The sequence below is a fragment of the Triticum aestivum genome, chromosome 7A (assembly GCF_018294505.1).
Source record: "Triticum aestivum cultivar Chinese Spring chromosome 7A, IWGSC CS RefSeq v2.1, whole genome shotgun sequence".
NCBI lineage: Eukaryota > Viridiplantae > Streptophyta > Magnoliopsida > Poales > Poaceae > Triticum > Triticum aestivum.
Window position 1 is genome coordinate 71373462 of NC_057812.1, and position 72089 is coordinate 71445550.

At 46.3% G+C, this 72089-nt stretch overlaps 2 protein-coding genes across 3 annotated transcripts; one reads left to right on the forward strand and one right to left on the reverse strand.

The window, feature by feature from the left end:
- Positions 1 to 19095: 19095 nt before the first annotated feature.
- On the forward strand, positions 19096 to 29336 carry LOC123148659 (disease resistance protein RGA5). 2 transcript variants are annotated; one of them, XM_044568144.1, is made up of 6 exons: positions 19096 to 19308; positions 19421 to 19531; positions 20069 to 20153; positions 20285 to 21188; positions 26929 to 28891; positions 28989 to 29336. In XM_044568144.1, exons 4-5 carry the CDS (start codon positions 20356 to 20358, stop codon positions 28868 to 28870), a joined length of 2775 nt encoding a protein of 924 aa, XP_044424079.1. In that variant the 5' UTR covers positions 19096 to 19308; positions 19421 to 19531; positions 20069 to 20153; positions 20285 to 20355; the 3' UTR covers positions 28871 to 28891; positions 28989 to 29336. The 2 variants fall into 2 exon arrangements, with proteins under 2 accessions (XP_044424079.1, XP_044424080.1); XM_044568145.1 differs by having other exon boundaries at positions 26929 to 28886.
- Positions 29337 to 30362: 1026 nt separating this feature from the next.
- LOC123148660 (mitogen-activated protein kinase 1) lies at positions 30363 to 37539 on the reverse strand. The gene is made up of 6 exons (XM_044568146.1): positions 37156 to 37539; positions 36939 to 37068; positions 33287 to 33424; positions 31827 to 32159; positions 31448 to 31628; positions 30363 to 30903 (listed from the first exon to the last, which is right to left on the reverse strand). Exons 1-6 carry the CDS (start codon positions 37392 to 37394, stop codon positions 30734 to 30736), a joined length of 1191 nt encoding a protein of 396 aa, XP_044424081.1. The 5' UTR covers positions 37395 to 37539; the 3' UTR covers positions 30363 to 30733.
- Between the last annotated feature and the right edge of the window lie 34550 nt (positions 37540 to 72089).

Below are 72089 nucleotides of genomic sequence, written 5' to 3' on the forward strand. Positions count from 1 at the left end.
GACCTGGATGCCCATATTGGCTCCTACATATTCTACGAAGATCTTTATCGGTCAGACCGCATAACAACATACGTCGTTCCCTTTGTCATCGGTATGTTACTTGCCCGAGATTCGATCGTCGGTATTCCAATACCTAGTTCAATCTCGTTGCCGGAAAGTCTCTTTACTCGTTCTGCAATACATCATCCCGCAACTAACTCATTAGTTGCAATGCTTGCAAGGCTTAAGTGATGTGCATTACCGAGAGGGCCCAGAGATACCTCTCCGACAATCAGGGTGACAAAACCTAATCTCAAAATACGCCAACCCAACATGTACCTTTGGAGACACCTGTAGTACTCCTTTATAATCACCCAGTTACGTTGTGACGTTTGGTAGTACCCAAAGTGTTCCTCCGGTAAACGGGAGTTGCATAATCTCATAGTTATAGGAACATGTATAAGTCATGAAAAAAGCAATAGCAACATACTAAACGATCGGGTGCTAAGCTAATGGAATGGGTCATGTCAATCAGATCATTCTCTTAATGATGTGATCCCGTAAATCAAATAACAACTCATTGTTCATGGTTAGGAAGCATAACCATCTTTGTTTAGCGAGCTAGTCAAGTAGAGGCATACTAGTGACACTTTGTTTGTCTATGTATTCACACATGTATTATGTTTTCGGTTAATACAATTATAGCATGAATAATAAACATTTATCATGATTATAAGGAAATAAATAATAACTTTATTATTGCCTCTAGGGCATATTTCCTTCAGTCTCCCACTTGCACTAGAGTCAATAATCTAGATTACACAGTAATGATTCTAACACCCATGGAGCCTTGGTGTTGATCATGTTTTGCTCGTGGAAGAGGCTTAGTCAATGGGTCTGCAATATTCAGATCCGTATGTATCTTGCAAATCTCTATGTCTCCCACCTGGACTAGATCCCGGATGGAATTGAAGCGTCTCTTGATGTGCTTGGTTCTCTTGTGAAATCTGGATTCCTTTGCCAAGGCAATTGCACCAGTATTGTCACAAAAGATTTTCATTGGACCCGATGCGCTAGGTATGACACCTAGATCGGATATGAACTCCTTCATCCAGACTCCTTCATTTGCTGCTTCCGAAGCAGCTATGTACTCCGCTTCACATGTAGATCCCGCTACAACGCTTTGTTTAGAACTGCACCAACTTACAGCCCCACCGTTTAATGTAAACACGTATCCGGTTTGCGATTTAGAATCGTCTGGATCAGTGTCAAAGCTTGCATCAACGTAACCTTTTACGATGAGCTCTTTGTCACCTCCATATACGAGAAGCATATCCTTAGTCCTTTTCAGGTATTTCAGGATGTTCTTGACTGCTGTCCAGTGATCCACTCCTGGATTACTTTGGTACCTCCCTGCTAGACTTATAGCAAGGCACACATCAGGTCTGGTACACAGCATTGCATACATGATAGATCCTATGGCTGATGCATAGGGAACATCTTTCATATTCTCTCTATCTTCTGCAGTGGTCGGGCATTGAGTCTTACTCAACTTCACACCTTGTAACACAGGCAAGAATCCTTTCTTTGCTTGATCCATTTTGAACTTTTTCAAAACTTTGTCAAGGTATGTGGTTTGTGAAAGTTCAATTAAGCATCTTGATCTATCTCTATAGATCTTAGTGCCTAATATGTAAGCAGCTTCACCGAGGTCTTTCATTGAAAAACTTTTATTCAAGTATCCCTTTATGCTATCCAGAAATTCTACATCATTTCCAATTAGTAATATGTCATCCACATATAATATCAGAAATGCTACAGAGCTCCCACTCACTTTCTTGTAAATACAGGCTTCTCCAAAAGTCTGTATAAAACCAAATGCTTTGATCACACTATCAAAACGTTTATTCCAACTCCGAGAGGTTTGCACCAGTCCATAAATGGATCGCTGGAGCTTGCACACTTTGTTAGCTCCCTTCGGATCGACAAAACCTTCTGGTTGCATCATATACAACTCTTCTTCCAGAAATCCATTCAGGAATGCAGTTTTGACATCCATCTGCCAAATTTCATAATCATAAAATGCGGCAATTGCTAACATGATTCGGACATACTTAAGCATCGCTACGAGTGAGAAGGTCTCATCGTAGTCAATCCCTTGAACTTGCCGAAAACCTTTTGCGACAAGTCGAGCTTTGTACACAGTAATATTACCGGCAGCGTCAGTCTTCTTCTTGAAGATCCATTTATTCTCAATTGCTTGCCGATCATCGGGCAAGTCAACCAAAGTCCATACTTTGTTCTCATACATGGATCCCATCTCAGATTTCATGGCTTCAAGCCACTTTGCGGAATCTAGGCTCACCATCGCTTCTTCATAGTTCGTAGGTTCATCATGATCTAGTAGCATGACTTCCAGAACAGGATTACCGTACCACTCTGGCGCGGATCTTACTCTGGTTGATCTACGAGGTTCAGTAGTATCTTGTTCTGAAGTTTCATGATCATTATCATTAGCTTTCTCACTAACTGGTGTAGGTGTCATAGAAACAGTTTTCTGTGATGCACTACTTTCCAATAAGGGAGCAGGTACAGTTACCTCGTCAAGTTCTACTCTCCTCCCACTCACGTCTTTCGAGAGAAACTCCTTCTCCAGAAAGTTTCCGAATTTAGCAACAAAAGTCTTGCCTTCGGATCTGTGATAGAAGGTGTATCCAATAGTTTCCTTTGGATATCCTATGAAGACACATTTCTCCGATTTGGGTTCGAGCTTATCAGGTTGAAGCTTTTTCACATAAGCATCGCAGCCCCAAACTTTTAGAAACGACAACTTTGGTTTCTTGCCAAACCACAGTTCATAAGGCGTCGTCTCAACGGATTTTGATGGTGCCCTATTTAACGTGAATGCGGCCGTCTCTAGAGCGTACCCCCAAAACGATAGCGGTAAATCAGTAAGAGACATCATAGATCGCACCATATCTAGTAAAGTACGATTACGACGTTCGGACACACCATTACGCTGTAGTGTTCCGGGTGGCGTGAGTTGCGAAACTATTCCACAATTTTTCAAATGTACACCAAACTCGTAACTCAAATATTCTCCTCCACGATCAGATCGTAGAAACTTTATTTTCTTGTTACGATGATTTTCAACTTCACTCTGAAATTCTTTGAACTTTTCAAATGTTTCAGACTTATGTTTCATTAAGTAGATATACCCATATCTGCTTAAATCATCTGTGAAGGTGAGAAAATAACGATATCCGCCATGAGCCTCAATATTCATAGGACCACATACATCTGTATGTATGATTTCCAACAAATCTGTTGCTCTCTCCATAGTACCGGAGAACGGCGTTTTGGTCATCTTGCCCATGATGCACGGTTCGCAAGTACCAAGTGATTCATAATCAAGTGGTTCTAAAAGTCCATCAGTATGGAGTTTCTTCATGCGCTTTACACCGATATGACCTAAACGGCAGTGCCACAAATAAGTTGCACTATCATTATCAACTCTGCATCTTTTGGCTTCAACATTATGAATATGTGTGTTACTACTATCGAGATTCAACAAGAATAGACCACTCTTCAAGGGTGCATGACCATAAAAGATATTACTCATATAAATAGAACAACCATTATTCCCTGATTTAAATGAATAACCGTCTCGCATCAAACAAGATCCAGATATAATGTTCATCCTTAACGCTGGCACCAAATAACAATTATTTAGGTCTAATATTAATCCCGAAGGTAGATGTAGAGGTAGCGTGCCGACTACGATCACATCGACTTTGGAACCGTTTCCCACGCGCATCGTCACCTCGTCCTTAACCAATCTTCGCTTGATCCGTAGTCCCTGTTTCGAGTTGCAAATATTAGCAACAGAACCAGTATCAAATACCCAGGTGCTACTGCGAGCATTAGTAAGGTACACATCAATAACATGTATATCACATATACCTTTGTTCACCTTGCCATCCTTCTTATCCGCCAAATACTTGGGGCAGTTCCGCTTCCAGTGACCAGTCTGCTTGCAATAGAAGCACTCAGTTTCAGGCTTAGGTCCAGGTTTGGGTTTCTTCTCTTGAGTAGCAACTTGCTTGCCGTTCTTTTTGAAGTTCCCCTTCTTCTTTCCTTTGCCCTTTTTCTTGAAACTAGTGGTCTTGTTGACCATCAACACTTGATGCTCCTTCTTGATTTCTACCTCCGCAGCTTTCAGCATCGCGAAGAGCTCGGGAATAGTCTTATTCATCCCTTGCATATTATAGTTCATCACGAAGCTCTTGTAGCTTGGTGGCAGTGATTGGAGAATTCTGTCAATGACGCAATCATCTGGAAGATTAACTCCCAATTGAATCAAGTGATTATTATACCCAGACATTGTGAGTATATGCTCACTAACAGAACTGTTCTCCTCCATCTTGCAGCTATAGAACTTATTGGAGACTTCATATCTCTCAATCCGGGCATTTGCTTGAAATATTAACTTCAACTCCTGGAGCATCTCATATGCTCCATGATGTTCAAAACATCGTTGAAGTCCCGATTCTAAGCCGTAAAGCATGGCACACTGAACTATCGAGTAGTCATCAGCTTTGCTCTGCCAGACGTTCATAACATCCGGCGTTGCTCCTGCAGCAGGCCTGGCACCCAGCGGTGCTTCCAGGACGTAATTCTTCTGTGCAGCAATGAGGATAATCCTCAAGTTACGGACCCAGTCCGTGTAATTGCTACCATCATCTTTCAACTTTGCTTTCTCAAGGAACGCATTAAAATTCAACGGAACAACAGCACGAGCCATCTATCTACAAACAAGCATAAACGAGCAAGATACTTATCAGGTACTAAGTTTCATGATAAATTTAAGTTCAGTTAATTTACTTAAAGAACTCCCACTTAGATAGACATCCCTCTAGTCCTCTAAGTGATTACATGATCCAAATCAACTAAACCATGTCCAATCATCATGTGAGATGGAGTAGTTTCATTGGTGAACATCATTATGTTGATCATATCTACTATATTACTCACGCTCAACCTTTCGGTCTCCGTGTTCCGAGGCCATATCTGTTTATGCTAGCCTCGTCAAGTATAACCTGAGTATTCCGCGTGTGCAACTGTTTTGCACCCGTTGTATTTGAACGTAGAACCTATCACACCCGATCATCACGTGGTGTCTCAGCACGAAGAACTTTCGCAACGGTGCATACTCAGGGAGAACACTTCTTGATAATTAGTGAGAGATCATCTTATAATGCTACCGTCAATCAAAGCAAGATAAGATGCATAAAAGATAAACATCACATGCAATCAATATAAGTGATATGATATGGCCATCATCATCTTGTGCTTGTGATCTCCATCTCCGAAGCACCGTCGTGATCACCATCGTCACCGACGTGACACCTTGATCTCCATCATAGCATCGTTGTCGTCTTGCCAAGCTTGTGCTTCCACGACTATCGCTACCGTTTAGTGATAAAGTAAAGCATTACATCGCGATCTCATTGCATACAATAAAGCGACAACCATATGGCTCCTACCAGTTGCCGATAACTCGGTTACAAAACATGATCATCTCATACATTAAAAATCAGCATCATGTCTTGACCATATCACATCACAATATGCCCTGCAAAAACAAGTTAGACGTCCTCTACTTTGTTGTTGCAAGTTCTACGTGGCTTCTACGGGCTTAAGCAAGAACCAATCTTACCTACGCATCAAAACCACGACGATAATTTGTCAAGTTGGTGCTGTTTTAACCTTCGCAAGGACCGGGCGTAGCCACACTCAGTTCAACTAAAGTTGGAGAAACTGTCACCCACAAGCCATCTCTGTGCAAAGCACGTCGGGAGAACCGGTCTCGCGTAAGCGTACGCGTAATGTCGGTCTGGGCCGCTTCATCCAACAATACCGCCGAACCAAAGTATGACATGCTGGTAAGCAGTATGACTTGTATCGCCCACAGCTCACTTGTGTTCTACTCGTGCATATAACATCAACATATAAAACCTAGGCTCGGATGCCACTGTTGGGGAACGTAGTAATTTCAAAAAATTTCCTACGCACACGCAAGATCATGTGATGCATAGCAACGAGGGGGGGAGTGTGATCTACATACCTAGTAGATCGACAACGAAAGCGTTTGGTTGATGTAGTCGTACGTCTTCACGGCCCGATCGATCAAGTACCGAAACTACGACACCTCCGAGTTTTTGCACACGTTCAGCTCGATGACGATCCCCGGACTCCGATCCAGCAAAGTGTCGGGGAAGAGTTCCGTCAGCACGACGGCGTGGTGACGATCTTGATGTACTACTACAGCAGGGCTTCGCCTAAACTCCGCTACAATATTATCGAGGACTATGGTGGCTGGGGCGCTGCACACGGCTAAGGAAAAGATCACGTGGATCAACTTGTCTGTCTCCGGGGTGCCCCTGCCTCCATAAATAAAGGACTAAAGGGGGGGGGGGCTGGCCGGCCACATAGGGCGCGCCAGGAGAGTCCTACTCCCTCTGGGAGTAGGATTCCCCCCCCCCCCCCAATCCTAGTTGGACTAGGACTCGTGGAGGGGGAATAGAGAGAGAGGGGCCGGCCCCCTCTCCTTGTCCAATTCGGACCAAGGGAGGGGAGGGGCGCGCGGACCACTATGGGCTGCCTCTTCTCTGTTCCACTAAGGCCCAATAAGGCCCATCTAGCTCCCCGGGGGGTTCCGGTAACCTCCCGGTACTCCGGTAAAATCCCGATTTCACCTGGAACACTTCCGATATCCAAACATAGGCTTCCAATATATCAATCTTTATGTCTCGACCATTTCGAGACTCCTCGTCATGTCCGTGATCACATCCGGGACTCCGAACAACCTTCGGTACATCAAAATGCATAAACTCATAATATAACTATCATCGTAACCTTAAGCGTGCGGACCCTACGGGTTCGAGAACAATGTAGACATGACCGAGACACGTCTTCGGTCAATAACCAATAGCAGGACCTGGATGCCCATATTGGCTCCTACATATTCTACGAAGATCTTTATCGGTCAGACCGCATAACAACATACGTCGTTCCCTTTGTCATCGGTATGTTACTTGCCCGAGATTCGATCGTCGGTATTCCAATACCTAGTTCAATCTCGTCGCCGGCAAGTCTCTTTACTCCTTCTGCAATACATCATCCCGCAACTAACTCATTAGTTGTAATGCTTGCAAGGCTTAAGTGATGTGCATTACCGAGAGGGCCCAGAGATACCTCTCCGACAATCGGAGTGACAAAACCTAATCTCGAAATACGCCAACCCAACATGTACCTTTGGAGACACCTGTAGTACTCCTTTATAATCACCCAGTTACGTTGTGACGTTTGGTAGTACCCAAAGTGTTCCTCCGGTAAACGGGAGTTGCATAATCTCATAGTTATAGGAACATGTATAAGTCATGAAAAAAGCAATAGCAACATACTAAACGATCGGGTGCTAAGCTAATGGAATGGGTCATGTCAATCAGATCATTCTCTTAATGATGTGATCCTGTAAATCAAATAATAACTCATTGTTCATGGTTAGGAAACATAACCATCTTTGATTAACGAGCTAGTCAAGTAGAGGCATACTAGTGACACTTTGTTTGTCTATGTATTCACACATGTATTATGTTTCCGGTTAATACAATTATAGCATGAATAATAAACATTTATCATGATTATAAGGAAATAAATAATAACTTTATTATTGCCTCTAGGGCATATTTCCTTCATCTACAGGTGTCTCCAAAGGTACATGTTGGGTTGGCGTATTTCGAGATTAGGATTTGTCACTCCGATTGTCGGAGAGGTATCTCTGGGCCCTCTCGGTAATGCACATCACTTAAGCCTTGCAAGCAATGCAACTAATGAGTTAGTTGCGAGATGATGTATTACGGAACGAGTAAAGAGACTTGCCGGTAATGAGAGTGAACTAGGTATTGAGATACCGACGGTCGAATCTCGGGCAAGTAACATACCGATGACAAAGGGAACAACGTATGTTGTTATGCGGTCTGACCGATAAAGATCTTCGTAGAATATGTAGGAGCCAATATGAGCATCCAGGTTTCGCTATTGGTTATTGACCGGAGACGTGTCTCAGTCACGTCTACATTGTTCTCGACGTAGGGTTCGCACGCTTAAGGTTTCGATGACAGTTATATTATGAGTTTATGAGTTTTGATGTACCTAAGGAGTTCGGAGTCCCGGATGAGATCGGGGACATAATGAGGAGTCTCGAAATGGTCAAGACATAAAGATCGATATATTGGACGGCTATATTCGGACACCGGAAGTGTTCCGTATGATTTCGGAGAAAACCGGAGTGCCGGAAGGGTTACCGGAACCCCCCAGGGAAGTATTGGGCCTTAGTGGGCCTGAGGGGAGAGAGAGGGCAGCAGACCAGGAGGTGGCGCACCCCCTCCCATGGGGAGTCCGAATTGGACTAGGGGAGGGGGGCGCGGCCCCTCTTTCCCCCTCCCTCTCCCTTTCTTTCCTTCCCCCTTATGTCTTCCTAGTTGGACTAGGAAAGGGGAGTCCTACTCCTACTAGGAGGATGACTCCCCCTCCTTGGCGCGCCCTAAGGGCCGTCCGGCCTCCCCCCTTGCTCCTTTATATACGGGGGCAGGGGGCACCTCTAGACACACAAGTTGATCTTCATGATCGTTCTCTTAGCCGTGTGCGGTGCCCCCCTCCACCATAATCCTCGATAATATTGTAGCGGTGCTTAGGCGAAGCCCTGCGACGGTAGAACATCAAGATCGTCACCACGCCGTCGTGCTGACGGAACTCTTCCCCGACACTTTGCTGGATCGGAGTCCGGGGATCGTCATCGAGTTGAACGTGTGCTAGAACTCGGAGGTGCCGTAGTTTCGGTGCTTGATCGGTCGGGTCGCGAAGACGTACGACTACATCAACCGCGTTGTCATAACGCTTCCGCTTTCGGTCTACGAGGGTACGTGGACAACACTCTCCCCTCTCGTTGCTATGCATCACCATGATCTTGCGTGTGCGTAGGCAAATTTTGAAATTACTACGTTCCCCAACAGTGGCATCCGAGCCTAGGTTTTATGTGTTGATGTTATATGCACGAGTAGAACACAAGTGAGTTATGGGCGATATAAGTCATATTGCTTACCAGCATGTCATACTTTGGTTCGGCGGTATTGTTGGATGAAGCGGCCCGGACCGACATTACGCATACACTTACGCGAGACTGGTTTTACCGCCGTGCTATGCACACAGGTGACTAGCGGGTGTCAGTTTCTCCAACTTTAGTTGAACCGAGTGTGGCTACGCCCGGTCCTTGTGAAGGTTAAAACAGCACCAACTTGACAAACTATCATTGTGGTTTTGATGCGTAGGTAAGAACGGTTCTTGCTAAGCCCGTAGCAGCCACGTAAAATTTGCAACAACAAAGTAGAGGACGTCTAACTTGTTTTTGCAGGACATGTTGTGATGTGATATGGTCAAGACATGATGCTAAATTTTATTGTATGAGATGATCATGTTTTGTAACCGAGTTATCAGCAACTGGCAGGAGCCATATGGTTGTCGCTTTATTGTATGCAATGCAATCACCCTGTAATGCTTTACTTTATCACTAAGCGGTAGCGATAGTCGTAGAAGCATAAGATTGGCGAGACGACAATGATGCTACGATGGAGATCAAGGTGTCGCGCCGGTGACGATGGTGATCATGATGATGCTTCGGAGATGGAGATCACAAGCACAAGATGATGATGGCCATATCATATCACTTATATTGATTGCATGTGATGTTTATCTTTTACGCATCTTATCTTGCTTTGATTGACGGTAGCGTTATAAGATGATCTCTCAGTAAATTTCATGATAAAAGTGTTCTCCCTGAGTATGCACCGTTGCCAAAGTTTGTCGTGCCCAGACACCACGTGATGATCGGGTGTGATAAGCTCTACGTCCATCTACAACGGGTGCAAGCCAGTTTTGCACACGCAGAATACTCAGGTTAAAACTTGACGAGCCTAGCATATACAGATATGGCCTCGGAACACTGAGACCGAAAGGTCGAGCGTGAATCATATAGTAGATATGATCAACATAGTGATGTTCACCATTGAAAACTACTCCATTTCACGCGATGATCGGTTATGGTTTAGTTGATTTGGATCACGTGATCACTTAGAGGATTAGAGGGATGTCTATCTAAGTGGGAGTTCTTTAGTAATATGATTAATTGAACTTTAGTTTATCATGAACTTAGTCCTGGTAGTATTAGCATATCTATGTTGTAGATCAATAGCTTGCGTTGTTGCTTTCATATGTTTATTTTGATACATTCCTAGAGAAAAATTGTGTTGAAAGATGTTAGTAGCAATGATGCGGATTGGATCCGTGATTTGAGGTTTATCCTCATTGCTGCACAGAAGAATTATGTCCTTGATGTACCGCTAGGTGACAGACCTATTGCAGGAGCAGATGCAGACGTTATGAACGTTTGGCTAGCTCAATATGATGACTACTTGATAGTTTAGTGCACCATGCTTAACGGCTTAGAATCGGAACCTCAAAGACGTTTTGAACGTCATAGACCATATGAGATGTTCCAGGAGTTGAAGTTAATATTTCAAGAAAATACCCGAGTTGAGAGATATGAAGTCTCCAACAAGTTCTATAGCTAAAATATGGAGGAGAATCGCTCAACTAGTGAGCATGTGCTCAGATTGTCTGGGTACTACAATCGCTTGAATCAAGTGGGAGTTAATCTTCCAGATAAAATAGTGATTGACAGAATTGTCTAGTCACCATCACCAAGTTAGTAGAACTTCGTGACGAACTATAATATACAAGGGATAACGGAAACGATTCCCAAGCTCTTCGTGATGCTAGAATCGACGAAGGTAGAAATCAAGAAAAACATCAAGTGTTGATGGTAGACAAGACCACTAGTTTTAAGAAAAGGAAAAAGGAAGAAGGGGAACTTCAAGAAGAACGGGAAGCAAGTTGCTGCTCAAGTGAAGAAACCCAAGTCTGGTCCTAAGCCTGAGACTAAGTGCTTCTACTGCAAAGGGATTGGTCACTGGAAGCGGAACTACCCCAAGTATTTGGTGGATAAGAAGGATGGCAAGGTGAACAAAGGTATATTGGATATACATGTTATTGATGTGTACTTTACTAGTGTTTATAGCAACCCCTCGGCATTTGATACTGGCTCAATTGCTAAGAGTAGTAACTCGAAACGGGAGTTGCAGAATAAACAGAAACTAGTAAAAGTCGAGGTGACGATGTGTGTTGGAAGTAGTTCCAAGATTGATATGATCATCATCGCACTCTCCCTGTACTTTCAGGATTAGTGTTGAAACTAAATAAGTGTTATTTGGTGTTTGTGTTGAGCATGAATATGATTTGATCATGTTTATTGCAATACGGTTATTCATTTAAATTAGAGAACAATTGTTGTTCTGTTTACATGAATAAAACCTTCTATGGTCATACACACCAACGAAAATGGTTTGTTGGATCTCGATCGTAGTGATACACATATTCATAATATTGAAACCAAAAGATGCAAAGTTAATAATGATAGTGCAACTTATTTGTGGCATTGCCGTTTAGGTCATATTGGTGTAAAGCGCATGAAGAAACTCCATACTGATGGACTTTTGGAACCACTTGATTATGAATCACTTGATGCTTGCGAACCATGTCTCTTGGGCAAGATGACTAAAACGCCGTTCTCTGGAACAATAGAGCAAGTAACATATTTGTTGGAAATCATACATACTGATGTATGTGGTCCGATAAATATTAAGGCTTGCAGCGGGTATCATTATTTTCTGACCTTCACAAATGATTTGAGCAGATATGGGTATATCTACTTGATAAAACATAAGTCTGGAACATTTGAAAAGTTCAAAGAATTTCAGAGTGAAGTGGAGAATCATCGTAACAAGAAAATAAAAGTTTCTACGATATGATCGCAGAGACAAAATATTTGAGTTACGAGTTTGGCCTTCATTTGAAACAATGCGGAATAGTTTCGCAACTCACGCCACCCGGAACACCACAGTGTAATGGTGTGTGCGAACATCGTAATCGTACTTTACTTGATATGGTGCGATCTATGATGTCTCTTACAGATTTACCGCTATCGTTTTTGGGGTTATGCATTAAAGACAGCTGCATTCACGTTAAAAAAGGGGCACCATCTAAGTCCGTTGAGACGACACAATCTGAACCGTGGTTTGGCAAGAAACCAAACTTGTCATTTCTTAAAGTTTGGGGTTGTGATGCTTATATGAAAAGGTTTCATCCTGGTAAGCTCAAACCCAAATCGGAGAAATATGTCTTCATAGGATACCCAAAGGAGACTGCTGGGTACACCTTCTATCACAGATCCGAAGGCAAGACATTCGTTGCTAAGAATGGATCCTTTCTAGAGAAGGAGTTTCTCTCGAAAGAAGTGAGTGGGAGGAAAGTAGAACTTGATAAGGTAAGTGTACCTTCTCCCTTATTGGGAAGTAGTTCATCACAAAAAATCTGTTCCTGTGACTACTACACCAATTAGTGAGGAAGCTAATGATGATGATCATGTAACTTCAGATCAAGTTACTACCGAATCTCGTAGGTAAACTAGAGTGAGATCCGCACCAGAGTGGTACGGTAATCCTGTTCTGGAAGTCATGTTACTAGACCATGACAAACTTGCGAACTATGAGGAAGCGATGGTGAGCCCAGATTCCGTGAAATGGCTTGAGGCCATGAAATCTGAGATGGGATCCATGTATGAGAACAAAGTGTGGACTTTGGTTGACTTGCCCGATGATCGGCAAGACATAGAAAATAAATGGATCTTCAAGAGGAAGACGGACACTAATAGTAGTGTTACTATCTACAAAGCTAGAATTGTCGCGAAAGGTTTTCGACAAGTTCAAGGTGTTGACTATGATGAGAGTTTCTCACTCGTATCTATGCTTAAGTCTGTCCAAATCATGTTAGCAATTGCCGCATTTTATGAAATCTGGCAAATGGATAAACAAAACTGCATTCCTTAATGGATTTATTAAAGAAGAGTTGTATATGACACAACCAGAAGGAGTTGTGGGAGGGAGCATGGCTGGTGAGGGGAACCTTGGTTCAGCTGTCATGGACATATCAGTTGGGAATCAATTGGTGCCGGGGGAGGATGGCAAGGGAGCTCGCAAGAGGTTAGTTAATGAGGATGGCACCATTACAGTGAGGGGTCAACCAGTGCCAAACCTGGTTGGGAAGGTCAATAATACGGTGCTTATGATTGAGGGTGGAGGAGAAACGGTAGAGACAGTGGTACCAGGGCCTTCAAATAGCACTCCGGGGAAACGCCCTGTCGTCAAGAGGAGGAAGCAAGGTGCAGGGGAGGAAGAGGATGAAGACCAAATGACAATTTTAGCGGCCTCCGGCTCGGAGGACCGCCGAGCCCAATGAATCTCTTAAGTTGGAACTGCCGGGGAGGGGGGAATACCCGGATAGTTCGTGAGCTAGCGACTCTATGTCAGTCGCATTCCCCCACTTTGGTGTTTTTGTGTGAAACAAGGCAGAAGGCGGACAAGTTGAAAAGAATTCGAGCAAGGTTGGGTTTAAAGGGTTTTTGCGGCGTGGATAGTAATGGTATGAGCGGTGGTCTGGCGCTTTATTGGCATGAATCTTATGACGTCCAGATCCTAGACAAGAAGGATAGATACATTGATGCCTTGGTGCGAATCCACCCGGATGCTGAGCAATGGAGAGTAACCTGTGTGTATGGAGAACCCAGAGTGGAAAATAGACCGGCAATGTGGTCGGCGTTACAAAACCTGAAAACTGTCATTGATCGGCCATGGTTAGTTGTCGGTGACTTTAACGAGGCTATGTGGAACTTTGAGCACATGTCTGCCACACCAAGACCCGAAGCACAAATGGTGGCCTTTCAAGACGTGTTGGAGGTGTGTGAGTTGGTTGATCTAGGCTTTATTGGTGTTCCATTCACATATGACAATAAACGGAGTGGTGCAAGTAATGTCAAAGTCCGGTTGGACAGAGCGGTGGCATCCAATGGTTGGAGGAACTTGTTCGCGTACTCGTCGGTTGTTCATATTCCTTCTCCTTGCTCGGATCATATAGCCATTTTGGTAAAGGGGTCTGCTGATCCAGGTCCGATAGGGAAGAACAACAGAAAATATGAGGTTTTCTGGGAGCGGGACCCTATGTTGTCGGACATAATAAAGGAAGCATGGGAGGCTGTAGGCGGCATCCAGAACCTGGCTCAGCTGCGAGATGCACTATCCAAGACTATGAGCTCATTGGGTTTATGGAGTAAGAAATTTGGTAACATAAGGATAGAGTTAGCAAAGTCTCGGACCCAGTTAGAAGAATTGATGAACATGAACGCAGACAGAGCGGAGATCAGGGTTGTAACGGACAAGATGAACGAACTCCTATACCAGGAGGAAATGTTATGGCTACAACGGTCAAGAATAACATGGTTGAAAGAAGGCGATAGAAATACTAAATATTTCCAAAGCAAGGCAGTGTGGAGAGCAAGGAAGAATAAAATTCGAGAGCTTACTGATAGCATTGGGGTGGTGCATACAGACAGTGTGGTGATGGGGGAGATGGCGAATGAGTATTTCCAAAATATTTTTAAGGCCGATCCAACCATAAACCCGTCTCCAATACTGGATCATGTGGAGGTCAAAGTAACTGAGGATGATAATGCCAGGCTGGTTGCTCCTTTTTCTGATAAGGAGATATCAGATGCTCTGTTCCAAATTGGCCCTTTGAAGGCCCCGGGACCGGATGGTTTTCCGGCTCGTTTTTTCCAGAGAAACTGGAGTACGCTCAAAGATGATGTTATTGCTTCGGTTAAGGATTTTTTTCAGACAGGCATTATGCCAGAGGGGGTAAACTCAACTTCTATTTTTCTTATCCCTAAAGTTGCTAATCCATCCAAGTTGTCTGATTACAGGCCTATCAGCTTATGTAATGTTATCTATAAGGTCATCTCTAAGTGTTTGGTTAACCGGTTGAGGCCTTTATTGGATGATCTTATTTCTCCGGAACAAAGTGCTTTCATTCCAGGTAGGATGATTACAGATAATGCCTTGATAGCCTTTGAGTGCATTCATTACATCAAGCAAGAAAAGGACCCCACAAAAAGTTTCTGTGCTTATAAACTAGATTTGTCAAAAGCATATGATCGTGTGGATTGGGTCTACTTGAGGCAGGTGATGCAAAATTTGGGTTTCTCTCATCGATGGATTGATTGGGTAATGACGTGTGTTACATCGGTGAGGTATTCAGTTAAGTTCAATGGAACCCTCTTGGATTCATTTGCACCGACGTGTGGCCTTCGGCAAGGCGACCCACTATCACCATTTTTATTTCTGTTTGTGGCGGATGGACTGTCAACTATCTTGAAGAATAAGGTGTCTAGGGGAGATCTCTCTCCGGTGAAAGTGTGTAGAAGAGCCCCTGGTATTTCCCACCTTTTGTTCGCTGATGATACGTTGTTGTTTTTTGAGGCCTCTAGGAGGCAAGCAGAGTGTGTGAGGGCAGCACTACAGGAGTACGGTGCAGCTACTGGGCAAAAGCTAAACTATGAGAAATGCTCAATACTTTTTGGTAATTCATGCCCAACCGCAAGCCAAGAGCAGGTCCGAACTGTACTGCAGGTGACAAGTTCAGCTTTTGATGAAAGGTATCTTGGTCTCCCGACGCCAGATGGCCGAATGTCCAAAGGCAAATTTTAGAATCTTCAAGCCAAACTAACAAAACGTCTGTTGCAATGGGGGGATGGCCTTTTGGCTCAGCCAGGTAGAGAGGTGTTGATTAAATCAGTGGCCCAAGCATTACCAACTTATATTATGGGTGTATTCAAATTGCCGTTTTCGGTGTGTGATGATTTGACGAGAATGGTGCCGAATTTTTATTGGGGTTCTGCAGAAGGGAAGCGGAAGGTTCATTGGAGAAAATGGGACTATCTACTCCAACCAAAAGACAGGGGAGGTGTGGGATTTTGAGACTTCCGTTTATTTAACCAAGCACTGCTAGCTCGACAGGCTTGGCGGCTTTTGTCCAATCTGGATAGTCTGGTTCTTAAGGCAAAGTATTATCCATATGGCAAGCTAGAGGATACGGTCTTCACAGGGAATGCATCATCGTCGTGGCAAGCTATTAGTCATGGCCTTGACCTGTTGAAGAGAGGATTGATTTGGAGGGTGGGAAACGGGAGAAATATCAGAGTGTGGAGGGACAACTGGATCCCGAGGCCGTTCTCATTCAAGCCGGTCTCGCTGCAGGGTAGATGCCGAATCCGCTTCGTGTCAGACTTGCTTAATGCAAATGGGTCTTGGAAAGTGGACCTTTTACAGCAGTTTTTTCTGCCGGCTGATGTCATTGAGATTTTGAAGATTCGAGCTTCTCCAAGGCTGGATGAGGATGTGATTGCATGGGCCCCTGGAAGGCATGGAGTTTTTTCTGTAAAGTCGGCCTATCAGTTTGTGTTTCAGGAATTGTATGGAGCAAGCATAGCCTCGTCTAGTAACTCGGCTTCAGGAGGAAGGAGTTGTTGGAAGTTAATTTCGAATAGTGCAGTTCCACCAACGATCCGTAACTTTGCATGGCGACTAACGACGGACGCCCTTCCTACGTGGAAGAACAAGAACAAAAGAGGGCTTGAACTTGTGAGCGGCTGTCCGATTTGTGGTTCAGAGATTGAGGACAACTTCCACCCTTTTCTGAGATGCCAGCGGGGAAGGGATCTGTATAAGGAGATGGCGAAGGTATGGAGGTTGCCGGTGATCGAATCCTTTGTGCCCAATGGGAGGGAATGGCTACTCCATGCGCTGGATCCCCTATGTGAGCTTGATCGGTGCAAGCTTTTGCTCATTTTCTAGAGAAGCTGGTACGTGAGGAATGAAATCATACATCATAAACCGGCCCCGGACATGGATGTTTCCGTGAATTTCCTGAGAAGATACTTGGATGAATCAGTGGGGATTAAAGTGAATCATGGTATGGATGTGGCTAAGGGTAAGGGATACCTGTCCTTTGATCACACTACAGAAGTGAGGGAGATTCAGAGTGATGGCCCAGTGTGTAAGTGGCAACCCCCCGCCGAGGGCTGGGTTAAACTAAACACGGACGGGTCCTTTGTTGATAGTGATCATGCGGGTACCGGTATGATTCTCCGAAACTCCAGTGGAGGGATTATTTTTTCGTCATGCAGATCGCTATTTTCTTGTAGAGATGTGGTTGAAGCGGAACTAGGTGCAATCATGGAGGGTTTATCGCTGGCTATACAACGCTCCGATTTGCCTATTGTTATCGAATCAGATTCTAGTTTGGCAGTGTCCATGGTATCTTCTGGCGAAGTTAATCGTTCAATTTATGCCAATTTATGCCGCTTTGGTTAATGAAATAAGACTGCTGATGCGTCTTAGACAAACTTATATTACTCATATTATGAGAGTCCAGAATAAAGCTAGTGATAGTTTGGCTAGGTTTGTTCGAATTGAGGAGCGAACTATGACTTGGCTAGGATCTGGGCCAGAGGAGGTCTTGGGTATATCCCTTGATGATTGTAAAGACATTGATATCTGAGTAATACAAGTGTTCTCGCAAAAAAAGAATTTAAACCAAAAATCAAACCGAATTCTTGTTTGGTTTTTGTTTACATGAAATTTGATGTTCGATTCTTACTTCAGTTCTTGTCGCCAAAAAAACCGTTTAGCCCGAAGAAACTGATCTGAATTGTGTTTGCTTGTATGAAGCACTACCATATAACTTGTTGCTTGGATGTCCTCTTCTTTTTCCAAATCTGATTTAGTTTGGTGCACCTAAATACCAAATTAATTGAACTGAAATATTCAGTTTATTTATTTTGTTTTTTTACAAACCATATTTCAGTTTGCATTTTGTAGAAACCGATTTTTTTGAGAAATCGAATAAACCGAAGCAGTTACACTGAATAAACCGAATGCCCACCACCCTAACTATCATTCAAACATTTTAATTTTTATTCAAAAAATTTCAATTTCATTCTATTTTAGGGTTTTTACAAGGATTTGAACAAAATTTAAATCTAAACATACTACGCCCTAATTACTCGTTGTCGGACCAGTTGAAGTTGTCGATGACGACCATTGATTTGCCTATAGCATCATTGAGCCCCGACAGGTTCTCCGGGCCGTCGAGGTCGAGGTGGCGCGCCGAAACCCAGCCTAGTGACGTCATTGATTCGTGTATCACCTGCAGGAACCCCAGTGAGTCTTCGGGTCGCGGGCTCTTTGGGGACGTTGTACGCCGCTAGCACGAACGGTACCTTCGGCTCTGGCTCGGGCTTGGGGTGCGGTGGTTGCCAGGTGCCCCGGAGCTCGCCTGCTGTCAGGCTTTCGGTGGTGCCTGTCCCCATCATCGGCTCCGTTGTCATGCCGAAACGAGCGAGCTCCTCCGTCTGCTCGATGGTAAGGTTGCGCGGCCATCCTCCCGTCGAGGTTGTGCCGCGCCGCCGACTGCTAACGGCCCCGCTGTTGCCGTGCCACATGGTCATCGGGGGTGGAGGCCTAGGCCTAGGATTCGGTTGTGGTGGGCGCATATGTGGGAGTGAAACCGACGGTCAAGAGGGGTGCAATGAGGGCGAGTGGTAGACTGGCATGGTGGCTGGTGTACTGCCGCAACTAGTGGTCGCGCAAGTGATGCGTGTGGCAGACGACGAGTTGCCTGTGGGAAACCGCTGCGGTCAGATGTTTGACTAGTTGACCGTCCTGCGGCCGTTCGCACGCCACCGACATGTTCCCCACGTGCAACCGAGTGGGCGTGCGGAGAGATCGGGTGCGTGCCTATTTTTTTAAAAATGACCATCATAACTTTAATTACGAAGGGGATGGACAAATCGCCCCCATCGACGTGTTTAGGGGGTGTACCAAAGGAGAAGTCTTCTTGTTATTCCGGTTTTTTTTTCATAATGTTTCTCATTTGCCCCTTGTCCAAATTTTGTGGATTATATACTTTCTGGCCATTATTAAGTTTGGAGGATCTGGTTTTGTCTCCAACTCATGTCTTACTTTTTGTTGAAAACAGAAAAGAAAAGAAAAGAAAAAAGGATCACACATTAGCGGAGGATGCTGCTGCCGACGCGGGCGGACACACGAGATGAGACGACCGCAAGTTGTTCCGGGTCAACGATTAGTTTCCACTTCCACTACTTCCTTTCTGCTTCTTTCCTTCATCTCTCGCTCTCTGCGGCGACTAGGGTGGTCGCGCCGGGTCTCCCCCCAAACTGCGACGGCGCCGGCGCCGAAGGTACTCTACTGCTCGTTTCGTCCCCATCCTCCTCTGTTCCATACATTTCTTTCGATCTAGTTAGCGCACAGTTCCCTTCTTTCTTTCATTCTTCCCGGTTTTGATGTTGCAGAGTTGGATCCGTTCAACATTCGCTCAGCAGAGGTGGGTAGTTGCTGTTCGGTGTTCCTCACTTCCTCGGGATGCTCTTCTTCAGCTCCTGCTCTTGATTGAGCCAAGCCAGGTGATGCATTCTTTTGTGCCGTCCGTCACAAGATCAGCTTTTGCTCATCCTGAAACCGTGCGTGTAGATCCAGAGCAAGGGGAGGGTCAGATCTTGCCCGGCCTGTTTCTGCCATCCTGATTAATCTCTTGTTTGCTATGCTATTTTTATTCTGTGACGCACAAACAGCAAAATCTGGTTCCTGGACATTTTTATTTTTACTCTAATTATATTATTGTGAAAATGTTAGCAGATATGTACATCAGGAAAAGAAAAAGGAATAATAAGTAAGATTAAATAAAGTAAAGATAATAAATGGTCAGTGGTCAGAGCTTAGTATATCTATCCAAGCTCGGAGGGATGCTGCATTTTTTTCTTTCTTTTCACTCTGCCCAGCTTTTCCAAACAAAATCAGATCATGCTTCTCCAAACAAATTAGTACTACCGTGAGATGTTACTTTCACGAAACACAAATGTCCAGCTTTTGCTCATCCGGTGTCCCTCTGAAAACAGTTAGTAGGATTGTTGGTTATTCTGATATGAATTTATTATGTGCAGAATTGGATCTAGTCTCCAGTACTTCATCTTGGGTTGCTGTTGCAAAGGACTCTGCAGATTGGATTTGAAGGAGCTGCTATTCAAGGTAATCTTCTTCTGCTTCTGCTTTGGAAGGAAGCAATGCATAGGCGCATAGTGTACTGTTACTTTCACCGACCAATCAAGTTCAGGTTTTCCTTATTCTGTCTTCTGAAAAACATAATGTTTTCATTCCAGAATTTCACGCCAAGGACAGTGCTATAGCCGTCTGTAGATCAGAGTGCAAAGACAAAAAAAATATTCGAGATATGGAGGCCGCTGCTGGGGCGTTGAGCCCTGTCCTCCGTAAGCTCGGTGAGCTGCTCGCTGGAGAATACAACCTGGCGAAGCGAGTAAAGAAAGGTGTACAATCACTTCGTACAGAACTGGAGATGATGCACGCCGTACTTCGTGAGGTTGGCAAGGTCCCGCCGGATCAGCTCCAGGAGCCGGTCCGGATTTGGGCTGGCAAGGTGAGAGACCTCTCTTGCGACATGGAAGACGCTGTTGATGACTTTCTGGTGCGTGTGGATGAGGGTCCAAGCAGCAAGCCAACGAACATGAGGAATCGTGTCAATAAGTTCCTCAAGAAGACCACCAAATTGTTTGGTAATGGCAAAGCACTTCATCAAATCTCTAGTGCCATCAAAGAAGCTCAGGACCTTGCCACGGAGTTGGTGGGGCTGCGTAAAAAGTATGAGCTTGACACTCGTAGCACTAGCAATGGTGCTACCATTGACCCTCGTGTGTTAGCTCTGCACAAAGATGTAGGGGAGCTTGTTGGCGTTGACCGCACAAGGGATGAGGTTATCCAAACACTGATTTGTGAGGACGGGAGTTCCAAGGAGCAATTGAAGACGATCTCTATTGTTGGTGTTGGTGGGCTAGGCAAGACAACACTCACCAAAGCAGTCTATGAGAAGATCAAAACCCAATTTGATTGTGTGGCTTTTGTCCCCGTGGGTCAGAACCCAGATATCAAGAAAGTTTTCAAGGACTTACTCTATGGCCTTGACAATGAAAAGTTCAGTGACATTCATAATACAACATGGGATGAAAATCTACTCATCAAGCAAATCAGTGATTTCCTTGTGGATAAGAGGTATGCATCATGCAGTGCTTGTCCTTTTGTGTATATTTCGAAAATGTGTGAAGTTGGTAGGACTAGGGTTCCTACCGGCTCTACTGCGTAGGTTGTAGGGGCAAGGAGGGAGTGGACGCGGCGAAGAACGGGCGCGCCGGCGGCAGGGCGCCGTCGCGGCTAGGGTTGAGGGCGGCGGCGGCGGCTTGGCTGCGGCGACTAGGGTTTCCGGCTCCTCTAGGAGCCGGGCAGCAAAAGATAATAATAGTCTTTATTGCTTCCTCAAAATGATGTCTTACATGAGTATTTATAATTTTAGCCTAAGATAACTTGCCTAAGATAACTTGTGGGCCAAGCCCCTAATACTAATGCCCGGTGGGCCTCTTCCTAGAATAGACCAAGCCGGTCATAACATCTCTCCCCGCCTGCGCAAACAGCTCGTCCTCGAGCTGAAAGTCTGGATAGTGTTGACGGAAATCCTCACGCTGCTCCCAAGTAGCCTCCTCCTCCGGAAGGCCCGCCCACTGAATTAGGACGAACCAGACGCCACGACGGAGCTGGGCCTGCAACACCTTTGCTGGCTCTGGAAGAATGCGACCATCGGCGGTTGGAGGAAGCGCCGGAGGAGCCGCTGGTGGCTCGCCACGGAAAGGCTTGAGCAGCCCCACATGGAACACGTCGTGGATGCGGGCGCGGGCTGGAAGCTGAAGACGATAGGCCACCTTCCCAATGCGCTCCACGACAGGGAAGGGCCCGGCGTAGCGAGGGCCAAGCTTGCGCTTCGCGCGCGGGTCCAGTGACTGCGTAGAGCGATGGAGAAGATGCAGCCACACCCAGTCACCCACTGCGAACTCCGCCTCGCGATGATGATCGTCGTAGTAGTGCTTGGCCGTCTGCTGGGCCTGAAGGAGACGCTGACAGACCTCAGCCAGCATCTCATCACGGGTGCGGATAAGGTCACCCGCGACCGCCGTCCGAGCCGTCTCCGGGTCGACCGGAAGTATAGGCGGGGGTGGTCGACCATAGACCACCTCAAATGGCGTCGCGCGCAGGGCGGAGTGATAAGAAGTGTTGTAGCAGTACTCCGCCCAAGAGAGCCAGTCCACTCAAGTGTGAGGCCGATCACCTGTCACACAACGCAAATACATGGCAATGACCTTGTTAACCACCTCAGACTGACCGTCCGTCTGAGGATGGAACGCCGTGCTCAGGCGGAGCTGGACACCCACCATCCTGAAGAGGTCGCGCCAGACATGGCCCGTGAAGACTGGGTCCCGATCACTGACGATCGACGTCGGGAACCCGTGTAGACGGACTATGCCGTCGAAGAAGGCCCGGGCCACGGACGCCGCCGTGTACGGATGGCCCAGCGCGATGAAGTGGGCGTACTTAGAGAAGCGATCGACCACCGTGAGGATGACCGACTTGCCCCCCACCTTGGGAAGGCCCTCGATGAAGTCCAAGGAGATATCCGCCCAAACCTGAGACGGCACCTCCAAGGGTTGAAGGAGCCCCGCCGGCCTCAGGGTCTCTGTCTTGTTGCGCTGGCAAGTCTGACAAGACCGAACCCAGTCGCGGACCAGGGCACGATCGCCAGGGATGTAGAAGTCGGCGCGAAGACGATGGAGGGTTTTCTGCACACCCTCATGGCCCGCCGAGTGGGCGAGCTGCAACACCTGGTGACGGAGATCATCATGCGCCGGAACAAAGATCCGGCGCCCATGGAGGAGCAGTCCGTCAGAGAAGCGCCAGGGCTCCTCCAAGTCGCCGGCCGCGAGCTACTGCTGAAGAAGTGCGGCGTCATCTGCCGTCGCAGTGGCGCGTCGAATGTCGGTGAAGAGACCGAACGATGGCCCGGAGCGGATGCACAGGGCCGTCCCGGCGGACGCGTCGGCGGGTGGCGCGAGGTTGGAATCGCGACGGGACAGCGCGTCGGCCACGGTGTTAAGACGGCCTGGCCGATACTCGACAGAGAAGTCGAAGCCGAAGAGCTTGCTGATCCACTGGTGCTGCGGGACGGTCGACAGCCGTTGATCCAGCAAGAACTTCAGGCTGTAGTGGTCCGTGCGAAAGTGGAAGGTCCGCCCCCACAAGTATGGCCGCCAATGACGCACGGCCTGGATGAGGCCAATGAGCTCCCGCTCGTAAGCTGCCAACTTAAGATGGCGCGGAGCGAAAGGCCGGCTGAAGAAAGCGAGGGGCCCATCGCCCTGATTAAGTACGGCGCCGAACCCGGCGCCCGAGGCGTCGCAGTCCACCACGAACGGGCGGTCGAAGTCGGGCATCTGGAGGACGGGGCCCGTCATGAGGGCCCCCTTGAGGGCCTCGAACGCCGTCGTCGCCTCGTCGTCCCAGGCGAAGGCGTCGCGGCGAAGCAACCGCGTGAGGGGCGCCGCGATGAGTCCGAACTCCCGGATAAATTTCCGGTAGTAGCCGGCGAGTCCGAGGAACCCGCGGCGAGTGAGGCGTCGGCCAGGCGGAGACGGCCGCCACCTTATCGGCGTCCATAGCCACCCCGTCGGCCGATATGACATGGTCGAGGTAGGCGACGGTAGGCGTCCCGAACGAGCACTTCGAGCGCTTAAGGTGGAGGTGGTGCGCCCGAAGCTCGTTGAAGACGATGGCGACGTGCTGGAGATGTTTGGCCCAGGTGGCGCTGTAGATAAGAATGTCATGAAAGAAAACAAGCACAAACCGCCGTAAGTAGGGTCGAAGGACGTCGTTCATCAGGGCCTGGAACGTCGCCGGGGCGTTGGCGAGGCCGAAAGGCATCACCAAGAACTCGAAGTGGCCATGGTGGGTGCGAAACGCCGTCTTGGCGATGTCGTCCGGATGCATGCGCACCTGATGATAGCCCGACCGGAGATCAAGCTTGGTGAAGAAGCGTGCCCCATGGAGCTCATCCAAGAGCTCGTCGACCACCGGTATAGGGAACTTGTCCTTGAGCGTGAGTGCGTTGAGGGCGCGGTAGTCGATGCAGAAGCGCCATGTACCGTCTGACTTACGGACGAGAAGCACCGGCGCCGTGAAGGGCGACGTGGAGATCCGGATGATGCCTGCGGCGAGCATCAGGGCACACTGGCGCTCCAACTCATCCTTCTGCAGCTGGGGGTAGCGGTAGGGCCGCACCGCCACCAGAGTGGAACCTGGTACGAGGTGAATATGATGGTCGTACACCCGGGCAGGCGGAAGACCCCGCGGATCGTCGAAGATGTCGCTGTGCTGCTGCAGAAGAGAATCCAGCAGGGGGTGCTCGGCCTCCGAGGACGCGGCAGCCAGCTGGAGGTGTGGCACGGTAGGCGCGGCGCCCCCAATGGCCTCCCACCGGATGCGGCGGCCCTGCCGCCAGAATGTCATCGTGAGCGCGTCGAAATCCCACAGGATGGGGCCGAGGGTCCGGAGAAAGTCCACCCCGAGGATGAAGTCGAAGCAGCCCAGATCGATCCCTGCACAAGTGATGGAAAAGTGTTCGCCGCCGATGGAGATGGGAACGTCGTGGGCTAGCCCATGGCACCGGAGGCGATCGCCGTTCGCCACTGTGATCCGCAGGCGCTCCCCGCCCGTCGTCGGGAGGGCTAGCCGACGCATGGTCGACTCAGGCAGAAAGTTGTGTGTGGAGCCCGTATCCAGCAGGGCCACCAGTCGCTCGCCATGGATCGTCACGGGCAGCAGCATGGTCTGCTCGCCCCGGATGCCGGCCAGGGCGTGAAGGGAGACGACGCACGCCGTCGCTGCGGAATCCGCGGCCGCGTCCTCGGTCGCCGCAGGCGGATGTAACGGCTCGGGCGAGTCGTCCTCCTCGATGTAGTCGACCGTCTCTAAATAAAAGAGGCGGGGGCAGACATGGGTCGGCGTGTAGGGCTCATCGCAGTTGAAGCAGACCCTGACGGCGACGCTCCTGCTGCTCGGCCGGTGATAGCCGACGGAAGGGTCGTGTGGCGGCCGGGGGTGTGGCCGTTGCGGCTGGGAGAGGCCGACCCGGGGCTGAGGAAGTCGGTGCTGGCCGACTGGGCTGGCGGCCGCTCCGTCCGAGTGGCTGCTGCAGTGCCTGGGCCCGCTGCTCGAAGGCCCGGGCGTAGTACATGGCCGTCTGGAGGTCGGGGGGATCCCGGAGCTCGACGTCCACGCGGATATGGTCCGGCAGACCGCCCACAAAGGTGGCATGCCGCCCTCGCCCTGCTCGAGGGCGTAGTACCAGGTCTGCGCTGCGCCTCGAAGATGATAGGACGCGAGCCAGGTACGATCCGAAGCGAGCGTCCGCTGCCCTCGAAAGAACTGCTCGCACTGGTTGAGCCAGTTGAGGGGGTCCTCCGTGCCCTCGTAGGTGGCGAAGTCCAGTTTGGCGAAGCGAGGGGGTGTCGGCCCGCCGTGCCCGGGGGCGGCCGCAGTCGCCGCCGGCGCGTATGCTGGGTCGGGAAGCGCCGGGGCGTAGTTCGCCGAGCTGGAGGGGTGATCAAACCGCAGGGAGGGCGTCGGGTGTTCCGGCGCCGTGGAGTAGACCGGGCCCGGAGACGAGCCGGTCGCCCAAGCGGGGATCAGCGATGGTGACGGTGGAAACTGCACCTGGTGCAGGGGCCGACCCGTAGCCTTAGGCGCGGGTGGTGGTACTGTCGATGGCGGCGGCGCCTGGTGGAGCTGCTGCATCGGCGCCTGCGGCGTGGGGGCCGGCGGTGGCGCCGGAAGAAGCTGCTGGGTCGGGCCCCCGAGCGGCGCGGTGGAGGCCGGCCATGCTGGCCACGGCTGTCCCGCAGCCGAGTAGTGCGGCGGCAGCAGCAGCGGCGGCTGGGACGCCCCTCCGTAGGGCGCCTGGAAGGCCGGGGCGGGCCACTGTAGCGGCAGCGGTCCGTAGGCGGTGGTGCCGGCGCTCGGTGGCGGGGGTTGGTTCCCGGCGAGGTAGAGGGTAATACCCCTGACCGCCTGGACAAGCTCCCGCAGGGTGCCCGACACCTCGGGCGAGAGGAGCGGAGGCGGGTCCGCCGCGATGGTGATGGGCGCTGTCGCGGTGGTGATGGTGGTGCCGGATGCGATCTCCGCCATCGCGGTGGAAGTGGCCGGCGGCAGCGAGAGCGGGGTGGAGGTGGATGGTAGCGGCGGCGGTGATGGAGATTGTGACATGATCGGCTTGGTGTCTCTGGATACCAAATTGGTAGGACTAGGGTTCCTGCCGGCTCTACTACGTAGGTTGTAGGGGCAAGGAGGGAGTGGACGCGGCGAGGAACGGGCGCGCCGGCGGCAGGGCGCCGTCGCGGCTAGGGTTGAGGGCGGCGGCGGCTTGGCTGCGGCGGCTAGGGTTTCCGGCTCCTCTAGGAGCCGGGCAACAAAAGATAATAATAGTCTTTATTGCTTCCTCAAAACGATGTCTTACATGAGTATTTATAATTTTAGCCTAAGATAACTTTCCTAAGATAACTTGCCTAAGATAACTTGTGGGCCAAGCCCCTAATACTAATGCCCGGTGGGCCTCTTCCTAGAATAGACCAAGCCGGTCATAACAGAAGTAGTGGGATGTATACTGAACTTCATATATTCAATTCCATTTTGGCTATTTTTATATTACTACTGGTCAGTTTCTTCATAAGAAAATTCTATTTCTTTCTTTCTTGTGCATGCACCTTATTTTTTGTAGTCTTTTAGACTTATTTCTGCTGCATTTCTTACCATTTTTGCATGCATATCCTCACTGGTTACAGTTATCCTTGTCACAAAATTCAGTTGTATACATATGACTTGCCAACTAATGCTATCAAAATAATTGGCATAGGTACCTCATCGTAATCGATGATATATGGGGAAAAGACATATGGAAATATATTGATTGTGCTCTCTACAGAAATAAACTCCAGAGTCGGGTAATCACAACAACCCGCAATGTGAGTGTGTCTAAAGCATGTCTCTCTTCCACTGATGGCACTATTCACAGAATGAAACCTCTTTCTGACGAAGACTCACAAATACTCTTCCATAAAAGAATATTTCAAAGCAAGGAGAAATGTCCAGAAGATCTGCAGATAGTATCAAGAGATATCTTGAAGAAATGTGGTGGTGTACCATTAGCCATCATTACAATAGCTAGCCTCCTCGTTAGTAATCAGCGGGTAAAGCCAAACCATGATTGGATGGATGTGTACAATTCGATGGGCCATGGAGTTACACAAAGTGATATTGCGAAGGATATGAATAGGATATTGTCACTCAGCTATTATGATTTGCCATCCTATCTGAAGCCTTGTTTATTATATCTAAGCATCTTTCCTGAAGACTTTGAGATTGAGAGAGATTGGCTGATATGGAGATGGCTTGCTGAAGGGTTTATCCAATGTGACAAAGAAGAAACCAGCCTATTTGAGATCGGAGAGACCTACTTCAACGAGCTCATGAACAGGAGCTTGATCCAGCCAGCAGAAATCAATGAGGAAGGCACGGTAGTAACTTGCCGTATACATGATATGGTGCTTGACCTTGTATGCTCACTGTCAAGTGAAGAGAATTTTATCTCCATATTGGATAATGATAACTGGCATGCACCTAATATGCAAAGGAAATCTCGCAGGCTATCACTTCATAATATCAAGGCAAAGGTTCAGAACCATCAGTTTGATAGCACTAGCCTGTCAAAAGTGAGGACCTTTGCTGTTTTTTCTCCTGTTACTTGTGATTGGTTGCCATCTCTCTCAAGCTTTCAATTTTTGCGTGTGCTGGATCTTGGAAATTGTGGCAGCCATAAAAGTAGCTCTGGTATCAGCCTCAAGTATGTTGGGAATTTAATTCACCTAAGGTACCTTGGGCTAAGGAATGCAGATGTTGATGAACTCCCAACGGACATAGGCAAATTGCAGCTTTTGCAGACACTGGATGTAAGAGGCACTGGTATAGAAGAATTACCTGCAAGTGTTGTTCAGCTCACAAATTTGATATGCCTATCTGTCAATTATTGGGTGATGCTGCCAAAAGGAATGGGGAGCTTGATGTCCCTTGAAGTGCTGCAACTAGTAGACTTATCCTTGTCTCCTCACATTGCGGAAGAGCTGAGCCATCTGACAGAGGTTAGGACACTCGATGTTGACTGTTATAACATGGACGAGGATCTGATTGATATATTAATCAAGTCTCTAGGCAAGTTGCACAAATTGCAAAATCTGCGTATTGATTTTGGTGTCAGATTGATAGATCGCATGCGTGAAAGCTGGGTGCCCCCTCCAAACCTCCGTAGTAGCATCTTTTCTCCTGTGTGGTTCTCGCGACTTCCAAAGTGGGTTAATTCGAGTTCGCTTCCCCACCTCTTCACCCTGGAAATAGAAGTTGAAGAATTGCAAGGGGATGACATTCAGATCATTGGGATGCTGCCTGCTCTTCGGTTTCTGCGGCTGCGTGCAAGACGCGTGATTGGAAGGTTGGTTGTGAGGGCCGATGCATTCCCATCTGCGAGATGCTCCATGTTCTGGGGGTTTCTGACGGCGCCGTGCCTTTTCCCACCTGGAGCTATGCCAAGGGTTCAACACCTTGGGTTCGAGGTCTCTGCACGATCGATCGCAAGTCGTGAGGTTGACTGCGGCATGGGCCACCTCCCTTCTCTCGAGCATGTCAAGGTTTATCTGAAGCGTGAGAATTCCAGCGATGAAGAGATGGAGACAGCCAAGGCTTGGCTGAGGCGCGCAGCACAAGCCCATCCAAAATGTCCGACCATTCAAATCTATGGTCAGTGACGTGCCTCTGCCGCCGGTAAGGTACGGTCTGCTCATCTGAGCAGCCATGAATCCTCTTTCCCTGAATACGCTCATTGCCACATTGTTTGATTTATCCCTCTTACTTCCCCAATTTCAGGGCTTCAACAAAATCCTGGATATGCAGGTACTAGTAATTCCATCAGTTGCCGTGGATGCTGTTCCAACATTTCAACACGCAACAAACAATTCACTGTACCGCCACAACTCCCAATAAACGACAGAGGCTTCCGCATGATTGTTCATGATGAACTATTTATTTCTCCTGCGTTTGTTTTCAGAAACGCAGCACCTCCTTTCCTTTATTATTCAGTCAAGACTCGTACAATAAGAGGCTACATTCAGTTGGCACTATTTGTAGAACTACTGCCTCTACGTGCATTTGATTGTTCACATACAGCATCGTTTTGTTTTTACTGGCTTATTAATTAAGAGTTGATTGAACTTAGTCAGCCTTGTTTTGCTTTGTTTGGCACTTGCTTATTCAGTCAATGAAAGGCAGTTGCTCCAGATTTGCTTCATCCTGTTCGTTAAGCTTTCTCTTCTTGCTGCAACTCCTGCTATCAAGCTCGTGAGAGATAGAGCCACAAACGCTTAGATGTTTATAGCGATGGTGCATACCATACCACTCACTATTGATCTTCATGCCTCAAGGTTACATACACAAGTGCAAAACTGATGGCTACATTAAACATAAGAAAATTTATAGCATTTTGTATGAAAAAGAAAAACCCACAACAACCAACCGCCGCCCACTTGCTCCTGTTCCGCATAATTGGAACATATTTTCTTTCTAGTAGATTATCAATTGGACTAACGAAATCAATTCAATGGTAGATTGTCAATTGGACTAGCAAAATTGATTATCTGCAACTGACAGCCAATCTAATGGTATGATTGAGTGAGCCGAGTAGTGGGTTGCTAACAGGATTCCCCATGCTGGAAATCTACAGAGAAATAGACAACCAAATCCTCTCCAAGGAATGAGATTGAGAACTGCTCCAGACTGCTTTCGCTTCCTCGTATATTCTTTAAGCAGAAGGAAAAAAATCCACATAAAACAACAAACACAAGCACAAGAATCCATATGCTACGCGGAAATTTGACCACCACAGCTCTTGTCATCTAATATTGTTGAGAGTTTCATACTAATATTGTTGAGAGATTCTGCTGGAAATAACTGCTGCATAACTACTGACTAAAACATAAGAAATCTACAGCAATGCTGTATTGCAAAAACCTTGGCGCCCACAGCAGCCAACCATATAACTCGCCTGCTTTCCCTCTCTCGGCTTTTCATTAGGCACATCCCAGATACTTATTTTTTGTGACGTAATACATATTTCAATCAAACTGGTGATCTAGAAATGCACAAGAGCCTTGTAAACCCAGAGAATAGGGTGACAACTCTTAAATAGGGCTACAACTTCAAACAGCAACCACTAAATCACGGTCAGTCCGCATTCAAACACAATATTCCAATCAGTCAGTCGGAGTTCATTAACCAGGACAACATTACATAATCCATAATCCACCACAATGTAAAAATCTCATGACGGCCACAGAAATTAGGCAGCCATCGTTCACGGACTATCGCATCTTACGGAAAATGCTGAAACATCTTCAAGCAGAAGGGGAAAAAATCCACATAAAACAACATACACAAGCACAAGAATCCATAGGCTACACGGAAATTTGACCACCACAGCTCTTGTCATCTACCCTTAACACGCCATCTCCTTTTGATTCTCTGGGTGAGGCAATTATTTACAGCTAGCGACATTTTATGGCGGCAGGAGGACCGAAAACTTTCCATATGAATGAAGCCGATCAAAGGAACTCCACCTACTGGTAATCAGGGTTGAACGCGATGCCCTCTTGGTGGATTAGATCTTTCATTTGTTCTTCTGACAATGCATGCTGCTCGAAGTCAAAGCTGAAGGGCATCGTGCAGACTGGCTCATCACTTATGTCATGCAGCGATGCCAAGTAAGGATGCGCAAGTGCGCCTTCAACTGACCAAAAAATAAAGGAACAATCAGTAACTATCGATCAATAACTGACCAAAGAAAGTAAAGGATGAATCTTGGAGACGGATATTTTGCAGTCAAAACTATGGATTGTCAACTATAGCAACACCACCCAACAGGCAACAATGATTACTTTAGCATTCCCACTTCAAACTAATGCACTTTGCATACCTACAGAGAGTATGGACACATTCCTACCCACTTGGGCTGTAAATCCAGCCCGGATAGTCCATATATTTAACTGTGTGATCTTCCCAATTTAATTACTTTTTTCCATTTGAATGGAGGAAATGATGTTAGCTAATGATATATAAAACGAAACACTAGGATGGCATACCCAGATGAGATTCCAGGTACTAATATTTAACAAATGGAGCAAGTTCTAAATTAAACTATTCATGATACCGAAAAAAAAAAGACGGCTCTTTTTATCTTGCTGTTTGGAACATAAGATCGTCAGTCAAGCAACAATAAATCCCAGCAGATGGACGCGGATGGTTAAATCACTAGAACACATGCCAGAACTTGCCTGTTATTCTCTGTCTAGGATCGAAAGTCAGCATCTTTTCAACCAAGTCAATTGCTGAAGGGTGAACATGTGGAAACTTCTCAGATAATGATTGCCTTGCATGACGGGGAAGTTGGCGGATATATCTTCTTGCATTTTCATTTACAAAATCCAAATCAGCCTCATTTGGTGTTCCAATGAGCTGCAACAAGGAAATACCACAAGGGAATTGAAAATGAATTAATGTGCACCAGAAAAGTACTTATTATATATACCAGTCAAGTGCTTAAATACCTCTACTTCGAGAAAAAAACTATGATCATACTAGATATGCTAAAACAGGACCACACAACATGATTTAAATTCGATATAAAAGAAGTTCATAGGGGACTATCTAAACCTCCATTAGTAGACGTAGCTGATGGACATGGTCTCTTCCTGGAAACAAAGGTTTCCGGTCCATCAGTTCCATAAATATACAGCCCACAGACCACACATCAATTGCTGCAGTGTATTCGGAGGAGTTCAACAAAAGCTCTGGTGCCCTGTACCATCTTGTCACAACATACTCGGTCATAAAATCAGTTTCTGAGGTGGTACGAGCAAGCCCAAAATCGCAAATTTTTAGGTCACAGTTTGCATTCAAAAGAAGATTGCTAGGCTTCAAGTCTCGGTGGAGAACATTTGCTGAATGTATATACTTCAAGCCACGAAGGATCTGATAAAGGAAATACTGCACAAGGAAAAATTACACAAAACATCCACATCAGATTAAGTACAATTTCTGAGAACAAGACAGAAGTTTGGGGATTGAAAAGAAACTAGAAAGAACAAGATCAACGGAAGAGAAACGTGACCACTCCAGAAAACCACTGATTTCTCACGTGTGATTTAGCGTCAATTCTTTATGCTAGAAACCCCCAAGTATGCACTGACAGTACAGGCATATTATTTATAGGAAACAGTTTTTCCATGGAACTTTTCCACCAAGGATTATCCGATGGTATTTGCGAAAGTAGAACATGATTTTATATCAGCAAGCATGGTATTGTTAGCAAAAGAGACCACTCTGATATATAGAAAGCACTTCTATTTAGGAAACATCCCTTAGCAATGATGCATGGCTGTGTTTGACAAAGGATAGAAAAAAGAATTGCTAGCATTAAGTAGTATACTGATGTGTCAGCGCTAAGCATGTACTCCCTCCATCCCAAAATAAGTGACTCAACATTGTACTAGCTTTAGTACAAAGTTAGTAGAAATTTGAGTCACTTATTTTGGAACGGAGAGAGTACTATATGTGATGAACTTGTTCAACTGCTCCCTTTGTTCGACCGAATGTTCAGAGGGGTGCATTGAATGTTTCTAATATGTCGTATCCTTTCTAAGAGGTGTAATACAGTAAGGTACTTATTCAATGTCAGTATATTACAGTTCACCTATGTCAGAGTGCTAATCCAATATATCTACAGTCATCAAATATATCCCTATAATTCCACCACAAAGGTCAATTTTTATACTATACACCAGGCAAACTTATTTAGGGCACGTAGTCCTAGACTAGCAAAGTAGCAAGATGATTCAGGCTGAGCAGAAAAAGAATTGACTTGCTTTAGTTATTACTCATTAGCTCCCTGCTCCCAGAATACTAATATCTTACAGAAGTATGTACGAGCTGAGGCAGAAAATAATAATGAAACAGATAATTGACAGTATAATGTACTCGGGGAATCAGATGAAATGAGATACTAGAGAAAAGAATTTCTATAGACAAACAATAATATAATTAGATAAGCAAACTTATCCTACAAAGGGGGTATGAGAAGGTTTTACTTCTATATCGAAATAAATAATAAGTACCTGGCAGTGCTCCTCCGATAAAGCTTGATTTGAGCGAATAATTTGATGCAGGTCGGTGTCCATCAATTCATATGCAATATAGACATCATTAAATGCAGTCCTTTGTGCAGGAGGTATAATATCCCTTATTGCAACAATCTGCATAAGAAATGTCCTCTTGTAAGAAACATATTTTGTAGCATTAATTCATAAAAAAAAGGGCAGCCCGGTGCATGTAACTCCCGCTTGCGCAGGGTCCGACCACTTTGGGTCTATGGTGCGCAGCCTTTCCCTACATTTCTGTAAGAGGCTGTTTCCAGGACTTGAACCCGTGACCTCATGGTCACAAGGCAGCAGCTTTATTACTGCACCAAGGCTCCCCTTCGTAGCATTAATTCATACTTAAAAAAAATCTTCCAAAAAGGCAATAACTATGGTTAGCAGCAACAGGGCCACATGCCTTACATAATGTCTAGTTTTTACATCTTGCACAAAAAACGCATACACCAAGACAATACAATTTGACATATCTGTACTTTCTTTCGATGGCTTGAGTCAACTTTATATTTCATCTTGAATGCATATCAACTTTATATTTGACATATCTTGCATCTTGAATGAATTGAAATAGTCAACAGGTCATGGAAAGCTTAAGAACACATACACTTCATATAACTTATGTTTTCTATGGTTACAGCTGACAATCTGTACGTTCTTTCGATGGCTTGAGTCAACTTTATATTTCATCTTGAATGCATTGAAATAATCAACAAGCCGTGGAAAGCTGATGAACACATACACTTCACTTAACTATGTTGGCTACAGTTACAGCTGAACTAAGTTGCGTGGAAACTTCTAAAATTCTACCAAGTTAACATTTCCATTTCAAACTCGTTTCTGGATACTACAAACCCAACATTTGTTAGAGCTGAGATGCACCCAGTGACATTTTGATGAGTTGTTGGCTTCTTTTTTAGGTTAAACATGTTTTTTGAAGATATATTATTCTACAACAACAGCACCACAGAAGTAAATTGGCATCATATTATTAACACAATCATAGCAATATTCTATTATTTTTCACCAAAAAGATAACAGAATTATGGTGTCCAGAAAATGAGTGAAATGAATAGTCATTATTAAGAATCTGCAGCTAGTAGTACTTCTCACAGCATCATATGAAATATAATTCAAAGATGCCGGTGCCGATGATGACAACCTAATTTATTTATTTATTTTGCTTGTTTGAAGAGTGAAGGGTGTAACCTTGCACATTTCTGGCTGCCTTTTGTAGCAGTGCAAATACCACAAATTTTACGCATTCAAAATTTAAAGCAGTAGAAGGCATAAATACTTGGCATGGGAGCCAGAATAGAGCAATTCTGGAGCTTTCCAATTTTTATTTGTTGTTAGCCTCTGTTTTTATGTTGCATTGTGAACCATCTTCAAAACCCTTGTAACTAACTTGAACACAATGCAGCACTATACCAGCTGCATATGTTCCCACATGACACATGAGCAGTATAGGAAGTTCTGACCACTTCTTACTGCTTAGAGAGTGGATATGACCAGTCATTGCTGCTTCGAGCATGGATATGCCGAGTACAACCAAGAGTCAGGGTATGTATGTATAAAATACAACAAACAAGATACAAGATACAAGTAGGTAGCTAGCATAGATGAAACAAGTGCATCACCCAAGTAGCTGCATTAAGCCGAATGTTACTTGGTTTAGGAGGTAAACAACATGCAATTTCTAGCTGCACATGTTCCCTTGTGAAAAAAAGAACTGATTTGCAATTTTCCAGAATGGAGGGGAAATTTTGATGTGCATTGTGCGATAATATGTGTACTAACAAAAACTAGTGCATAGATGCATTTTTGTACACATACTTTTGTACAGGACTACAGGTAGATCTACAAGACTGTTTCTTTTTCCGAAAATTTGCAAATGTAATTCTCTGTGCTTTTGGGACCTGGAGGGGGAACTAAATTCGTGTCAGCAAACAAAGAGGCTTTTCCCTTACATAAACTATGGCTTCTAATATAGCTATTGGAATACAGGGTCTCCAAATCTTTATGGCTTTATTATGTAGCTCATCCTTTTTGGGGGTTGACATGGAGAATAATAATGAATAAGACAGCATCATACAGTTATGGTATGGAATGTATTGGACATAAATAGCTGACAGGGAACCGTATCACCTGCCATAACTACTATAAAGGCAAATATGTGGCGTAAGTGGTCCTGTGCATTATTTTCCTTTATGGTCAGGATGTTTTCTCCTGTGCTGTGGTTCCATTACCAGGCCTTAAGCCCACTGAAAAGTCCAATTTGCTTCCTGCGAACCCAAGATGAGGTAATGCAGCCGTTGCTCTGTCCGTTCACAAGAGTTAGCTATTGAGCCGCCCACTGGTGCCGCCACGCTGCCCATTTCAGCTTTTGTGCCAGCCACCAACCACCGCCTAATACACCTCTTGTCAGGAATGCTCGTTTGCACCATCAAAAGAAAAAAAAAAAGCAAAGTACAGGATCTCGTAACGGAAAAATTCTGCCTTTATAGTAGCTAGAAGATACAGCAGGTGATACGTTTACGGCTGACAGTGTACAAAGCACGTGTCAACAAGCATTTCCGTTATTAATCAGACCTTGCCTAATCCGATATTTCAGTGCCAACGGTCATAATTGTCTGACGGTCAAACTCCCAAAGAAGTTTGTCTATTCAGGTGTAGCATTAAATCTGAAACCCTAGCTTACGTAGGATACTAGCCAAAACCAGTGTCACTCTGAAAACCTTCCACCAGAATACGCAATCTGCAAATGACGATGCTTGATGAAACAAAGAATACAAAGCCAAAGGGTGCCATTCTCTTCATGCTCGTACTGCTAGCAGATTACTTGACATCACCTAAACTTGAAATCCACACATCTCAGAGCATATGCTGAGGTGTCCAAGGAAGGCTGTCAAGATACAATCCACCTCTAGTGTACTGCGAGCACGGCTATCTTCCCCAAAAAAACATTTTTCCCCCTCAAATACGCGCCAAAACACGAGTCATTTCATATTACAAGAAGAACGCCAAAGCCTTTTAAAGAAGGCACATGAAAAGACCCAAGATGCCTAACTCAGATTTCTCTTACCCAGTTTAGTTATCACAGGACTATGAAATGGAAAGATCCAAGTCCAACATCCTAATAAGAACTTTCAAACAGTAGTAGCCCCCTAGCCTAGGAACTGCGCAATCACTTCCACCACACACCCACTGGATTCGGAGGAGCTAGGCAGCAAAAGGGACACAGGCAGATAGATTGGTCCTGAGGCAGCTTTTGACATCAGCAGAATCTAGCAGTAGGAGCGAGAGCATCATCAAGTGGTGCTGCTCCAGGTGTGCCGAGGAAGAAGAACACAATGAATCGCATCCCAAGAGGTTGTTGGGTTCTTTAAAGGCGCGCCTAGGATTACTAGTCCTGAAGGTCTCGCGCAAACGAGGAAGGAAAAGCCGGCCACGGAGCTGTCGGCGAAGCCAATCATTTGGCGGCGGCTAAAATCTAACCGAACCCATCCACCTGCCGTTCCATTCAATGCAACCAACCAGCACAACCACAAGGAGCATTCAAGGAGATTCTCCGAGAGAGGAAAAAAATGGAGGGAGGGGCGGATCGGGGACTGACATTCTCGTGGTCCATGTGGCGGAGCAGCTTGATCTCCCGCAGCGTGCGCTTGGCGTCGATCTTGTTGTCGAAGGCGTTGGCGATCTTCTTGATGGCCACCTGCTCCCCCGTCTCGGAGTTGAGCGCGGAGCTGCCACGCGCCGGGGGTCAGTGAGTCGGTCAGCCAGCCGGAGATGGAGATGGGGATGGAGGGGAAAGAAAGGGGGAGGGGGCGTACCAGACGATGCCGTAGGCGCCCTTGCCGATGGGGAGGATGGGGGGCTTGTACTTGGCGGTGACCTCGAAGACGTTGCCGAAGATGTTGTACTGGATGAACCTCCCGCCGTGGGTGAGCGTGGCCTGGATGTTGTCCATCGCGCCGCCCGGCGCCGCCCCCGCCGCGGCCGCCGCGGCGGCCGCGGCCGCCCCGGCCTCCGCCATCTCCGAGTCCGGCGGCTGCGCCCCGCCGGCGTCCATCTCCGCCCGGATCGCGCGCGCGGGGGTGCGGGGAGGGGAGGGGAATTCGCTCCCGAGATTTGGTCGCTTTCCGCCTCTTGTTTGTTTAGGTGGTGTGGTAGCTCCCCTTCTCCTCTCTCTCCTTCAGTTTCTGGGCTGGGGAGGGGATGGGATGAGATGGGGGCAGCCGTGCCGGCCTGCGTGGAGACGGGAGATGGCTGGCAGCGCGCGTGCCAGTGGCGAGTGGGAGTGGCCGGCTGCTATGGGAAGGTGCCTTTTTTACTCCAAGTGGGAAAATGGAGGATCATGCCTACCTATGGCCATAAGCTACATACACACTGTGCATCCCTAACCCTAGAAAAGAAAGCTAGGGCCCATCCCTAAGTGCGTTATGATATGTATAAATCCACGAGATGGATGTGGTTGTGGTGGCGGCGGCGGTTGGGGGCTGCGCATCGCCACCGGTGTGATTATGGGTGTGGTGCTGTCGAGGGCGCCTTTTCGACGGTGCCGGCGCTGGCTGGTGTGCTGCCACCTTGTGTCCGTGCGTGGCCGTGTAGGCATTGTCAGGTGTTGTCGGCACGTCATGTGCGGGCGGGTGCGCCTACGCTATTTATAGAGGTAGGATGCGTCGCGGTTTGTTTTTGGTTCGGGTTTCCTGGCACTTATTAGGGTGGCTAGGAGTGGAACACAGTGAAATGGCAGCTTTTCTTGTCCACATCCCTGCTTGACAAGATGTGTGAAATCATCGCCAGTGGGGTGAGGGCTGACAAGGGCTTCATGGAGGTGCACCTCAACCCTATTGCCAAGCAGATCTTTGAGTTATGTGGCACATAGGTGACCTCAACCCAAGTCTACAAGCACCTCGCGAAGTGAAGAGATGGATGTATCCAAGTGTCCAAGCTTAAAGACCTTAGCGGCGCCCCCGTATATAAAGCAGTGAAGGCTCTTTGCTGATTGGGGCAGCGAGCACCGGCTGGGTGGAAAGCAGAGCTTTGAGCTCTGCAAATGCTACGTCAGCTTCAGGAGTCCACTCAAACTTATCAGATTTCTTCATCAGTCGGTAAAGAGGCAATGCCTTTTCATCGAGACAAGAGATAAATCGACTCAAAGCGGGCAACCAGTGAGCTTCTGAACGTCATGCACACGCACAGGACGCGTCATTCGGAGGATTGCACCAACTTTCTTTGGGTTTGCATCGATCCCTCGTTCGGAAACGAGGAAATTGAGTAACTTTCCACCGGGGACTCCGAATGTGCACTTCGACGGATTAAGCTTGATATCATATCTCCTCAGGTTGGCAAAGATTTCAGCGAGGTCAGTCAGCAGGTCGGAACCTTTACGCGACTTAACCACGATGGCATCCATATATGCTTCCACGTTCCGACTGATTTGAGTGAGCAGGCACTTCTGAATCATCCTCATGAATGTGGCACCAGCATTCTTGAGACCGAATGGCATGATAACATAGCAAAAGCACCCGAATGGGGTGATAAAGGCTGTTTTCATTTCATCGGGTCCATACAGTCAGATCTGATGATACCCGGAATATGCATCCAGAAAAGACAAACGCTCACATCCCGCAGTTGAGTCGACAATCTGGTCGATGCGGGGGAGAGGGAAATGATCTTTCGGGCAGGCCCGATTGATATGCTTGAAATCAATGCACATACGAAGTGAATCGTCTTTCTTAGGGACCATGACAACATTGGCGAGCCACTCGGAGTGGTAAATTTCGCGGATGAACTCAGCTGCCAAAAGCCGAGCCACCTCCTCGCCGATTGCCTTTCTCTTCTCCACGGCGGACCGGCGGAGATGCTCTTTAACGGGTTTTGCTTTCGGATCGACTCGCAAATGGTGCTTAGCCAGTCCCCTGGGTACACCCGGCATGTCAGATGGCTTCCATGCAAAGATGTCCCAGTTCTCACGGAGGAACTGGATGAGCGCTTCTTCCTATTTACTGTCGAGTGTTGTTGAGATATGAGTCGGAGCAGCATTAGGATCGGTCGGGTGAATGTGAATTGGCTTTGTTTCATCGGACGACTGAAATGCAGACTCTGAGGCAGGCTTCTTGGCTCGCAACAAATCACTTGGATCTGCATTCTTCTGGTATTCTTGCATTTCTACTGCTGCCATTTGTTCATCAGCAATCTTAAAGCCCTTCTGGAGGCACTCTTCAGCTCTCTGCCGATTACCAGTAACTGTGATCACGCCTCTGGGACCAAGCATCTTCGGTTTAAGGTACATGTAACACGGTCGAGCCATGAAACGAGCATATGCAGGTCTGCCCAGAATAGCATGATAGGCACTTTGAAAATCCACAACTTCAAATGTCAACTTTTCCTTACGGTAATTCTTTGAATCACCGAAAACCACGTCAAGAGTGATCTGGCTGAGTGAATCAGCTTTCTTTCCAGGGATGACTCCGTGGAACCTCATGTTGCTCTCACTAAGCTTGGACATCGGAATGCCCATCCCTCTCAGGGTCTCAGCGTAGAGAATATTCAGACCACTGCCACCATCCATCAATACTTTGGTCAGTCGAGTGCCTCCAACAACTGGGTCGACTACCAACGCTTGCCGCCCTGGAGTGGCAACGCATGCTGGGTGATCGGACTGGTCGAATGTGATTGCAGTTTGTGACCACTTCAAATATGTCATTGTTGCCGGGGCAACCATGTTCACTTCTTTGTTTATGACTTTCAGTCGACTTTTGCTCTCGATGTCAGCAAAAATCAGTAAGGTGGAATTGACATTGGGGAAACCATCCTCCTCCTCCTTGTCTTCATCCTTATCAAATTCCTTCTCTTTCTCACTGGGTTGTTTTTCTCGGAACTGTTGGATAAGGAGTCGACACTGTCGAGTGGTATGCTTGGGGTAAATCAGGTTTCCCTCTTCATCTTTCTTGTTGTGAATATGACAGGGCAAATCTAGCACATCATTTCCTGCTTGATCTTTTACCTTCTTGGGGGTCCAGGGCCCCTTAGGTTTTCCCTTGAATTTTCCTTGGACCACAGCTGCAGTCTCACCAGGACCTGCGGGCTCGGCTTTGCGCTTCTGTTTCCGATTGGAATTACCCCCTCTGGTGTCCTGGACGACTGGTTTTCTCTTGCCACTGCGGAGTCGGTCTTCTTCTTCGCCGTTAGCATGCCGGGTGGCTATTTCCATCATTTGGGTCTGGGTCATATCTCCTGTCCGACCGAACTTCAAGTTAAGCTCCCTATACCGAACGCCCTCCTTGAAGGCGCATACTGCCTGGTGCTGAGACACATTTTCCACTGTGTGATGCAAAGTGGTCCACCTCTGGATGTAATCCCTTAAAGTTTCATTTGGTTTTTGTATGCAATGTTGTAGTTCTGCCAACCCTGCAGGTCATTTGCATGTGCCCTCAAATGTCCTGACAAACACTCGAGCCAACTCTTCCCAACTGAGTATACTGCTTGGAGTCAACCGATTCAGCCATGCTCTGGCCGAACCCTCTAACATCAAAGGAAGATGCTTCATTGACACCTCATCATTACCACCACCAATCTGTATAGCCACTCGGTAATCTTCTAGCCAAGTGTCAGGCTTTGATTCACCGGTAAACTTGCTCACTCCCGTTGCCAACCTGAAGTTGGGGGGAATCTCAGCAGCTCTGATGGCTCTGCTGAAACACTCTGGCCCAGAGACATGAACTCTATTGCCAGTCGGACGATCTTTGTCGAGTCCTTCTCTGTGTGCTCTGTTCCTGTCGACCAGACCTTGAACGAGGATTGACCTCGCATCAAACCCTGGCTCTCTTGGGTTGACCGGGACCCTCTGCTCACCACTACGCAGGTGCCTGTCATCATATTGCCGAGGCATGTATGATCCGCTCCTCGAAGGGGGCGTAGGCACTCGATGGCGATCATCGCGGCCAAGTCGATGATCATACTGCTCGTGATTCTGACCCAAATACTGCTCTTGGCGATGTCCACGTCCCTCACACCGCAGGGGCGATCTTGGGCTGTGAGCCGACTGAACTGTGTCAGCCACCACCGATCTGCTGTGGATCCTGTTGCGAGACTGAGAAACAGCTGTGTTTTGCTCTCCTGCTGCTCGGAGCAGTGCCCTGATCTGCATCAAACCCCTTCCAGCCTTTGATTGAGACAACTAGATCGACAACGCTATTCGGGCCGCAGCTGTAAGATTCTGAATCAAGTGCGGTATACCTGAGGTTCAGGCGGAAACAACTATCGTTGTCGACTGGATTCGGGAATCTGCTGCCAGGTGCGCTCGTCGAGTGAATGTTGAAGGTTCTCCAATCGAGTGCGCTCAGCCAAAGTGGCCAGGTGCGCATCCTCCAAGGCCCGGGCCTCGGCGGTCTCCCCGACGATGGGAGTGTGGAGCGCCTCTACGTTGCGACGATGCAACTCCTCCCTCTGCTACGAAGTGAGGGCTTCAGGATGATATTCCTCATGAACACGCGACGGATCGCCATCGCCGTCGCCGCGACGGAAACTAGGCGGGCTGTGTGGCTTGTTGACCACCAAGACTTCTGCCGCAGGGTCACTGCTATCACACTCAGACAGTGTCTCGACGGATCCATTTGATAGGTCAAACAACCCGTAGAGTGATTCATCGGGCTCGATTGCCGGGACCTGAGGGGTGGCCGACTGATGGGCCACCGCATGCTTCACCCACCGCTGGAGTCGCGATCGACCGGACCGCTTGCGGTGACAAACGGTGGGGGGTGAATATGCCACGGGAGCCGACCGATATTGGGTCGACGGCTGCTGCAGAAGTACACCGCGGATGCACGCGCGAAAGTGAGTAGCCCCGCGGACGGGGAGCGTCTCGATGTCGAGGGGGGCCTCCTGGAGCCAGGCGGAATCGTCAGCGACGAAAATGAGCGCGCCGAGACGGATCTCGCGGCCTTCAACCAATTCACCGCCAGAAACTATGATGGTAGGAAACGGAAAAATCGCAACCTCACCGGAAAGTCGCTAAGACAAGAGCCCCAAGGTGGGCGCCAATTGTCGTGGGAGTAAGTCTGACAATAGAATAGGGGGTATGTATGGAGAGGCAAGATCCTAGCTACGATGAGGTTGTGCACGCAAGGTTTACAAGTTCAAGCCCTTCACGGAGGAAGTAACAGTCCTACGTCTTGGTGCCCGGAGGCTTGGTCGATTGGATTATGCGTGAAGTTATAGGGGGTGCGAATCCTTGTGCAAGTGGAGGGGGTGGCTTATATAGAGTGTGCCAGGACCCCAGCCAGCCCACGTTTCAAGGAGGTTCAATGTACATAAGGGTGTAGCTTTACTGGTAACGCCAGCAATAAAAGGCCTATAAATGATCATTAAGACTACGGAGTGAACGCCTGACCATTGTCATCCTGAGAAACTTTAGGTCTTCTGTACTCCGAGTGATTTCTGGTATGGTCGACTGATTATCTTCAGGTCCAATGGAATTTGGTTATCCGAGTGGAATTGTTGGTCGAGTGGGTTGCACTCTGGGATGATTTCAGTCGGCAGACGCTGTTGTACTTTGAATGCTTTTGACTGTAGGGCAGTGTCCTTAGGAAGGGTGTCTAGGTCAGGCCCATTACCCTACCCTAGGTACATGTCATCGTCACCGTCATGATCTCCATCGTCACTGGCTTGACACCTTGATCTCCATCGTAGCGTCGTTGTCGTCTCGCCAACTATTGCTTCTATGACTATTGCTACCGCTTAGTGATAAAGTAAAGCAATTACATGGCAATTGCATTTCATACAATAAAAACGACAACCATAAGGCTCCTGCCAGTTGCTGATAACTTTTACAAAACATGATCATCTCATACAACAATTTATATCTCATCACGTCTTGACCATATCACATCACAACATGCCTTGCAAAAACAAGTTAGATGTCCTCTACTCTGTTGTTGCAAGTTTTACGTGGATGCTACGGGCTTCTAGTAGGAACCGTTCTTACCTACGCATCAAAACCACAACGATTTTTTGTCAAGTGTGTTGTTTTAACCTTCAACAAGGACCGGCCGTAGTCAAACTCGATTCAACTAAAGTTGGAGAAACAAACACCCGCCAGCCACCTGTGTGCAAAGCACGTCGGTAGAACCAGTCTCATGAACACGGTCATGTAATGTCGGTTCGGGCCGCTTCATCCAACAATACCGCCGAATCAAAGTAAGACGTTGGTGGTAAGCAGTATGACTATTATCACCCACAACTCTTTGTGTTCTACTCGTGCATATCATCTACGTATAGACCTGGCTCGGATGCCACTGTTGGGGAACGTAGCATGCAATTTCAAAAAAATTCCTACGATCACGCAAGATCTATCTAGGAGATGCATAGCAATGAGACGGGGAGAGTGTGTCCATGTACCCTCGTAGACCGAAAGCATAAGCATTAGATTAACGCGGTTGATGTAGTCGAACGTCTTCACGATCCAACCGGTCCAAGTACCGAACATATGGCACCTCCGTGTTCAGCACATGTTCAACTTGATGACGTCCCTCGAACTCTTGATCCAGTAGAGGGTTGAGGGAGAGTTCCGTCAGCACGATGGCGTGGCAACGGTGATGGTGATGTGATCCGCGCAGCCTAAGCACTACGACGCTATGACCGAAGCAGTAAACTGTGGAGGGGGGCACCGCACACGGCTAAGAGAATTCTTGGTGGGCCTTTGGGGTGCCACCCGCCCCCGTATATAAAGGAGGGGAGGAGGAGGCCGGCGGCAGTAGGGGCTCGCCAAGGGGGGAGTCCTACTTGTACTCCTAGTCCAAGTAGGATTCGCCCCCCCCCCCTTTTCCTTTCTCCACCGGAGGGAAAAGGAAGGAGAGGGAGAGGGAAAGGGAAGGGGGCGCCGCCCCCTCCTCCTTGTCCTATTCGGACTCCCTAGGAGGGGGCACGCGCCACCCCCCCCCCCGCGGGCTTCCCTCTCTCTCCCTTAGGCCCATGTTGGCCCAACACTTCCCCGGGGGGTTCCGGTAACCCCTCCATACTCTGGTACAATACCCGAATCACTCGGAACCATTCCGATGTCCAAATACAACCTTCCAATATATGAATCTTTACCTCTCGACCATTTTGAGACTCCTCACCATGTCCGTGATCTCATGCGGGGCTCCGAACAAACTTCGGTCACTAAAACACATAACTCATAATACAAATGTCATCGAACGTTAAGCGTGCGGACCCTACGGGTTCGAGAACTATGTAGACATGACCGAGACACATCTCCGGTCAACAACCAATAGCGGAACCTGGATGCTCATATTGGTTCCTACATATTCTATGAAGATCTTTATTGATCAAATCGCATAACAACATACGTCATTCCCTTTGTCATCGGTATGTTACTTGCCCGAGATTCGATCATCGGTATCATCATACCTAGTTCAATCTCGTTACCGGAAAGTCTCTTTACTTGTTCCTAATGCATCATCCCGCAACTAACTCATGAGTCACATTGCTTGCAAGGCTTATAGTGATGTGCATTACCGAGAGGGCCTAGAGATACCTCTCCGGTACACAGAGTGACAAATCCTAATCTTGATCTATGCCAGCCCAAAAAACACCTTCGGAGATACCTGTAGAGCAGCTTTATAATCACCCAGTTACGTTATGACGTTTGCTAGCACACAAAGTGTTCCTCCGGTATTCAGGAGTTGCATAATCTCATAGTCAGAGGAATGAGGTGGGATCAACCTCCATTTCAATTTCACTAACATAGACTTTATAGTAATCAGAAGTATCTGATTTTCTCATTCCTTGAGATCATCTGTGTTTCAGGTACTGGCACTTCTTTTATATGGGGTTGTTGTTGCTCTGTCATTGCCAAGAGGCAAATTAATTCTATAGTCTTTCATTTCAAGAGGCAATAGATTTTACAGGGACCTGTATCACAAGATCCATGTTTACTCATTCATCCTTTATAGAGCTGACAATAGGTGTTGTACAGGTCATACAACATGCTCCCCCAGATTACTCCATCTTCACTAAAAAAATGGCGTAGCTTTAAACTTTATTATTTGGGTTTATTCTGTTAAAACTTTCTTCTTTATGGCACTTTAAGCACCGTCTTAGTTTTCCTTAGTCTGCTTTCGGAACTGTAAAAGATCCAGGAATACAACCATTTCTTTTCTTTAGGGGTATTACGATAACCGTCGTACTCCCCCAGGCGATCACATTATCTAAAGTATAGGGGAGTTTCAGCATTCTTAATTTATCTCATATTTCTTTCTCCCCCTCGAAATGTGGCAAGAACCTTTCTGCCACAATTTTGAAAAACCATTCATAACTCTTGTGAATTGAGGAAACTTCGATTATCTACTTCATTTATCTGATTACTTCATACAAAATGAAGTTATCTGTTAACTGGTATGTGAGTACTTTTTCCTCATTCCATTTCAGAAACTCAACAGAGTTCTTTATCATTAGTACTTTTGCAAGTCACACTTGAATATCATTCTTATCTTTAGGTTCGTTTGTAACTTTTATTCTCTTTGGATTTATTGAGTGCTTAATGACCGTTACACATAAGGTGTACGGTCGATACTAGGAAAGCATAATAGCTACTCCATCCTTCCCTCTGAGAGTGAGACACATTAAAAGCACATGAGTCATCATATCTTTCTCCTGTCATACAGGATAAGTCCTTTGCATAAATTTCTCCCTCCATACGGGATTTTTGACATAATATTATGTCAACTTTACCCCATTACGTAGGTATTTTCCCAGACTTTTCCCGCCATATGGGTAATTCCCTGTAAGGGACATAAATGCCAGAATTGGCTCTTTTGACTGCATATTCAATCATCAAATTTAGGAATAAATCCAAATGCTCTTTGACACACATGCTTGATCCAACGTTGGTCAAATTAAACATGCATGTTGCTTGTTTCATCTCAAATCATGTTAACTGAAAAATCTTCTTCATAGAGAGTACATGAAAGACATTCGTCAACGAAGACTTCTCAATGATCTATCTCTTTTCTTTTGAAGCCATTCTTTAGAGAGAACATACTCCCTCACGTTATGGCCTTTCCTGATCATCTTTCAGGTCACAAGTACCCATCCATTCTCTTTCACGAATGAAAGCATGAAAAACTTTTAGTCTTCTGAGAAAAAATAGCCAATAATCAATAATAATGAGCATAAAAAATAACCCCATGTTGGTCTGGTTAAAACATATGCACATTAAACTTTTAAAATTTTCTTTTATACTCTAAATCACCATTGGGCAGAATTAGAATAAAACATCATCCTTCTACATTAATTCCATATCACCGTTGGGCGGAAAATGGAAATAATGCATATACCTCATAAACAATGTGTATGTCTATTAGACAACTTTGCTAAGAAATAATCATCATCATCAATTTTATTGCAGCGGGAACAAAAAATATACATTTCTCTAGTTCAAGAGCATTTCTTGATCTTTATATGTTCTCTAAAAACTGATCACTTTGATACAAAATTTGTCAGAGATTTAATCTTTGAACATAAGACTCATAGAATTATAGTACTGTTTGAAGGAAATATGCCCTAGAGGCAATAATAAGGTTATTATTTATTTCCTCATATCATGATAAATGTTTATTATTCATGCTAGAATTGTATTAACCGAAAACATAATACATGTGTGAATACATAGACAAACATAGTGTCACTAGTAGGCCTCTACTTGACTAGCTCGTTAATTGAAGATGGTTGAGTTTCCTAGCCATAGACATGAGTTGTCATTTGATTAACGGGATCACATCATTAGGAGAATGATGTGATTGACTTGACCCATTCCGTTAGCTTAGCACTTGATCATTTAGTATGTTGCTATTGCTTTCTTCATGACTTATACATGTTCCTATGACTATGAGATTATGCAACTCCCGTTTACCGGAGGAACACTTTGTGTGCTACCAAATGTCACAACGTAACTGGGTGATTATAAAGGTGCTCTACAAGTGTCTCCGAAGGTACTTGTTGAGTTGGCGTATTTCGAGATTAGGATTTGTCACTCCGATTGTTGGAGAGGTATCTCTGGGCCCTCTCGGTAATGCACATCACTATAAGCCTTGCAAGCAATGTGACTAATGAGTTAGTTGTGGGATGATGCATTACGGAACGAGTAAAGAGACTTGCCAGTAACAAGATTGAACTAGGTATTGAGATACCGACGATCAACTCTCGGGCAAGTAACATACCGATGACAAAGGGAACAACGACTGTTGTTATGCGGTTTGACCGATAAAGATCTTCGTAGAATATGTAGGAGCCAATATGAGCATCCAGGTTCTGCTATTGGTTATTGACCGGAGTTGTGTCTCGGTCATGTCTACATAGTTCTCGAACCCGTAGGGTTCGCACGCTTAAAGTTTGCTGACGTTCAGTATTATGAGTTTTTGTGTTTTGATGTACTGAAGGTAGTTCGGAGTCCCGGATATGATCACGGAAATGACGAGGAGTCTCGAAATGATCGAGACGTAAATATTTATATATTGGACGACTATATTCGGACACTGGAAGTGTTCCGAGTGGTTTCGGAGAAAACCGGAGTGCCGGGGGGTTACCGGACCCCCCCGGGGAGTTAATTGGGCCTCATGGGCCTTAGTGGGAGAAGAGGAGGGGCGGTGATACGTCTCCAACGTATCTATAATTTTTGATTGCTCCATGCTATATTATCTACTGTTTTGGACTATATTGGGCTTTATTTTCCACTTTTATATTACTTTTGGGACTAACCTATTAACCGGAGGCCCAACCCAGAATTGCTGTTTTTTTTGCCTATTTTAGTGTTTCGAAGAAACGGAATATCAAACGGAGTCCAAACGGGATGAAACCTTCGGCAACATGATTTTCTCATCAGATATGATCCAGGAGACTTGGACCCTCCGTCAAGAAATCCACGAGGCGGTCACTTGGGTGGAGGGCGCCCCCCTAGGACGCGCCCCCTGCCTCGTGGGCCCCTCGAAGCTCCACCGACGTACTCCTTCCTCCTATATATACCTACGTACCCCCAAACGATTAGATACGGAGCCAAAAACCTAATTCCACCGCCGCAACCTTCTGTACCCACAAGATCCCATCTTGGGGCTTGTTCCGGAGCTCCGCCGGAAGGGGAATCAATCACGGAGGGCTTCTACATCATCACCATAGCCCCTCCGATGAAGTGTGAGTAGTTTACCTCAGACCTTCGAGTCCATAGTTAGTAGCTAGATGGCTTCTTCTCTCTTTTTGGATCTCAATACAAAGTTCTCCCCCTCTCTCGTGTAGATCTATTCGATGTAATCTTCTTTTTGCGGTGTGTTTGTTGAGACCGATGAATTGTGGGTTTATGATCAAGATTATCTATGAACAATATTTGAATCTTCTCTAAATTCTTTTATGTATGATTGGTTATCTTTGCAAGTCTCTTCGAATTATCAGTTTGGTTTGGCCTACTAGATTGGTTTTTCTTGCAATGGGAGAAGTGCTTAGCTTTGGGTTCAATCTTGCGGTGTCCTTACCTAGTGACAGAAGGGGCAGCAAGGCACGTATTGTATTGTTGCCATCGAGGATAACAAGATGGGGTATTTATCATATTGCATGAATTTATTCCTCTACATCATGTCATCTTGCTTAAGGCGTTACTCTGTTTTCATTAACTTAATACTCTAGATGCATGCTGGATAACGGTCGATGAGTGGAGTAATAGTAGTAGATGCAGGCAGGAGTCGGTCTACTTGTCTCCGACGTGATGCCTATATACATGATCATACCTAGATATTCTCATAACTATGCTCAATTCTGTCAATTGCTCAACAATAATTTGTTCACCCACCGTAGAAATACCTATGCTCTTGAGAGAAGCCACCAGTGAAACCTATGGCCCCCGGGTCTATTCTCATCATATCAATCTCCAATCACTTTATTATTGCTTTGCTTTTTACTTTGTCTTTTATTTTACTTTGCATCTTTATATCAAAAATACCAAAAATTATTATCTATCATCTCTATCAGATCTCACTCTCGTAAGTGACCGTGAAGGGATTGACAACCCCTAATCGCGTTGGTTGTGTTGAGATATTGTTTTGTGTAGGTACGAGGGACTCGCGCGTGGCCTCCTACTGGATTGATACCTTGGTTCTCAAAAACTGAGGGAAATACTTACGCTACTTTGTTGCATCATCCTCTCCTCTTCGGGGAAATCCAACGCAGTGCTCAAGAGGTAGCAAGAAGAATTTCTGGCGCTGTTGCCAGGGATTCTATGCAAAAGTCAACATACCAAGTACCCATCACAACCCCTATCTCTCGCACTTCATTATTTGCCATTTGCCTCTCGTTTTCCTCCCCCACACTTCACCCTTGCCCTTTTATTCGCCCTCTCTTTTCCGTTTGCCTTTTTCTCGCTCGCTTGTCGTTATGGCCAGTCTTATATCTTCTCCATTATCTCCCGAGAATGAAGTTCTCAATTTTAAACAAAGGGAGGGAGAAAATATAAAAGACGCCTGGTATAGAATTTGCAATGCTCAAAATAGATCTACTAGGAAGCGATCTACTTCAGTTCTTCTTCGCAATTTTTATGTAGGTGCTAATCCTTGGTATAGATATATCCTTGATACCATTACCGGAGGGAATTTCTTGGGTAGCCATACTTTTGATTCTTATAATGCTATGATAGATTTATTTGGCTCGCCACCTCTTTTGGTTAATGGAACTATGTTAACTTTGGAGCATGTTATGCAAAGACTTGAAATTATTGAAAATAAAGTTGCTACCATTGAATTAATTGAAAATCTAGATAAAAAGATCCACAATCAAATTACCCAATATGGATCTAAGGTAGTAATGACTTTGAAAAATATTAAGGAAAAAGAACCCATAGTTAATGAGAAAATAAATATAGATTCCACTAGAATCGATAAACTTGAGGGTATCATTACCAACTTGGGAACCGTCTTTTCTTCCGTAAAGAACACTCCAAGTCCGTCTACTAAAAATACTAAGCTTATTTATGTTCCTAAGAATAAGGGTGAATCATCTAGTAAGGAAACTGCGGATCTTAAATCTATAAGTATTCATCCCAATCTTTTTGCTATCATTAAGGAACCATTTTCTACAAATGAATTTTTCGATATTGTGCCTAAGAGTTTTATAATTACTAGAAAGAAAGAAATTTCTAAGGAAGGTAGATGCCTCATTGAAGAATTACCTACCAAAGATGGCAATACCTAGATCTATCCTTGCTTTTATGCCTAGCTAGGGGAGTTAAACGATAGCGCTTGTTGGGAGGCAACCCAATTTTATTTTAGTTTTTTTGTTTTTTATTCTGTTTAGGAATAAATAATCCATCTACCTTCTGTTTAGATGTGGTTTTATCTTTTAATTAGTGTTTGTGCCAAGTTAAACCTATAGGAACTTCTTGGATGATAGTTATTTGATCTTGCTGTAATTTCCAGAAACTTTCTGTTCACGAAAACAATTGTTAAAAATCACCAGAACGTGATAAAATACTGATTCCAATTGCTGCTGATCAATAAACAAATTGCCTAGGTCTTCCTATTTTGGATGATGTTTTGTAGTTCCAGAAGTTTGAGTTAGTTACAGATTACTACAGACTGTTCTGTTTTTGACAGATTCTGTTTTTCGTGTGTTGTTTGCTTATTTTGATGAATCTATGGCTAGTAAAATAGTTTATAATCCATAGAGAAGTTGCAATAAAGTAGGTTTAACACCAATATAAATAAATAATGAGTTCATTACAGTACCTTGAAGTGGTCTTTTGTTTTCTTTCGCTAACGGAGCTCACGAGATTTCTGTTGAGTTTTGTGTTGTGAAGTTTTCAAGTTTTGGGTGAAATCTTTTGATGGATTATGGAACAAGGAGTGGAAAGAGCCTAAGCTTGGGGATTCCCATGGCACCTCCAAGATAATCCAAGGACACCAAAAAGTCAAAGCTTGGGGATGCCCCGGAAGGCATCCCCTCTTTCGTCTACTTCCATCGGTAATTTTACTTGGAGCTATATTTTTATTCACCACATGATATGTGTTTTGCTTGGAGCGTCTTGTATGATTTGAGTCTTTCCTTTTTAGTTTACCACAATCATCCTTGCTGTACACCCTTTTGAGAGAGCCATACATGAATTGGAATTTGATAGAATACTCTATGTGCTTCACTTATATCTTTTGAGCTTTATAGTTTTGCTCTAGTGCTTCACTTATATCTTTTGAGCTTTATAGTTTTGCTCTATGTGCTTCACTTAGATCTTTTAGAGCATAGTGGTGGATTTGTTTTAAAGAAACTATTGATTTCTCATGCTTCACTTAGATTATTTTGAGAGTCTTAAATAGCATGGTAATTTTCTTAATAATAATATGCTTAGAATTCAAGATTTGTAAAACTTTCTTTTGAGTGCGTTGAATACTAAGAAAAGTTTGATGCTTGATAATTGTTTTGAGATATGAAGATGGTGATATTAGAGTCATGCTAGTTGAGTAGTTGTGAATTTGAGAAATACTTGTGTTAAAGTTTGTGATTCCTGTAGCATGCCCGTATGGTGAACCGTTATGTGATGAAGTCGGAGCATGATTTATTTATTGATTGTCTTCCTTATGAGTGGCGGTCGGGGATGAGCGATGGTCTTTTCCTACCAACCTATCCCCCTAGGAGCATGCGCGTAATACTTTGCTTTGATAACTTCTAGATTTTTGCAATAAGTATATGAGTTCTTTATGACTAATGTTGAGTCCATGGATTATACACACTTTTCCCATCCTTCCACCATTGCTAGCCTCTCTAATACCGCTTCACTTTTCGCCGGTATCATACACCCACCATATACCTTCCTCAAAACAGCCACCATACCTACCTATCATGGCATTTCCATAGCCATTCCGAGATATATTGCCATGCAACTTTCCACCGTTCCGTTTATTATGACACGCTCCATCATTGTCATATTGCTAGCATGATCATGTAGTTGACATCGTATTTGTGGCAAAGCCACCATTCATAATTCTTTCATACATGTCACTCTTGATTTATTGCATATCCCGGTACACCGCCAGAGGCATTCACATAGAGTCATATTTTGTTCTAAGTATTGAGTTGTAATTGTTGAGTTGTAAGAAAAATAAAAGTGTGATGATCATCATTTTCAGAGCATTGTCCCAAGTGAGGAAAGGATGATGGAGACTATGATTCCCCCACAAGTCAGGATGAGACTTCGGATGAAAAATAAAAAAAGAAAAAAGAAAAGAGGCCATAAAAAAAGAGAAAAGGCCCAAATAAAAAAATGAGAGAAAAAGAGACAAGGGACAATGTAACTATCCTTTTACCACACTTGTGCTTCAAAGTAGCACCATGATCTTCGTGATAGAGAGTCTCTCATTTTGTCACTTTCATATACTAGTGGGAATTTTTCATTATAGAACTTGGCTTGTATATTCCAATGATGGGCTTCCTCAAAATGCCCTAGGTCTTCGTGAGCAAGCAAGTTGGATGCACACCCACTTAGTTTCTTTTGTTGAGCTTTTATATACTTATAGCTCTAGTGCATCCATTGCATGGCAATCCCTACTCACTCACATTGATATTTATTGATGGGCATCTCCATAGCCCGTTGATACGCCTAGTTGATGTGAGACTAACTTCCCCTCTTTTTGTCTTCTCCACAACCACCATTCTATTCCACATATAGTGCTATATCCATGGCTCACGCTCATGTATTGCATGAAGATTGAAAAAGTTTTGAAAATGTTAAAGTATGAAACAATTGCTTGGCTTGTCATCGGGGTTGTGCATGATTTAAATACTTTGTGTGGTGAAGATAGAGCATAGCCAGACTATATGATTTTGTAGGGATAACTTTCTTTGGCCATGTTATTTTGAGAAGACATAATTGCTTTGTTAGTATGCTTGAAGTATTATTATTATTATGTCAATATGAACTTTTGTCTTGAATCTTTCGGATCTGAATATTCATACCACAATTAAGAATATTTACATTGAAATTATGCCAAGTAGCACTCCGCATCAAAAATTCTCTTTTTATCATTTACCTACTCGAGGACGAGCACGAATTAAGCTTGGGGATGCCTGATACGTCTGCAACGTATCTATAATTTTTGATTGCTCCCCGCCGCGCTCCCTTGAGCTTCTCGGCAAGCTCTCCAATGCCTCCTGGCAGGGAGATGGATGGCCACAAGGCCTGGGCAATACCCTGCATCACCTGCCGAACTTGTTCGTGCAGCTGTGAGAGCTCCAGTAGAAGATCACCCGCAGACCCGGGCATCTCCTCCGCGGGACGACCCGTCAGCATACCTGCAGTCATAACTCTGTTAGCCGGCTTCTTCGCCGAACTCTTTCAGCAGTTCGTTCAAGCACTTACTGAAAATGCCGCGTCGAAGCCGCTTATTCTCCTTCACGGAGTCCGCAAGCTGGGCTCGAACATCCTTCAGTTCCACGCTCAGCTGGGTATTGGCGTCTTGAAGATCGTTTTTCTCCCGCCTAACTTTTGTAAGCACGCGCTCGCCAGCCTTTAGCTGCCGTTTGGCATGTTGCTCATCCGGATTCACTCCGGAGTCATCTACAATGTCTATTGTTAGATTTGCAGGCATGTTGCATACTATATGGTACCTATCATTCTTTGAAACAAGTGTTACCAGAGGGGGCCTTCTCGGACTCCTTCAATGTGGTAACTGCGGCCCGTAGTTGGGCCTTGCACTCTTCCAGCTCTTGAGACAATTGGGTATTCTTCTCTGTAAGAACCTGCACAAATAATGATCCTTAAATCAGTTGTGCCAACTGTTTCAAGTCTCAGGGGCTACTGATATATATAATTATCAAAATTTCTTACCCGTATATCCTTTACATACTGGTCCGTGGCTCTGGCAAGACCATTTTGAGCAGCACGGATGTACGCGTCTCCCAAATTGAAGGCATCAAATGCCTCTTGGGAGAAACAAGCATCACGGAGTACGGCCCGGTGACGCCTGTGATTCATGGCGCTCTCCAGTTTGGAATTTGTAGCGGATATTTTATCCGCATCCTCTGTAGGAGGAGCATCCGGCGCGTGCCCCTTGTTAGCTTCCGCCTCTGTGTCCGGCCCTGGAGCCCGACTGGTGGAGGCGTGATCGGCAACCTCTCCGGATATAGTCCGGCGAGCGTTTTTCCTTCTAGGAAACATGGACGTGTTATTATGTTTTTAAAGACGACAACCACAGAGCGAGGATTTGTATCATACTTCTGCGCTGGCGTCTCAGTCCGGATCGCCTTCCTTTTCAGCCGGCCCGGCTTCGGCGCCCCTTGTTGGTGAGTCACCGCGGGTTTGGCATGGCGTCCTGAGGGCCTTCCCTGTAAAACACCATACAGGTACGATGGGTGAAGTGCATAAAAGGGGATCCTTCTTGGAAGACGGGACTCTGGTTTTACTTACATGTGAGGCGAGGAGTAGCCCAGGATAGTCAGCTATAATGGCCACCATGGCATCATCACAGCTTAATTGATAGAATATCCGGTCGATCAGCTCCACAAACATGTCTAGATCCTCTTCGAGGCCAGGGTCGAGGGCCCGGCCAGGATCCTCCGGTTGTGGAGGTGGGATGTTGACCTCCCTTATAGCTTTTCGCAGTTCCTGCCATGAAACGGCAAGGTAAAAACGTATGACAATGAAGGCGGGAAGGATGGGAGTAAAAAGTGGTAGCTCACCCAGCTTGGAGGGTTGTGCATGGAGAATCCATCCCGTGGCTTGATGCGGAGGAACTCCTCTTCCTCTCCCTTATACAAATCGGACAGAATTTTTGCTAGAGCAGCAACTGAGTCCGGTCCCTTACGCCCGCAGCGAGTGGCATCATCTTCCCCGTTGAAGTGCCACATGGGGTGGCCTTGATATTGAAGTGGCTGCACCCCCCGCATAATGCATATTGACATGACCTCGGTTATTGTCAGTCCTGATTGAGCCAGCACCTTTATCCGGCCCATCAGGTAAAGGACGTCTCTGTTATCTTCCTCCTGAGGGCTCCGAGGGCTCTAGCTTTGGCGTTTTTTCAAAGGGGCATTGTCGAACTCGGGAAGACCAATCCGAATAGGATCCGGAACGGGGACGTCCTCCATATAAAACCACTCCGAAGGCCAGTCTTCGGATGTCTTCTTCGGGGTACCGGACAGGTATCCGGTCCCGGCGATGCGCCATATTTCGGCTCCGCCCACTTGATATATTGACCCCCTCTGTGTATGGGGCACAAGGCAGAATAGCTTCTTCCATAGCGCGAAATGAGCTTCGCAGGCCGGAAACAGCTCATAAAGAGCTACATAACCAACGATGTTGTCACAGCCCTAGCTTTGGCCTTGCTTGTCATTGCATCATCATCTTGCATCATGTTTAAATTTCTCAGAAACTTGAAATGGGGATGATCAAACCCTAGCAGCAAATGGAATTCAAATAGGTTCAACTAAAATAAATTCCAAGAACCCAAAATGGTCTTAGAAAAATGTTCATGATTTTTGTAGATGCTGGAAACAGCAACGAGAGGTGATGCACATTTTTCCTAGCCATCTTGGATTTTACCTCAACACATATTATATTTGATTGGGGCTCCAAAACATTGCTATAAATATTTTGACAGCTCCAAATATTCTGAGAAATATTGAGGGACACTGGATTAATTCCGAGAGTTCCCAAAAAAATATTTTCAGAATTATATAAAAATGATTTGGTGTTAAACTAAATCAAAATAGAGGCAAACAAATAGAAAAACGGAAACAAATAAAAGGAGAGCAAACTTACCTGGCGCTTACCTACAGCCCAGAGGCCCAGCACTATGCAGCCCAGGAGCTGGCCCAGCCCACCACCAGTGCCAGTCGTCTTCAACCCAACGCCGGAAGGACGCTGAGCGCGTGCTCGTCGCGCGCTGGCCACGCGCCGGGCCACCTCCTGCTACCCGTCGCTGCCTCGATGCCCTGGACGATGCCACGTTTCCCCCTGGACCGCCTCGTCCTCTCCCGTGCCTCTCTTCTCCTCTGCTCTCCTTCTCCCACTGCTGCCGAGTGCCTCACAGCGCGCCGACGACCTCCACTACGGCCACCGGCCACCCCACGCCTCGCCGACGCGCCAAGAAGCTCCGCCTCGTTCCCCTCTTCCTCCTCACTGAGCCACATGGTGCCTGAAGCCCCTGGACGCTGCCAACACCGCCGTTCCCCTCGTTGGTCGCCGTGGATCCTCGCCGTCGATTCGGGAGCTACCGAGCGTCCCCGACCTCGCCCTCGCGCTCGTTGGACTCGTTGTGAGCCTCCGCACCGAACCTCCCTCTCCCCGATGCCGATTTCATCCTCTAACCATGGGCTCCGTCGAGCCCGAGAGCTCATCGCCGCCGGCCACGAGGTCGCCATGGCTAGAGCCCACACACGTCGCGTTTGAGCACGCTGTCGTCCTCAGTGCGTTCCCAGGAACCCAGAGCACCTACCCAGTCTTCCTCCCGTGCATCGTAGCGCTCTGTCCATCTTCACCGAACTCTGGCCGCCGCGCAAGTTGCCACCGCCGTCGACCTAGGCCACTGGAGCTGCTGCTGTGTGCACCACCCGATGCGGACGAGCCTCCTCGTTGCGTAGACGCACTTCGCCGCCCATATGGTCACCGGAAAGCAAAACCCAAGCATCGCCGCCGTCTCTGGACGTCGCCGGCGGCTTAACTCCGGCCGTGCCGATGTGGCACCATCGTTAGTGGCTAATGACGCTACTAACCAACCCCCTAGTTACATTGACAGCCAGGCCCCATCGCATAATTAACCACAGGGTTATTTCCCTGCTTAAATTAAGCTAATGCTTTGACCCCGCCACCTCAGCGTTGACCTGGGCCCCACTGTCAGGATTGACTTGGACCAGCCCCTTTGACCCGCTGATGTCATGCTTACACATTGCTGACGCAGTTAATCGTTTTCTGGATTAAAAATAATCCAGGAAATTCCAGAAATTAGCAAAACTTCAAAAAATCATAGAAAATAATCTATAGTTCAGAAAAATATGAAGAATCTATTTATGGTACTTTCATGCATGTTTGAACAAGCTAACCTCACTGAATAGGATAAATCATGATTAGGGCACTTTATGAACTAGCATTTGGAGTTGGAGTTTAACCCTGTTTGAATTCCACTTCAATTAACTTGGCTTACTGCTGCATTAGGTCAACTCAGTTCCTTAACATGGCATATCATTCATTTGATTGTGCATTGCAGTGAATGTTGTTTATTTTGTGTTTTCCGGTGGTTGTTCCCTTTTAGTAGACGATGTTTCCGACGACGTGATCAATGACACCGATGAAGAGCTATACTATCTTAAGAAGTCAAAACTCCCTTGTTCATTCGGATACAATCCCACTCTCTCGCTTCTGCTCTCTTTTACTGCATTAGGACAACACCGTTTCAACTGTTACATGCTGCGGTAGCTGAACCCTTTCCTCGGCATGACCTGTCATTGCCACAGTAAATAGATGAAACCCACTAACATGAGTAGGAGTTGTTTGAGCCCTGATGTTCCTACTCATTCATGCTTGTTTGTCATGCCTGCTACTGCCTAGAGTTGAGTCAGGTCTGATTCATCGGGGATGAATTAGAGGTGTGTGAACATGTCCTACTGTCGTGAGCTAAGTGTGTGAACATGATTTGGTAAAGGTATTGGTGAGAGGCCATGTAGGAGTCCATGGTGGGTTGTCTCATTGAAGCCGTTCTTAGAAACTGAGTTCTGTGTTTGTGGTCCATGAACAGTTACTACCACACATTGGGTTCCGGTAACTCGACCCCTCTCGACTTATTATTCAACATGATCTCTGTCTAGGAGTTGGAACTAGTTTCTGGTGTTTGTAGGTAGTGTTAGTAGTCTACCAAGTGGCACCCGGTACAGGTGGGCTTGGGACAGACTAGGCACAGTGGCATGGTGTACCAAGTGGCACCCGGATGGTGGGCTTGGAAACCCTGCTCACATCGTTTGGGGCCGTGAGCGACACCCCGGCCGGATCTCCTTGCGGATGGAACCCGAATAGGCAATAAACCTAGACTAGAGACTTGTGTGGTTAGTCAGGTCGTGGTCGACTCCCTTGCTAGGCTTCCGCTTGAAGGTTGCCGAGATACACAATGTGTACATGATGGTAAGTGGTGAGAGCGTGTGTGAAGAAGTACACCCCTGCAGGGTTAACATGATCTATTCGAATAGCCGTGTCCGCGGTAAAGGACTTCTGGGTTGCCTATACAGTTCATAGACAAGTGAAAGTGGATACTCTAAAATGCGCAAGATAAACATGAGTGCTATGGATGGCGTTCTCGTAGGGAGACGGGAGCGGATCCATAGTGGTGTATTGATATGGTGAATATGTGGAGTCATGTGCGCCACCTCAAGAGTTATTTGCAGTCATAGTTCAGGATAGCCACCAAGTCAAAGCTGGCTTGCTGCAGTCAAACTCCACCACCCCTTTATTGATACCGATGCATATTTAGCTAGTTCTGATGTAAGTCTTGCTGGGTACATTTGTACTCACCTTTGCTTATTTTATGTTTCACAGAGAGACTTCAGTCTCACTAGTAGTTCCGTGTGGACTTCGACGTTTAGCTTGTTACCTCAGCTACGATCTTGTGCCCTCGGCAGGATCTGGTAGATAGTCAGGCTTCTCAGCCTTTTTCATTTGTAGATGTCTGTACTCAGACTTGTTAAGCTTCCGCATGTGCTTTGACTTGTATGCTCTGAATGTTGGGTCATGAGACCCATGTTTGTAATATCTCGCTCCTCGGAGCCTAATGAATAAATACTTTGAGTCGTAGAGTTCTGTTGTGATGCCATGTTGTATTTACACATATCGAGCATATTGTGTGTATGATTGAAATGCTTGGTATGTGTGGGATCCGACAACCTAGTTGTTTATCCTTGGTAGCCTCTCTTATGGGGAAATGTAGTCTTGTGCTTCCTTGAGCCATAGTAGTCCACGACAGCCCGGTTCATCGGAGTCCTGCTAGCCCAACACTACTGCTTCGGAACACTTGACTGGCCGGCATGTGATTCACTTCGTTCCTGTGTCTGTCCCTTCGGGGAAATGTCACGCGGTGACATCCGGAGTCCTGCCTAGCCTGCTACAGCCCGGTTCACCGGAGTCCTGTTAGCCCAGTGCTACAGCCCAGATTCGCACGTTGCTGACCGACATGCTCGACGTTGATTCATGTATGCCTGTCCCCGTAAGTTAGTGCCACTTTGGGTTCACGACTAGTCATGTCGGCCCGGGTTCTCTGTCATATGGATGCTAGCGACACTATCATATACGTGAGCCAAAAGGCACAAACGGTCCCGGGCCATGGTAATGCGACACCCGTGGGAATACCGTGCGTGAGGCCGCAAAGTGATATGAGGTGTTACCGGCTAGATCGATGTGACTTGGAATCGGGGTCCTAACAGCTTTGGTATCAGAGCCTGACTTCCTGTAGGATTACCAAGCCAAACTGGTCGAAGTCGAGTCTAGAAATGCTTTAGTTATATAAGGGAATTGATTGTGGAAGGGAACGTAAGGCTCTTTTTACTCCTTTACCTTATGCCCTTCTGATCTGAGTCATCCTCTTCCTTTCTACGGGGATTAAGAACTAGGCCTTCTCATCTATCTATCAGGATGACGAGTTACTATGATAGAGACTTATAGGATTAATGGATTTAAGCCCGAGTTCAGTTTCTACTACCTTCGTGTGTTCATAGTTGGTCTTGGAATCTTGATATTGTGCTTCTGAGTGGTTATGCCACTATTTTGCAGGATGTCTCAAATATTTTTGAGCATTTACAGCCGTTATGCTGTCCGAGTCATCCCAGGTTTCTAAATAGTCTGATGCATTTGCAAATCCCTTCTTTCTATTCCCGATGTCCCTTTGGGCCAGTTCAACCACACTAATGGGTGAGTTGAGGTACTCTATTGCCTCGACATATATGTTGGAGCTATTATTATGACCCTAGGTGTCTTAGAGAACCACCTAGTAATCTAGCAATGCTTTGTATTCCCGGTGTGATGATTCTGGCCATTATTCTCGAAAGCATCCCATGATGTCATTTAGTTAGTAGGCATTCTATTTCTGGGTTCTTGAACCCAAGATTCACTCTACTTAATTCGCGTAGATAGTGTTGCTCGTTCCTTTAGGATATTAGTAACCTTGTGAGAGTCCTCGAGGTTCGTGGTATTTCCTTCTTCCAAATACCATGAACCATTAAGGCAGAAGTTCTTTGAACCAAAATATCACAATCAGAGTACTCTTGAGGAGTTCTACATCCATAATTATGATTCTGCCAGTTCTACCTTTCTGCATGGGTTATCTGGAAGAAACCTTTTGAACTTGGTTCGACATATTAATCTATGCATCCACAACTCAGAAACATATATGCCCCCTTGAGTTGTCCCTCTTCATTTGTATTCCGACCATCGTCTGTCAATTGATAGTCAGGAGTAACTGTGCATCCGTGTTATCGATGCTTATTATTCTTGTGGTCTGTCAAGCCATCCTATTCCGGAATGACTAGGAGAAACAAACTCCAGAACCTCATCCATATCTAGGATTGGGTCAAAACAATTGTATTCCGCAGATCAAAATGCCAATCCAGCTTTTGCTCTACTCTACCTTGAAGTGTTACCATCTTTATGTCAGGAGTGTCATGAGAATTGCACCACCTCTTATGAATTCTTGACATAGTAATACTTCTTGCTATCATTGTTCATTCCTCGGTTCCGTGTTATTGTAACCAGAATGCCGACAAGTGTGCTTTGATGTGCGAAATCAGTACTCCTAGCAACTCTGTTGCTTGGTAGTTAATGGACAATACTCTCATTCTTAGCGTGCTGGTTATTGAATCATCATCCTAAGATTGATCGTGCTACCTAGTCCATATTTCCGGGTGCACTCATCGACCAATGAGTTAGGATTGTGACAATCCCTCGCTCCTTGTGTTGGGGAACGTTGCAGAAAATTAAAATTTTTCCTACGATTTCACCAAGATCCATCTATGAGTTCATCTAAGCAACGAGTCAAGGGAGACAGTTTGCATCTACATACCACTTGTAGATCGCGTGCGGAAGCTTGCAAGGTGATGATGGAGTCGTACTCGACGTGATTCGAATCACCGATGACCAAGTGCTGAACGGACAGCACCTCCGCGTTCAACACACGTACGAGACGGGAGACGTCTCCTCCTTCTTGATCCAGCAAGGGGGAAGGAGAGGTTGAGGAAGACAGCTCCACCGGCAGCACGACGGCGTGGTGATGGTGGAGAAGCAGTACTCCGACAGGGCTTCGCAAAGCACACAACCGAGGAGGAGAGGTGTTGGGGAGGGGAGGGCTGCACCTTGGAGGGTGGCCCTGCTGCCCTCCCCTCACCCCTCTATTTATAGGAGAAGGGAGAAGGGGGCCGGCCCCTCTAGAACCCATCTAGAGGGGGGCGGCGTCCAAGGGGAGAGGGGGAGAGGGTGGCTTGCCCCCCAAGTCAAGGGGGGCGCCCCCTCTAGGGTTCCCCCCTCAACCCTAGGCGCAAGGGCCCAAGGGAGGGGGTGCGCCCAGCCCACCAGGGGCTGGCTCCCTGCCCCACGCAGCCCATGTGGCCCCCCGGGAGGGGTGGCCCCTCCCGGTGGACCCCCGGAACCCTTTCGGTGGCCCCGGTACAATACCGGTATGACCCCGAAACTTCCCGGTGCCCGTTTGACAACTTCCCATATATAAATCTTTACCTCCGGACCCTTCCGGAGCTCCTCGTGACGTCCGGGATCCCATCCGGGACTCCGAACAACATTCGGTAGTCACATACTAGTCTTCCTAATAACCCTAGCGTCACCGAACCTTAAGTGTGTAGACCCTACGGGTTAGGGAGACATGCAGACATGACCGAGACGCTCTCAGGTCAATAACCAACAGCGGGATCTGGATACCCATGATGGATCCCACATGCTCCTCGATGTTGTCATCGGATGAACCACGATGTCGAGGATTCGATCAAACCCTGTATGCAATTCCCTTTGTCAATCAGTACGTTACTTGCCCGAGACTCGATCGTCGGTATCCCAATACCTTGTTCAGTCTCGTTACCGGCAAGTCACTTTACTCGTATCGTAATGCATGATCCCGTGTCCAACAACTTGGTCACATTGAGCTCATTATGGTGATGCATTACCGAGTGGGCCCAGAGATACCTCTCCGTCATACGGAGTGACAAATCCCAATCTCGATCCGTGTCAACCCAACAGATACTTTCGGAGATACCTGTAATGCACCTTTATAGTCACCCAATTACGTTGTGACGTTTGATACACCCAAGGCACTCTTACGGTATCCGGGAGTTACACGATCTCATGGTCGAAGGAAGAGATACTTGACATTGGCAAAGCTCTAGCAAAACGAACTACACGATCTTTTATGCTATGCTTAGGATTGGGTCTTGTCCATCACATCATTCTCCTAATGATGTGATCCCGTTATCAACGACATCCAATGTCCATAGTCAGGAAACCATGACTATCTGTTGATCACAAGGAGCTAGTCAACTAGAGGCTCACCAGGGACATATTGTGGTCTAAGTATTCACACGTGTATTATGATTTCCGGATAATACAGTTATAGCATGAATAAAAGACATTTATCATGAACATTGAAATATAATAATACTTTTATTATTGCCTCTAGGGCATATTTCCAACAGTCTCCCACTTGCACTAGAGTCACCAATCTAGTTACATTGTGATGAATCGAACACCCATAGAGTTCTGGTGTTGATCATGTTTTGCACGCGAGAGAGGTTTAGTCAGCGGATCTGCGACATTCAGATCTGTGTGCACTTTGCAAATCTCTATGTCTCCATCTTGAACATTTTCACGGATGGAGTTGAAACGACGCTTGATGTGCCTGGTCTTCTTGTGAAACCTGGGCTCCTTTGCGAGGGCAATAGCTGCAGTGTTGTCACAGAAGAGTTTGATCGGCCCCGACGCATTGGGTATGACTCCTAGGTCGGTGATGAACTCCTTCACCCAAATCGCTTCATGCGCTGCCTCCGAGGCTGCCATGTACTCCGCTTCACACGTAGATCCCGCCACGACGCTCTGCTTGCAGCTGCACCAGCTTACTGCTCCACCATTCAACATATACACGTATCCGGTTTGTGACTTAGAGTCATCCAGATCTGAGTCGAAGCTAGCGTCGACGTAACCCTTTACAACGAGCTCTTCGTCTCCTCCATAAACGAGAAACATGTCCTTCGTCCTTTTCAGGTACTTCAGGATATTCTTGACCGCTGTCTAGTGTTCCTTGCCGGGATTACTTTGGTATCTTGCTACCAAACTTACAGCAAGGTTTACATCGGGTCTGGTACACAACATGGCATACATAATAGATCCTATGGCTGAAGCATAGGGGATGACACTCATCTCTTCTTTATCTTTTGCCGTGGTCGGTGACTGAGCCGAGCTCAGTCTCACACCTTGTAACATAGGCAAGAACCCCTTCTTGGACTGATCCATTTTGAACCTCTTCAAAATCTTATCAAGGTATGTGCTTTGTGAAAGACCTATGAGGCGTCTCGATCTATCTCTATAGATCTTGATGCCTAATATGTAAGCAGCTTCTCCAAGGTCCTTCATTGAAAAACACTTATTCAAGTAGGCCTTAATGCTGTCCAGAAATTCTATATTATTTCCCATCAAGAGTATGTCATCTACATATAATATGAGAAATGCTACAGAGCTCCCACTCACTTTCTTGTAAACGCAGGCTTCTCCATAAGTCTACATAAACCCAAACGCTTTGATCATCTCATCAAAGCGAATGTTCCAACTCCGAGATGCTTGCACCAGTCCATAAATGGATCGCTGGAGCTTGCATACTTTGTTAGCGTTCCGAGGATCGACAAAACCTTCCGGCTGCATCATATATAGCTCTTCCTTAAGATGTCCGTTAAGGAATGCCGTTTTGACGTCCATCTGCCATATCTCATAATCATAGTATGCGGCAATTGCTAACATGATTCGGACGGACTTCAGCTTCGCTACGGGAGAGAAAGTCTCGTCGTAGTCAATCCCTTGAACTTGTCGATAACCCTTAGCGACAAGTCGAGCCTTATAAATGGTTACATTACCATCCGCGTCCGTCTTCTTCTTAAAAATCCATTTGTTTTCTATCGCTCGCCGATCGTCGGGCAAGTCTGTCAAAGTCCATACTTTGTTTTCATACATGGATTCTATCTCGGATTTCATGGCTTCAAGCCATTTGTTGGAATCCGGGCCCGCCATCGCTTCTTCATAGTTCGAAGGTTCATTGTTGTCTAACAACATGATTTCCAGGACAGGGTTGCCGTACCACTATGGTGCGAAACATGTCCTTGTGGACCTACGAAGTTCAGTAGTAACTTGATCCGAAGTACCTTGATCATCATCATTGTTTTCCTCTTCAGTTGGTGTGGGCATCACAGGAACAGTTTCCTGCGCTGCACCACTTTCCCGCTCAAGAGGTAGTACTTCATCGAGTTCTACTTTCCTCCCACTTACTTCTTTCGAGAGAAACTCTTTTTCCAGAAAGCATCCGTTCTTGGCAACAAAGATCTTGCCTTCGGATCTTAAGTAGAAGGTATACCCGACAGTTTCCTTAGGGTATCCTATGAATACGCATTTTTCCGACTTGGGTTCGAGCTTTTCAGGTTGAAGTTTCTTGACATAAGCATCGCATCCCCAAACTTTTAGAAACGACAGCTTAGGTTTCTTTCCAAACCATAATTCATACGGTGTCGTCTCAACGGATTTAGACGGTGCCCTATTTAAAGTGAATGTAGCTGTCTCTAGAGCGTATCCCCAAAATGATAGCGGTAAATCGGTAAGAGACATCATAGACCGCACCATATCCAATAGAGTGCGATTACGACGTTTGGACACACCGTTTCGCTGAGGTGTTCCAGGCGGCGTGAGTTGTGAAACGATTCCACATTTCCTTAAGTGTGTACCAAATTCGTGACTTAAGTATTCTCCTCCACGATCTGATCGTAAGAATTTTATCTTTCGGTCACGTTGATTCTCTACCTCATTCTGAAATTCCTTGAACTTTTCAAAGGTCTCAGACTTGTGTTTCATTAAGTAGACATACCCATATCTACTCAAGTCATCAGTGAGAGTGAGAACATAACGATATCCTCCGCGAGCCTCAACGCTCATTGGACCGCACACATCGGTATGTATGATTTCCAATAAGTTGGTTGCTCGCTCCATTGTTCCGGAGAACGGAGTCTTGGTCATTTTGCCCAAGAGGCATGGTTCGCACGTGTCAAACGATTCATAATCAAGAGACTCTAAAAGTCCATCGGCATGGAGCTTCTTCATGCGCTTGACACCAATGTGACCAAGGCGGCAGTGCCACAAGTATGTGGGACTATCGTTATCAACTTTAAATCTTTTGGCATCTACACTATGAACATGTGTAATATTACGCTCGAGATTCATTAAGAATAAACCATTGACCATCGGAGCATGACCATAAAACATATCTCTCATATAAATCGAACAACCATTATTCTCAGACTTAAATGAGTAGCCATCTCGTATTAAACGAGATCCAGATACAATGTTCATGCTCAAACTTGGCACTAAATAACAATTATTAAGGTTCAAAACTAATCCCGTAGGTAAATATAGAGGCAGCGTGCCGACGGCGATCACATCGACTCTGGAACCATTCCCGACGCGCATCGTCACCTCGTCCTTCGCCAGTCTCCGTTTATTCCGCAGCTCCTGCTGTGAGTTACAAATATGAGCAACGGCACTGGTATCAAATACCCAGGAGTTACTACGAGTACTGGTAAGGTACACATCAATCACATGTATATCAAATATACCTTTGGTGTTGCCGGCCTTCTTATCCGCTAAGTATTTGGGGCAGTTCCGCTTCCAGTGACCCTTCCCCTTGCAATAAAAGCACTCAGTCTCAGGCTTGGGTCCATTCTTTGACTTCTTCCCGGTAACTGGCTTACCAGGCGCGGAAACCTCCTTGCCGTCCTTCTTGAAGTTCTTCTTACCCTTGCCCTTCTTGAACTTAGTGGTCTTATTGACCATCAACACTTGATGTTCTTTCTTGATTTCAGCCTCTGCTGACTTCAGCATCGAGAACACTTCAGGAATGGTCTTTTCCATCCCCTGCATGTTGTAGTTCATCACAAAGCTCTTGTAGCTTGGTGGGAGCGACTGGAGGATTCTATCAATGACCGCCTCATCTGGGAGGTTAATGTTCAGCTGGGTCATACGGTTGTGCAACCCAGACATCTTCAGGATGTGCTCACTGACAGAACTGTTTTCCTCCATCTTACAACTGTAGAACTTGTCGGAGACATCATATCTCTCGACCCAGGCATGAGCTTGAAAAACTAGTTTCAGCTCTTCGAACATCTCATATGCTCCGTGGTGCTCAAAACGCTTTTGGAGCCCCGGTTCTAAGCTGTAAAGCATGCTGCACTAAACGAGGGAGTAATCATCAGCACGAGACTGCCAAGCATTCATAATGTCTTGGTTCTCTGGGACGGGAGCGTCACCTAGCGGTCCTTCTAGGACATATTGTTTCCTGGCAGCTATGAGGATGATCCTCAGGTTCCGGACCCAGTCCGTATAGTTGCTGCCATCATCTTTCAGCTTGGTTTTCTCTAGGAACGCATTGAAGTTCATGTTGACATTAGCGTTGGCCATTGATCTACAAGACATATTTGCAAAGGTTTTAGACTAAGTTCATGATAATAAAGTTCTAATCAAATTATGAACTCCCACTTAGATTAGACATCCCTCTAGTCATCTAAGTGTTACACGATCCGAGTCGACTAGCCCGTGTCCGATCATCACGTGAGACGGACTAGTCATCGTCGGTGAACATTCTCATGTTGATCGTATCTTCCATACGATTCGTGTTCGACCTTTGGGTCTCCGTGTTCCGAGGCCATGTCTGCACATGCTAGGCTCGTCAAGTTAACCCTAAGTGTTTTCGCTGTGTAAATCTGTCTTACACCCGTTGTATGTGAACGTAAGAATCCATCACACCCGATCATCACGTGGTGCTTAGAAGCGACGAACTGTAGCAACGGTGCACAGTTAGGGGAGAACACTTCTTGAAATTTTTGTAAGGGATCATCTTATTTACTACCGTCGTCCTAAGTAAACAAGATGCATAAACATAATAAACATCACATGCAATTATATAGTTGTGACATGATATGGCCAATATCATATAGCTCCATTGATCTTCATCTTCGGGGCTCCATGATCATCTTGTCACCGGCTTGACACCATGATCTCCATCATCATGATCTCCATCATCGTGTCTTCATGAAGTTGTCACGCCAACGACTACTTATACTTCTATGACTAACGTTTAGCAATAAAGTAAAGTAGTTTACATGGCGTTATTCAATGACACGCAGGTCATACAAAAAATAAAGACAACTCCTATGGCTCCTGCCGGTTGTCATACTCATCGACATGCAAGTCGTGAATCCTATTACAAAGAACATGATCTCATACATCACAATTCATCATTCATCACAACTTCTGGCCATATCACATCACATGATCAATCGCTGCAAAAACAAGTTAGACGTCCTCAAATTGTTGTTGCATCTTTTACGTGGCTGCAATTGGGTTCTAGCAAGAACGTTTTCTTACCTACGAATCACCACAACGTGATTTTGTCAACTTCTATTTACCCTTCATAAGGGCCCTGTTCATCGATTCTGCTCCAACTAAAGTGGGAGAGACAGACACCCGCCAGCCACCTTATGCAACTAGTGCATGTCAGTCGGTGGAACCGGTCTCACGTAAGCGTACGTGTAAGGTTGGTCCGGGCCGCTTCATCCCACAATACTGTTGAGCAAGAAAAGACTAGTAGAGGCAAGTAAGATGACAAAATCCACGCCCACAACAAAATTGTGTTCTACTCGTGCAAAGAGAACTACGCATAGACCTAGCTCATGATGCCACTGTTGGGGAACGTTGCAGAAAATTAAAATTTTTCCTACGGTTTCACCAAGATCCATCTATGAGTTCATCTAAGCAACGAGTCAAGGGAGAGAGTTTGCATCTACATACCACTTGTAGATCGCGTGCGGAAGCTTGCAAGGTGATGATGGAGTCGTACTCGACGTGATTCGAATCACCGATGACCAAGTGCTGAACGGACAGCACCTCCGCGTTCAACACACGTACGGGACGGGAGACGTCTCATCCTTCTTGATCCAGCAAGGGGGAAGGAGAGGTTGAGGAAGACAGCTCCACCGGCAGCACGACGGCGTGGTGATGGTGGAGAAGCAGTACTCCGACAGGGCTTCGCCAAGCACACAACGGAGGAGGAGAGGTGTTGGGGAGGGGAGGGCTGCGCCTTGGAGGGTGGTCCGGCTGCCCTCCCCTCACCCCTCTATTTATAGGGAGAAGGGAGAAGGGGGCCGGCCCCTCTAGAACCCATCTAGAGGGGGGGCGGCGGCCAAGGGGAGAGGGGGAGAGGGTGGCTTGCCCCCCAAGTCAAGGGGGGCGCCCCCTCTAGGGTTCCCCCCTCAACCCTAGGCGCAAGGGCCCAAGGGAGGGGGTGCGCCCAGCCCACCAGGGGCTGGCTCCCTGCCCCACGCAGCCCATGTGGCCCCCCGGGAGGGGTGGCCCCTCCCGGTGGACCCCCGGAACCCTTCCGGTGGCCCCGGTACAATACCGGTATGACCCCGAAACTTCCCGGTGCCCGTTTGACAACTTCCCATATATAAATCTTTACCTCCGGACCCTTTCGGAGCTCCTCGTGACGTCCGGGATCCCATCCGGGACTCCGAACAACATTCGGTAGTCACATACTAGTCTTCCTAATAACCCTAGCGTCACCGAACCTTAAGTGTGTAGACCCTACGGGTTCGGGAGACATGCAGACATGATCGAGACGCTCTCAGGTCAATAACCAACAGCGGGATCTGGATACCCATGATGGCTCCCACATGCTCCTCGATGTTATCATCGGATGAACCACGATGTCGAGGATTCGATCAAACCCTGTATGCAATTCCCTTTGTCAATCGGTACGTTACTTGCCCGAGACTCGATCGTCGGTATCCCAATACCTTGTTCAGTCTCGTTACCGGCAAGTCACTTTACTCGTACCGTAATGCATGATCCCGTGTCCAACAACTTGGTCACATTGAGCTCATTATGATGATGCATTACCGAGTGGGCCCAGAGATACCTCTCCGTCATACGGAGTGACAAATCCCAATCTCGATCCGTGTCAACCCAACAGATACTTTCGGAGATACCTGTAATGCACCTTTATAGTCACCCAGTTACGTTGTGACGTTTGATACACCCAAGGCACTCTTACGGTATCCGGGAGTTACACGATCTCATGGTCGAAGGAAGAGATACTTGACATTGGCAAAGCTCTGGCAAAACGAACTACACGATCTTTTATGCTATGCTTAGGATTGGGTCTTGTCCATCACATCATTCTCCTAATGATGTGATCCCGTTATCAACGACATCCAATGTCCATAGTCAGGAAACCATGACTATCTGTTGATCACAACGAGCTAGTCAACTAGAGGCTCACCAGGGACATATTGTGGTCTAAGTATTCACACGTGTATTACGATTTCCGGATAATACAGTTATAGCATGAATAAAAGACATTTATCATGAACATTGAAATATAATAATACTTTTATTATTGCCTCTAGGGCATATTTCCAACACCTTGATCATATCGTCTTACCCTGAAAAGCAAGATTGTTTTCGAGCTTAATAACATATCGGTGGTTCGTGATTTTCCGAATATCTTCTCGGAAGCATTACCAGGTTGTTCCCTGATCGCTATGTTGAGTTCGTGATCATGTTGGTTTTTCTCTAAACCATCCATTCTCCAAGAATCTGTGTTGGATACCCCGAGCTAGTTGGTTAAGCTAAACAACAACTTGGAGAGTTGGAAGATGAAAGCTTGTCCGACTTAGTTCATCACTAAGGGATATCCTTGAGTGTGTGTGTGTGTGTGTGTGTTGAAGAAAGATGATATCTTCATCGACTGATCCCCGGATCAGCTGTTGAATCTATTGTCTTGTCCAAACCTTGATTTGAGTATGGGCTATCATCAAATCAAGTTAGAACCAACGATATTCATAATGTTGTCTTACTCGTGGTTGATTCCTCGAGCATACACCATTACATCTTTTGGTCTGACCAATACTATCACATTGTTCACATAATGGTGGAAGTCCAGTGATATGGAAATTCCGATGAGTTGCTGTTGAGCCCATCAGCAGCATCTTGTCTCCCCCATGATTCGTGTTAAACATTAAGCTAGTGTTGGAAACTTTGTAAACAATGCCTTCATGTTCCGTTCATGAAGCATATGTTTGGATGAAAGTAGAGACTTCCTCTAAGTTCACGTGCAATCGATGCAAGTTGCCGCCGTGAATTCGAGAAAGCTTGTTTTTGCTTCCTCTGGAATCATCCCAAGTCAGCCATGCACGTGCAAAGTATTCTGTGGTATGTTAGACTGATCATCTTCGTTCCATATGAACTCCTAGCACCCAAGCCACTGATTGACTTGTTCAAGGAAAAGAAGTCTAGCGCGCGTAAAGACTTTGAAATCCTCGATGATGGATCCTAACCTGACTCGATAGTGTTTTATTATAAGACTACTATGTGGTCATTCTTGTCTTGGACAACATGTTCACATGTATGTAGCAGAATTAGCTCATATTTTGGAGCTTGCTATCGTAGTTCACTCCCTGAGAATCTCGCAACGTCATCTCGTCGATTTGTGTTGCAAACTTTCATTTCTCTTTCTAGACTTGATGAGTCTAGAATGTCCTGACACCAACCAGATCTGAATCTCGGGCAGATATGATGGTTGGAACATTCCCGACATTTGCATTTTGTTCCCATCTTGCACCGCCTTGTGCCAATCTCCCTTGGACTACCCTTCTCAGCAATTGTTGTTCATGATCATCTTCAGAAGTGGTCCTACCATGGGTCCCATCCATTTTCGATGATAAGAAAAAAAATCTTTCCTTGCGTTGTCTTCAACAAGGTAGTCCACATCATCCATTCTAGTCCGAGTATGTCATTCTTCCGAATTCTTTCAAACGATCAATTGTGATTTGCCTAAGGCTGGTGTGAAGAGTTTCAATGATCTATGGATCGAAAGTAATTCTTTTTGCCACTTAAGGTAATAATTCTACGAGTCACCTCCCCCAAGGTGCCCCGTTGTGGAATCATGGAAATCAATCTCCTCGCTACTTTGAAACCATGCACCATCCTACTCCAGCCTGGAATTGTTGCCTACCAAATTAAACCTTTGTCAATTGTTTCTTCCCTTCCTCTCGATGTGTGTTTTGTGTCTCAGCTCAAGAGATGTTTCAACATCTCGCTCCATGAGTTGATCTTGAGTTACCCGATCTTTGAGAAGATCATTTTCTGTAGAGTTTCTTCCTATCGTCATCGTGTTGGTTGAAGATCTCGAAAGCAAAAATGGCAAGATGAATTTGAAGCAATAAATCAACATCTTCAAGGAGGACAGCCGGATCGTGAAGGTCGTGTTAGCTTTGTGTCCCCTCTGTCTTCTTACTCCACATCATGAATCTCGGGATGAGATTCTTGTTTAGTGGGGGTGAGTTGTCACAGCCCTAGCTTTGGCCTTACTTTTCATTGCATCATGTTTAAATTTCTCAGAAACTTGAAATGGGGATGATCAAACCCTAGCAGCAAATGGAATTCAAATAGGTTCAACTA

What these genes read in the sequence shown, in the direction of transcription:
- LOC123148659 (XM_044568144.1), top strand. Translation starts at nt 20,356, where the DNA reads ATGGAGGCCGCTGCTGGGGCGTTGAGCCCTGTCCTCCGTAAGCTCGGT. An exon ending in GATTTCCTTGTGGATAAGAG is followed by an intron (nt 21,189 to 26,928) that starts GTATGCATCATG and finishes TAATTGGCATAG; the next exon opens with GTACCTCATCGTAATCGATG.
- LOC123148660 (XM_044568146.1), bottom strand. Translation starts at nt 37,394, where the DNA reads ATGGACGCCGGCGGGGCGCAGCCGCCGGACTCGGAGATGGCGGAGGCC. An exon ending in GGCGCCTACGGCATCGTCTG is followed by an intron (nt 37,069 to 37,155) that starts GTACGCCCCCTC and finishes GGCGCGTGGCAG; the next exon opens with CTCCGCGCTCAACTCCGAGA. An exon ending in TCCTAGACAGAGAATAACAG is followed by an intron (nt 30,904 to 31,447) that starts GCAAGTTCTGGC and finishes TTTTTTGGTCAG; the next exon opens with TTGAAGGCGCACTTGCGCAT.